Genomic DNA, 72,089 nt, shown 5'->3' with positions numbered 1-72,089 from the left:
CGGCACCGGATTTGGCGATCGAAATTCTTGTGAATCCGATTTCCGGGTTTGGGGCGTGACAGAAGTTGGTATTAGAGCATAACTTGGGAATACCTGAATAAAACATCACATATTTGCTTATAGCTGTCCTACACTATATGATTGTTGAAAACTTAGAATGGTTAGATCCTCAAGTTCGAATAACTTAGAGATTTCTGACAATCTCCTACGAGATTGCGAGACTGCATAGTCCTAGGTTTAGTAGGATCATCATAGTGTTGATGATGCATTTTGGGAGGGCAAGGTTGAGATTAGAGAACGCTATCTCCATTTATTTATAGATTGATTATGCCATGTATATGTTTATGTCAATGCTTCCTCTTCCCACGCTTTGTCCTACGAATAGTAAATTTTGAGGATGGAATTTTTATTTGGTGGGGAGAGCTGTAAGACCCGTATCCTAGTCCGTATCGTTCCGTAGGCTTTCGCAGTCCTCCCGGTCGAATTCCGGCGACCCGCGATCTGTTATCAATATTTGCGAGCGATCATGAGTCGTGTCCCATATATCAGAGTTGGCTCAACTCGAAACTTATACCCTTCCGACCGTGTCATCACTGCGGTTCTAAGCCGCGTCTCGTGCGTCAAAGCGACGCTTAGATCAGAAGTTGTGGTCTGCACATTATAATGGCTGTGGACCTCACATTGTGGGACCTACCTACCCTTACGACATCATTCCCTAGGTGTCATGTCCTTACACAAGTAATAATGGCTCATCCTCTTAAGTTAACACCTCCCCTTACCTAGGCATTTATGATGGCCTTACATCATTATGACAAGCCATAACTTCTCTCTCTCTCTCTTATCTCTCTCTCCCATTTAATGATTGTATGTGGTATCCAAACCGTCCATCAAATGAACCCCATGGCCATGCAAGCCATGTGGGCCCTACCGTATGGTGAGAAGAAAACACAAATATTGGATTGATCCAAATCAAGTGGGCCGTCCATGTGGGACCCATGTTGATGAGATAATTCACGTCGTCCATCCAACGTTTATGGACGCTGGACGTGCTTCAGTGAAGCTTGAACAGACAGGCGTCTGCACGTGAAAAACAAAAAAAAATAATATCAGCTTTATTTGAGATTTTTATGTGGGCCACTCATGCAGGCCCCACCTTGATGTATGGATTTAATCCACACCGTCCATTCCATTCCTCGGATCATTTTAGGCATTGAGTCGAAAGATGAAGGCAATCCCGACTATCTAGAGGGCCATAGTACATAAAATAGTGTTGTTACCATTAGAATCTACCCTGATGTTTCTATACACCGAAATATGCTCAATATTGGGCTTGTTTGATCTTTTATGGGCTGTAAAATCTAATGGGTGGGGTGGATTCTTCTGATGCGGGCCCCACCTAAGAAGAACCTCAGAAAAACTAAAATTTATAAAAATATGTTAGTGTGGGGCTTCCTTCTGCTGACGTCCAGCGTCCACTGCTGGACGTAGGTGGGATGGTGGGCCCCACTACAGACCCCACCGTGATGTGTGTTGAACATCCACACCGTGCACCTGATGGGTCCCCTTTAATTAGTGGGTCACCCCAAAAATCAGCCATGCATGGGACTCAGGTGGTCCACATTTCAAAGAAGCAGGGGTTGAACGCCTACCCTTGAAACCTTTTTTTTGGGTCCCAGAACTTTTGGAAGTTTACGATATTTGTTTTTTCACCTTTATCAAGGTATGTGTGACCCTATCAACGGATGGGATGGAAACTAAATGTTATGGTGGGACCCACACCATAACGTATATGTTATGTCCAGACTGTCCTTCTAATGGACGAACAGCAGCAAGGTGCTGCTGTGCTCGGACGTTAACACGTGGGCCTCACCATGAGGTATTGTTATATCATAACTGTCCATCCACTGGACGTGGCCCGACCTGACGCAGGTGTATTATCCAAACCATCCCTCAGGATGGTGGACCCTGATGAAGCATGTGTTATATCCTTCACCGTCCCGACATATCTGGATGGTGCTGAACTGATTAGGACGGGGCTGTAATGGGCCACCCAATAAATGTATATATTTTATATCTAAATCATCCACCCATTAGACATGGACCCCACCATAGTAGCATCCGTCTGTCCTAGTTTGAATAGCTGAAAACTAATCTTCGTGATCATTTACAATTCTGCCACCTAGGCATGGGTTGCTACTGCCCCATGGGATACCTTGGATGGTCCAGATCATGAAAAGTGATGATGGGTGGAGCCCACTGTCAAAACCCAGTAGTAAGCACGTCCGTCACTGGGCGTTTTACACCAAAAGGGAATTGTTTGGAAGCTTTGTTCAAAAATAAAAATAGGTGGGGCCCACTTCTGATGATATTCTTGGGGATCTACTCCGTTCATCATTTTCTCAGTAACATGTAAGCCCATGGGTCAAAGTATGAAGTAAATCCGAACTCTATGTGGGCCACACTATCCACCTGTGATGAGGCACTACCCACCGTTGAAGCAACCCTCTGCTATCCTTTATGTGCATGCATATGAAATTTTATTTATTTACAAATTTGCCACTCTCCCTTCTAGAATAGTCTGTCATTCGTTCCTCCCTACTGCACCGTCCAAAAGAAGTGAAATTTAGCGAATATCCACCATTTTTCGTGCTCTTTCCATCGGTTCAGTTTGGGTCCCGATCGCCCAAGGACGTCCAAGATACTTTCTTAATGGTTATTATCTGATCTTGCCCATCGGGTCACTTATACACTGATCCAAGGGATGAATTTTGACGTGTATGGCTAATTTGTGGTCATCAGGCCATATATAAAGTTTCAAGCTGAACGGATGTGGAAACCCTGTGATCAAGCATTGTGGCTGACTTTCAGGCCACTTGAGCTTCAATTTCTCGAAATTTTCAGATCATTGACGTGTAAATCCATCGATCTTGGTCCCCTGGGTTCATCCCTTGCCTTAGTGAATTATAAGTGTTAAATCCATGCTTTTAGCACCCTTTTGTAGTCTATGCTCCCAAATACACCTTGCATCACAAACATGTTTAAAGCAGGGCATTAAACAGTATCATGTATGTAAAATCATGTAATAATTGGGATCTAATATGCAATATTCGACCCTCATCAGTAGTGTGTGGGGCCCACCTTGTATTGATGTAGGTGCAAACCCAGCCGTCCATCTGTTGTGCTACTGTGCAAGGACCACCATGATGTATTTGTTCATCCACACCGTCTAGATGATCTAGATGGTGCTGGACGTGTTTGGACGGTGATGAGGACTCCACCATGATGTATGTATTTTATGTCCACGTCGTCCTTCTACTGGTCCCACCTTGATGGATGTGATTCATCTACACCGCCCGACCATGTGATAAGACCCACCTATAATGTATATTTGAGGCCCACTTGTTGTTTTATGAGACCCATTGGTGTGGCCCATTGATGCGGCCCAACTTGATATGATGAGGCCCATGTGCAGAGCCCACCTGTTATGTATATTAGGCTCATGTGCAGGGTCCGTCTATTATGTATTTGTGGCCCTTTTTGGCGTGGCCCATTGAGTTGTATTCTAGGTCCATATGATGCGGCATACTTAATGTATATTGGCCCATATAGTGCGGCCATTTGATGTATATGAGACCCATGTGTTGCGGCCCACTGAGATGTATTTTTAGCCCATATGTCGTGTGTCATTGTGATGTATTCGAGGCCCATGCGATACAACCATCATGATGTGTATTAGGCCCATGAGACGCGGCCCACCATAACATGTATTAGGCCTAGGAGATGCGGCCCACCATGGCATGTAATAGGACCATGTGATGCGGCCCATAGTGATGTGTATGTAGCCCTTATATGAGGCCCAAAGTGATATATGTTGGCCCACATGACGAGGCCGATGTGATGTAAATGAGGCCCATCGTGATTGTATGTGAGGCCATGGGCCCACAATATGCTTGGCCTTATGTAGGTCACTCCTTAGGAGCAATGTTGGTTAGATGTCCACATTGATGGGCAATGAAGGTTAGATGTCCTCATTGTGACCTTCCCTTAGGCCTTCTTAGGCCATTTTCTTCGTGGGTTAACCCAAATAAGTGGGCCCCATTCACCTTAGACGGATGGCTCCATGCTATCAGATTTGATATAACCACGGCCAAGAGCCGATCTTTACATTATGGTTGATTGGTTGTCCATTTATGGACCCCGCCTTACTTATATATGTTGGTTGTCAGTGCCGATTATCGATGCTAATCGTCGGTGTTGATCATCGATGTTGATTATCGGTACCAAGTATCGAGGTCGATTCTGAGTGTTGATTCTGATGGTTGAGGCTGATTTCGATTGCCAAGGCCGATTGTCGAGACTTATATGATGTATATATGACCCATAGTTGAGGCTCATTGTGATATGCATTGGGCTCGTATTTGAGGCTCGTTGTAGTGCGTATTTAGCACTTGAGTGAGGTCATGACATTGTATATTTGGCCCTTGTGTGAGGCCATAAGTCCACTATATGTTAGGCTCTATGTGGGCTATTCCTTTGGGGCAATGTTGGTTAAATGTCCACATTGTCGAGACCGATTGTCGATATCAGTTATTGATACTGATTATGAGTATATGACAGCATAGCATCATGATACATGCCTATACGCATCATCTGCATGTTTGTCATGAGATGTGGTTGACCATCAAATATGTCATTAGGCAGGTTGTTATGAGACTCCTTGGTAGGTGGAGGTTATCTCACATGAGTGCACGACATGCGCAGGATTGATGCAGGACTACATTGTATGACTCATGCATCTTGCATTGTGTTGTGATTACTATACTCCCTAGCGACATCAGGGCCGTAGCCTCCACAGGCATATCATGGATGGCTAGACGGGACACCAGAAATTTGTTCTAGCATCATGCTACCATAGATGGCCCTGAGTGAAAATTCCTAGACCCTCTTGGTATCAGAGGACTCCCCAACGTCGAGACCAAGTGGATGTATATGAGCGCATGAGGGCCGAATACCAGGAGGCCGCGTCTCCCACTGTATCGTGGTCAGTTGGGAGGGGGTGTGACCTTACCCGCCTGAGTGAGGGGGTAATATCTGGGTTGAGTTTGACCAGCTTGAGGAATGGGTCCGCTATTAACGAGCCGGGCCCAATATTGGCAGGCGGAGAGTGAGGTCTCTTCCACTTACTCAGTTGTGTGCTCGGATAGGGGCGACAAGCTGGCGTAGAGTGTAATAGACCCCGGTGATGATCCTAGAGAGGAACTGTATTGATATGTGGACTTATTGAGCAGGAGTTGCATACTCATTTATTCATTCATTCACTATCCACTCAGGCTGGTGGTGAGCAAATATTTGTTACTTATACCTTCGCAATGGGCAGGATTTCGGTTGGGGCCCATGATTAACCTAAGATCAGGAGTTTACCACATTGAGTCTGACTATCCAAATTTAGGTATGGGACTAGTTTGGATAGAAGTCCCTTGTGATGGACCCCATAACCTGCGATACTACGTACTATCATCCCGACTTCACACTTCGGCATGGTCATTCCATTCACACCGCATATGGCATTTTAGGTTACTGCGTTTCTATATTTATATAGTCTAGATACGGCTGACGTTATTTGTGAACTCATCAGGAATTGTATATTGCATCGCATCCTTGGCATCTGATATTTGGCTTTTTATGACTCCTTATTTGCATAGCTGTTCTATATTCCTTACTCTGTTATCTTATGATTTATGATCTTGTCAGTATTTCTGTTTACTCTGATAATTCTTGCTCTTGTCAGTATTTCTGCTTACTCTGATAATTCATGATCTTGTCAGTCTTTCTGCTTATTCCGATAATGTAAGATTTATGGATTACCAGTATTTCGGGTATTGTATGATGATGGCATTGTATTGAATACTTGACACTTACCTTGTGTACACACTTACACCACCCTTTAAGCTTTGTATAAGCTTATGCATGATAGATGCGTGCAGATGATGATAGGTTGCAGTAGTGTTGAGCTTGGAGCGTGCAGCGGTCTTCTGGAGCTTGACTTTCGATTTATGTATTTCCCTTTCAGTATTGTATTCAAATGTTTATATTAGTGGATATGTGATGATGATGTTGTCTTTGTAATTTGGGTATACTTGTGATTTTGCTTATTACGAGTTAAATGTACATTGAAAAAAAATTAAAAAAAATCCTCCTTGTAGGATCTCAGGATCGGAATCTGGCGTATGGACGCTAGGAGCCGAGAATGGGGTACTATGGAGGCTGTCGGCATCGGATTGGGCGATCGGGATTCCTGTGAATCCAATTTTCGAGTTTGGGGTGTGACATAAACTGTTAGGGCCTACTGTGAGGTTTCTGTGCGTCAAAACATGCTGCATATTAGACTTGTTGGATGTGTCACGAGCTAGAGAATGTAACAGACAGACTTGATTATCTTGATGTGCACCCCACCTATGGAAAACCATGGTAAAATAAAAAAATAAACAAAAAATAAAATAAAATTATAGCAAAGGGCATCAACCCCTTGCTGACGTCCAGCATGCAGAGGACGCTGCTACTTGGAACGGGCAGGGAAGTAGGCCTCACCACAGGCCCCACCTTGATGCTTGTTAAGCATCTGCACCGTGCATTTGATGGGCCCCCTTTAAAAATGGGTCACCCCCAAAAATCAGCCGTACATGGAATTCGCGTGGCCCACACCATAAAAAAATAAAAATAAAAATTTTAAAAAAAGGAAGTTGCATCAATCTGATCATGAGTTATGTGTTATATCCAAACCGTCCATCCATTTGGTGAGCTTGCCTTAAGGCTTGAGAAGAAAAATAAGATAGATCTAACTATCAAGTGGGCCACACCACAAAAGTAGCAAGGATCAAACATCTTCCATTGGAACCCTTTTTGGGTTAGAAGTTTTGGACCAATATGAAATTTTGTTTTTCCCTTTAATTCAGGTCTTTGTGACCTTATTAACAGATTGGATGGAAAATAAACGTTATGGTGGGCCCTGTGAATGGTTTAACGGTGAAATCATTATCCTCACTGCTAATTGAGGTGAGGTCCAGATAATCTTTGGTTATGATTCATTTTTGGATAATTTTCTAAAATGATATCTAAAAATAGATGAACGGTGTAGGTATAATAAATACATCACTTTAGGACCCATGTAACTTGATCTCCTTGAACCGTTCGTACAACTCGAAGCTCGAACATGTAAAATCACTTGTTAGGTCCACCTGAAATTTGGATTCATCTGAAAACTTGGACTGACCCCCTTAACCAAGTGGGACACACATAATGGATGGGCTGGATTCATGAACCACATCTCTGTGAGCCCAATAACTAATCATGAATGTTTTAATGGAGGGTAATCCTCTCAATTTTTGTGTGTGGTGTGGCCCACATGTGCCGTAGATTGACTTGATTTTTAGCCCCAGGCCCACCATGGATTGGTGGCCCATTAATTATGCAAATTGGATTGATATGTAAATGGTCTGGATCTTTGTTAAAATTTCTATATATTGATGGTGTACAATCATATGAACATGTAGTGCATGGACTGGACAACCTACAATTGATGTAAGTATGATGAATGCATAACCCCATGAGCTCCACCGCATAAAACCCATTGTAAATTCCGTTAATGTGTGGGCCCAAGAATGTTAAGGCCCATTTTGAGTGAATGCCGTGTGGGCCCATCAGTGGTAGCCTTGTTTAGGCCAACCATTAGCCTCTTCGTCAGGAGTTTGTAATCTCCATGTGTTGAATGTATCGAACTTGTATTGTAATTTTTGAAGTAATGATGATTAATCCCTTAAATGGGCTGATTGTGGACAACCCTTAATCACCTGGCACTTTGGTTAGAGTGCGGCCCCAAGTAATAGAATCATGTGACTTGTGTCTAAACCGTTAAACATGTTTAATTATAATAAATATGTGACTTTAGTAGTGTGAGGATGTGACACACATGTTTGGCCCCTTAATCATGTGGGCATGTGACATATGTATGGCCACCTAATCATATGCAATTGTGGAGTATATGTAGTCGTCTAACAGTATGATTGTGAAATCCACACAAGACCAACCAACTACATGAAATCAGGTGGCATTGGTGACCACCTAATGACATGACCACGTGCTTATGGGCATAGCCATAGTCACCTAAACCATGAACAATCGGGTTGTACGTGCAGATTTTCTTAGTCATGAAAATTATGATATGGGTTGGATTATACAACTTGATAATGGAGTGCCCCTCAATTCGGTATCATGTGACATAAATACAACCCTTACATTATGCTCATAGGTGAGGCAGATGCGGGGACCACTAAACTATATCTGATGTGATGGAAGCTAGTTCCTGGCCTCTTGATCATGTGACACCGAATTTGAGTCATTCTCCGTATGAAGTATAGGGCGATCATAGTTTAAGAGTTAGTGTAACATAGTGTAACCAGGTATGGTGGGTATGCTTGTGATTGTGCCTTAGATGCTTTGAGATGCGGTCACTAGACTATGATGCTAATTATATGTCCACTCAACCAAGTAAAATTATGGCATCGACAACCTGACCATGTGGAATCTTAATAAAGTAGTTGCACATAGATGTATGAGTTATGGTGTAGTAAAAAAATAAGTAACCATGTGACCTTAAGTCCCTTATTATGACTAGTAGAGTGACATTTGTGTGGCCACTCAACCATATAGACTTCTGATAATGGAGTGGCCATAAGACCATGTGGGCACATGAGAATTGTGTGATTGCTCAGACTCATGGACTATACTGGTGGTGTAACCTCTTGGGTATATGAACTTAAGACGTGTATCAGATTTATTATGGACCCTACCTTGATGTAAGTATTGCATATTTCAGCATTTAGGCTAGCTAATTCTAGAACATGATTCCAAAATGATCTAGATCCAATGCCTAAATAAGTTAGACGATATGAAATAGTGTTAATTGAACGTATAACTTTCGAACACTTGTGAACCCACTCAATGTATGCATTTTATCCACACTATTCAATTGTTTTGCCAACTAGATGATTTAATGATTGAGCTCGCTGACGTGTGCCTTGTGCATCTGAACTGTTATTCCTTGTACTACATTAATGTATATGAATTACTTATACTATCTACTTATTGGGACCCACTGTAATGTTTGTGTGTGGATCAATCTCCTTGCAGGACCACTTGGAAGTAGGACCCACTACGCTGTATGAGACAAACCCGCATCATCCCAACCGTGACTAACCCTTATATGTATATTATTTACTAAGTCGTTCAACTTAGGGATCACTGTATCTTATGAGGTTTACCTATTCCTTTCAAACCATTATAGAATTGCTATGATAAATATTTGTAAATCCAACCTACTAACAACCCACCTGAAGGTGAAGCCCACTACATTATATAAGTTTCACCCGCACCATTCATCCTGTGGCTTATTTACTATATGTTATGTCTAAGCCTTTCATCTCATAACCACTTGGTGCATGTACTTTGCATCACCACCACTCATTAACCATAAGGCCCAGTTAGGGTATAACCATGTGGTCCCAATAGAAGAAAATCATATCGAACCAAAGCCACTAATGGAATACCTATTTTGCGAAGGATATGTTGTAACTTTGAATACAATTAATGCTCGTGATTATGATAGCTATGGATGATATCAGTGATGTTAGTTATTATGGTTAATAGAAGTATGTGATTTAATATCTTGATTAATGTTGTTCCAATTCCTAGCATACTAAATTCATTTACTTAACATGTTGTTATTGATAATACTCATGCACCATGGAATGATGGTTTGTGCAAGTGTGCTTCAATACATTTGTTCATGTGTAAGATATGTCATCTTCAGTTTAGTCACATGACTACGGATAGATATAGTTGATAGTGGCACATGATGATTGTATGTCATTTTTGGCTTAAAGGTTAAGCAGACCCTAAACTCATGGCATTATAAGCATACCACATGCACTTGAATGTATGCCTTATCATGATTGCTTGAATTCATGTATAATCATGACATACATGATGATCAAAATACCACAGTTGTGTCGTATAACATGAGTTGGATCTTAACGACAAAATGTATATCTATGATGATGACTTGGGTTATCCCTGAAAATGAACGGGACACCGGAAGTGTGAAAATAATAAGGGATGATGTGCTCCTTAGGTTGAAAGTCCCTAAACCCCAATACTAACTAGGGTTGCCTCACCGTCGGGCCGAGTGGATACATGGGTCATGGATTTGACTGCCACTGATGAGGTTAGGTTGAGAAGAGGTGGGTCTAACCTGCTTAAGGGCTGAGGTGCAAATAAGGACCGGTCTGACTCGCCGGCAAGGAGAAGCGTGAATGAAGTCCGCTACTGGTATGGTGGGTGGAAGTTCACCACAGGGTGGGTATGTGAGGTCGATTACTGGTGTCTGGTGCATGGGTGTCGACCACGGTGTTTCCCATGATATACAGTTGGTGGAAGCCCACCACAGGGCAGGTATGTGAGGTCGATTACTAGTGTCTGGTACATGGTATCAACCACAGTGCTTCCCAAGATATACAGTTATGATATGGTATAACAATATAATGATAATGATGTGATTACGGATGCGTGTAATATGGTTATGGCTGTGGTATAGGAGAAATGAAAATATGACTTGGTGATGCTAGTAGTATTAATTCGAAGTACTACTATGATGCATATGCATTGCATTAGCATTTGCATCATACCTTACGTACTACACGCCTTTCACCATACATGATTTCTTCATGGCATATTTATCTTGCTTGCATGTAGGAGACACTGCACACATGTCTGTACTCATTAGGCTTCTTGCCTAAGCTTCCTATTTCCTTTTTTTTTTCAGGGCTGGAGTAGCTTGGAAGACGTAGCTTTCTCGATACATTGCATCTATTTTTCGATTTAGCAATGTTGACGTTATGTTCCTTCTATAAAGCACTGTCCTTGTAACCATCAGGATTTATAATGGAGAGTGTTGCTTGGTATTTTGATCATAGATCTTCATGCTCAGGTATTATTATATGTATATACAACAAAAAAAATCAATCAAAAATCTTCCTTGTGGTGCGCCGAACTCAGGACTTGGTGTATGGAAGTCGAGTGCCGGATTCGGGGCATCACAGAAGCTGTCCGTCCCCGGATTTGGGGCATGACACGAATCATTAGTAACATCAGGGCATTTTTGTCACCAATAAGCCATATCCGTTTGCCAATACAACATCTATCCAAATCATGACCTTTTGCAGTTCTCATCATGCTTATCCACGTGGACCCATAGTGAAGAACACGATCAGATCAGTCAGATAAAATCTACATGTTGTTCTTGTGTAAGTGACACACTCTCACAATACACCTAAGTTAAGGTAGGCCAAGAGGATCCAATTGGGGTTTACGGTCGTTTCAACCGAAGTGTCTTAAAAGCCCTTCTATTTTGCTTTCTGAGATTTTCAACTAGAGGGACAATGAATTGCCCTACTCTATGCTGGTGTTATAGAAATCCATGATTGAGTTCTCCATATAGAATCATTCTAAAAGTATCTTTCTAAAAATAACATTTCACCATCGAACCTTTCATAAATAGATATTTCTATGCATGAACTTTTCATCATGAAATTTCAAAATTTCTTTCCAAAGTATCCTTCAATAAAAACTTTCCATGATATATGTATTTCTTAAACAAGGTATGTATAAACATCCTTCCACAAGCATATAATTATCAAAACTTTTATAGAAATGCAACAGAAACATGAGAGAGAGAGAGAGAGAGAGAGAGAGAGAGAGTGTTATTAGAATTTATATCCTTATACCAACTTCTATTACACATTTTGGGTTTTAGTCCATTTTTTGTGTGAGACAAAATGTGTTGGTAGAATCTGGTTGTTTGGAGTAGTATTTTTTAACATTTTCATTAGGTGTTGGGCATCTTATATATCCATGATTGGCGTTATGGGTTGACCATGAGAGTTAGTGACATCAGATAACTGATCAATTGGTGTGAGAAATACATAATTCATGGTGAAGGATTCCAAAGTTTCTTGATTACATCGAGAAATTATTGTTATCCATGGGAGATTATTAAGTATTTTGAACCCTGTCTTCTTATAAATGTGAATGTTTAAACATTATGCACCCAAAGAAAGTCAAGATATGTGGCTTTTATTAATATTTCGGGTCATTACATTCCAGGCTGTAGTCTTGCATGGATCCTTAATTACATCATTGATTAAAAGGTAAAAATTAAAGTGTGAGTTCTATTGCGTAGTATAGGACATTTTTTTTCTTAATTCTGTCTTTAGCTTGTCTAGAATGAAAGGGATCATGATGGCCTTGTCGTACACAAGTGGTTATCTCAATAATGCTATGGTGGCTCACATGTTGAAGACAAATATGAGACTGCTCTCTAGCTCTCACCACAAGGTGATGAGGGCCTCTGTGCCTAGCATTGACCATAGGACGAGGGTATGCGCCTAATTTTATACATAGTTATTTAAGAGGTCTATCGTGGGATGTCTGCACCCATAGCCATTTTGTCTACCAAAGGACAACTCTACACGTATGCACAAATGTTATTGATGGGTTTTTCGCAGAGCATAAAACTTGATCCAACAGTGCATGGTGCTTAGTATTAGGGCTTGCATTGTAAGGCTTCAATGTGTGACACAAAGCCTCTCTCTTCATTAGGGTCCCTAGCACATGGCTCAAGGCCATCCTAATGAAGGGGGCAGAAGGTTCAGGCAAGTGAAGCTCACCTTATGAGTATCAGTGCCTAAAGGTTCCAAAGTTTGAGTCCTGCTTACTCATTCTTTTTTGTCCTAGTGTACTATGTATCCTCATGTATTGTTCTCTTGAAAGGAGTTCTCTCATGATGTAATGGCGTCATTGTTCGACTCATAGTTGCTAGAGCTTAGTTGATGTGGCACAAAGGTGTCATCGGATGTATGGGAGCTCATTTTGGCTAGTATTAAAATTTGTGTCAACATCCCATTAAGGTTTCACCAGAGAGAGAGAGAGAGAGAGAGAGAGAGAGAGAGAGAGAGAGAGAGAGAGAGGAAACTATCATATACCTTGAAATATTAGGGTGTGAGGATTTAAGAGGTTTATGAATCTTCCTTATACAAGCATTTCTCATGTTTAAATTCATCCCATGGGGAATTTACTAGGCCACTAATGGGAAACATTGTGAATTTCTTCCTCTCCCTCTCCAATCATTAAAACCAAGCCCCCAAGATCACTTTCTACATCAAGGTTGAGTATTCTATATGTTGTTGCTACTTGCTACATTATTTTATCTTTAAACCCCTCCACCTGATTGCATATTCATTTGCACATTTACTTATTGGTGTATACATTTGCAATTTTCTTTCGTATTATAACTTTTTGCTTAAAAATGCTAACTATAAGAGCTTGAATCTCATAAACTAGAGAACAACACTTTTACAGAGGCTAAAAAGAATATTTAACACCTTCCTTTTTCAGTATTTGAGGCCCTTACTGAATATTCGGAAGACGGTCTTTACTGAGAGTAAAACCATCTATAGTCAATTTGTTAGGCATTAAACCTTGGATAACATGGCTCTACAGACTTTAGTCCTCTATTAGATTTGAGTTTGTAATGTTGTACCTCTCTAATGTGCATCAACGAAAGTCATTTTTGGGACTTACATGATTCGTGCTCAATGTCAGTCATTAATGGCAAAGACATTAGATGTCAGAGAAGACATCGTCAATGCTCGACTCTTCCTCCTCTCTCTCACGTTTCTCAACAATGGGATTTGGAAGCTTCACACAAGGAGAGTTGGGGACTGAGCGGCTTCTCTTATAGTTGTCGAAGTCAATGGTGAGTCCTACTCATCACTGGACTCGTTGTCGTAACCTAACACTCTATGCCTCTCTTCAATAAAGGGAAGAGAAGCACTAACTTAATTAGAAAATCTCTCAAGTATGGTACTTTGATGGAGCAGGGAGAGACAATGTACTCGCCACACTTGTGGGCCCCACCTTCAACTCAATGTAATAATCCAAACTACCCATTTTGTTGCTCTAGCAAGTAATGCCTTAGGTGGGCTACAAATTCTAACATTCTCCCACTTGGTCCACTAATGACATTGGCTTAAATGTGTAACAAATTGGTATATTTAGTATAATTGTATGACCTCAAAACCTTACTAGATATTTATTATGGATTAACAGTAGTAATTCTAAATAATCTATCCACTGAGACTACTGTCATGGAACCATGACTCGTGGTGTGAAAATCTCATATCTAGTGTGGCCTTTTATGTTGATTTTTAAGTGGTCCAACCGCCTCAAAACTTTAAAGCATTATATTCACCTATTTAAATATGCACATAAAAATTTTACTTTAAGGAACAAAAACTATAATGCCATAAAACTGAAGTGTTTACTTTACTGAATAAATAAAAAATAAACCATAACCGGAGTATCTGTATCTCCCATTAATTAAATACATCTTTAACACCAACCAATCCCATATCATTCACTAACCTTTGAATGCATTGGGAGGTAAGCCCTTAGTTAGTGGGTTCGTAATCATCGACTTCATGTTAATGTGTTGTACAAACGTTAGACGATCCTGAATTCTCTCCTTCACAACCATAAACTTTAAGTCTATATACTTCAACTTAGATGAAATTTTGTTGTTGTTGAGGAAAAATACCGCCACTGTGTTATCATAGTAGATTCTCAAAGGTTTTGGAACTGAATTTATAACTTGAAGCCCTGAGATAAAATTCTGTAACCAGATCACTTAACATGTGGCTTCATAACAAACGACAAATTCTGCTTTCATGGTGGATGAAGTCGTGTTTGTTTTGCACTTCTCAATGAAATAGCTCCACGAGCTATCATGAAAACATATCCTGATGTGTGCCTTCTATTGTCAAGGCACCTAACAAAGTTCGAGACTGATACCCAATTATCTCCAACCAATCAGTTCATTTGTATGTGAGCATGAAATTCTTCATCCTTTGTAAGTACTGCATCACTGTCTTCATAGCTCTCCAATGATCCATTCTTAGATTTGGCATGTATCTCCCAAGCATCCCAACTATTAAATCTATATTAGGTTAAGTGAATATATGTGCATATATAATGCTTCCCACTGTAGATGTATATGTGATATCCTATATTCCTTTTTTTTAAAGGATCATTCTTAAGACAATATAAGAGGCTAAGCTTATCGCCCTTGATGACAGGAGCCTCTCTTAGTGTAAACTTTACATGCCATATCTGCTAAGAATCCTTTCAACGTACGTTTTCTAGATAATCCTAAAATACCTCTTTTTTTCGTCACAGTATATTCCTATACCTATGACAAATAATGCAGCACCAAGATTCTTGAATTTAAATTTTTGTGATAGAAATCCCTTGACATCGCGCATCATTCCTTTATCGTTGTATGCTAGCAAAATATCATCGACATATAACATTAGGAATATGAACTTGCTCCCATTGATCTTTATGTATATATACTGATTAACATCATTTTTCTTAAAATGATATAAATATATCACCTTATGAAATTTCAAATACCGCTGATTGATGCTTGCTTTAGACCATAGATGGACTTCTTTAGCTTACATACTAGATGTTCAGATCCCTGGATCTCGAAACCTTTTTTTTATGGTCTATACATGTTCTCCTTTAGTTCCCTATTGAGAAATGCGGTCTTTACATCCATCTTTTGTAGTTCAAGATTATATTAAGCCACCAATGCTATAATAATCTGGAAGGAGTCCTTAGAGACCAATGAAAAAGTATCTTTAAAATTAATGCCTTTCTTTTGAGTGAGCCCCTTATCGATTAACCGGGCTTTATATATTTCAATCTTCCCTTTGGCCTCTCATTTGGTTTTATAAATCCATTTACAACCAATCGGCATTGCCCCTTTGGGTAGATCGACAAAATTCCAAACATCGTTGTCTTTTATAGACTTAAGTTTATCTTCCATGTCATCGATCCATTGAGAGGAATTAATACTTTATTTGACTTGTGTGTAAGATTCGGGGTTATCTTTCACACCTATATCAAACTCATGCTCCTGAAGATACATAAAGTAATCATACGATTGATTTTCTCTCTCTAACAAATTTCCTTAATGATACTTCTTCCTGATTAGGTGATTCTTCTATTGTGGGAGTGTCTTGTGGAGCCTGTGTTAGATCTTTCACTAAATCATCGTATGTGGAATGAGGAATAAGTTAATAATCTCATATAACTGATACGGGATCAGTCACCCTTTGCTCCGCAAAGATAAGGTTCTTAGGTTGTGTACCACTATTGTTATCCTCAAGAAATTTTGTAATTCCTTATTTAACTATCATTGGGGTATGGGAGGGATAAAAAAATTTGAATCCCTTTGACCTTTCAGGATACCCAATAAAGTATCCACTAATTGTCATATGATTTAATTTTCTTTCCTATGGGTTATAGATCCTTACTTTAGTGGTGCAACCCCACATGTGGAGGTGATTAATACTAAGTTTCCTTCCTATTAGCATTTCATATGCAGTTTTATTGACAACCTTAGTTAGAACACGATTAAGGATGTAAATGGTCGTCTTTAAAACATCACCCCATAATGATTCCGAAAGAGTGAAATTACTAATCTTATAACTGACCATGTCATTTAGGGTCCTGTTTCGTCTCTCAACTACACCATTCTATTTTGGTGTACTAGGCATGGTATACTAAGTGTTAATACCATGTTCTTTTAGGAATCTAGTGAATTGCCCTATATTTTGTCCTGACTTATTGTATCTACCATAGTATTTACCACTATGGTCAGATCTGATGACTTTAATCATTTCATCAAATTGATTCTCGACCTTATCCTTAAAGATTTTAAATATATCAAGAGAATCTAATTTATCATGAATCAAGTATAGGTACCCATAATAAGAATAGTCATCTATAAGGTGATGAAACACTTTTGTCCATTCCAAGGAGCTATAGGGAATGGACTACATATATCTGTATGTATCACCGCTAATAGACTAGTACTCTTGGTGGCACCTAACTTTCTTATTCTTGTCTGCTTTCCCTTTATGCAATCTATACAGACTATGAAGTCCCTGAAGTCCAATGCACGTAGAATTTATTCTTGAACAAGCCTCTCAATTATATCGCGAGAAATGTGATCGAGTCGCTTGTGCCACAACATGGAGGAAATCTCCTTAATTAATTTTCTTTTTACACCAACATTCATGTTCTCATTCATATGTACAGATTTTGATTGGAGGTACTAATTGTCAACGTATAACTGATATATGTTATCACTAATGACCTAATGTCAATGATATATAAACCACATGACAAAACAAACTTTCATTCTCAAATAAGAATATATATCTACTAGTGTCGAGACGCGATATGAAAACCAAATTGTGCCGTAGAGACGACACATAAAAAGTGTTGCCCATATCTAAATAATGCCTTGACTTCAACTTTAACCTATAGACCCCAACAACCTTAACCTCCACATGAGTACTATTAGCCATGAGAACAAGGCGTTCTCCGTCTGTTGGCCGACGACTCCTCATGAATCCATGCACGAAATTAGTAACATGATTTTTGACGCTTGAATGAATCCACTATGAATCTTCTGGTGTATTAATCAAATTTGATTTCAAGTAGAGAAGAATTTTCTTAAAATGCGAGCTTAAGAAGTCCTATGGGGGAGGGGGGGTGGTTGAATAGGACCATGCCAAATAATCGAATAAAGTATTGAATAAGTAAACAAATCAGAAATCTCAATTGCATTAGTATTGAAACGTTGATTTAAACTGATTCGTAGGACAACCTTCACCCAATTAAGTTCAGGCAGGATAACCTTATTTCACGAATGTGATAAGAATCAAAATCCCAAACTGATCTAGAGTAAATAAAACTATCCATTACAAACATTCACCACTTTAGCATAAAAGAAATTACAACCATTCACCACAAAAATAATAAAAACATTCACCATAACACCAAAAATTATAGTGGTTCGGTGTGTCAATAATTGTTCTCAAACAGCCACACCTACTCCACTCCCAAGATTATTAACCACGTAATCTTGGCTTTCACTATGAATAAGGTTTTCATAGGGTCACCTTAAAACCTGATACAGTTGTGATTTTATCGGGCTATTACAAATAAAAAAACCCCTTACTGAGATTTTCTAGCGTATCTCAGAAAAACTAACACTGAGATTTTCTAGCTATCTTAGAAAAACCAAATACAAAAATGTAAATGTATACTTATCTTCACTGTAGAAGAAGCTGTAACCGTAGAACCGTTTTTTTAAAAATGACGAATGTTCAATGTTCAGTCCAATAGAAAAGGTCCAGGGTTCTATTGATTTTAATTAGATTTAAAATAATAGCTACTTGTATTAATTCCTTTAAATCTAAAAAAGAAGAGTAATATCTCTTCTTTTGAATCAAAATGATAGAATTAAAGATTAAAGAATTAAACAAAAAAGCTATAAAATGATTTATAAATACCGCTTAATAGCTTGATAATAACTGAGGCTCTTATCTCTCTTGCAAAAAGATTTTAGTAGACTTGAATTGTATTTTCGAATTGAGAAAGAACCTCAATTTATATGCAAAGAAGTTGTTGCTTCGACTCGTCTAAGATAGTCTTCGACTCATCTAAGCACTGGATTCAATTCCAACAAATTTTCAGATTTGAGGGGGATAAGATCTAACGAATCTTCAACTGGTTGAAGGCTCTATTCAACTGGTCGAAGGTGGTCTTCGACTAGTCGAAGGAGCCAAAATTTGAACTGAATTTGTTGTTGGACTTCAAGCCGAGAAACACTCGACTAGTCGAGGAGTCCACTCGACTGGTCGAAGGAGCAATAAAATTTCTCTTAAACTCTGGTTAGAACTAAGACTGGTCAAGAAATTCTTAAATTGGTCATGCCAAAACTTAGGCTGGTCAAACTCAACCAATTACAAGCATAAAAATCCAATTTTAAATATATTTTGAAAGCACCTAATCCTAAGGTCTTTCTAAGGTTTATAATACCTGTATGGACTGAACTTCATAGACTTGAAGTAGGTTAGAGACTTGAACTTTTCTAAGGAGCTTGATCTTCTACTAGAATTTTAGTATATCGAGCTTGATCTTCAACTTGAGCTTGATCTTCAACTTGCGCTTGAGCTTGATCTTCAACTTGAGCTTCGGCTTCAGCTTGATCTTGAACTTGAACCAGAACCAACTTGAAGATCACTTGTTAAGATGTTTTGACAAGATGAAATTTGATAAATAAGGTGTAAAATGTGCTTTAAACATTATAACACTTACATCTTCTATATTGGTTTCGTTATAAGTTCATCTTTCATGTTTGTGAACCTAAAGACTTTTTTAGAATTGGATTGCACTAATATCTCATTGGAGCTAGGATCTAAATAATTATAAGAGATAACATGCACCTCTATATACAAGAAGGATTAAGAAACTCACATAAGAAAACATCCCATGTTAAACTTTATCTAATCAACATGGCGATCAATCATATTAGCCAGGATGACGGGCCTAAACATCATCCATGGCTGTGATACCTGGTGCATCATTGCGGTCCCTCTTTTGAGTTGAGAGCACAACATGTGAGTGGTTCTCACAACACAAGGCTGGGTGAGTACTAATAATGTAGGTCCAAATGGTCCAACACGATGACCAATTTAATCCCACAATATTAGCATCATCCACTCCATCCCTTTAGCTCCCACCGGACTACGAACTCTTTTGGGTTGAAGGAAGTCTGTTCGGAGACAAACGCCATCCAAATAAGATCCTTTAATGCACGACGTATACACTTGTAACGTCTCAGATTTTTACCAACTTGGAGTTAGACGTCCTTGGGCAATGGGTCTATCATAACACCTTATTGACTTAGGAGGGAGCAATCGAACTTAGCGATGTTAAAGGACCTTAGGATCAAGCCATTCGGCTAATCTAAACACTGAAGTCTTAGCCTAGGGTTTAGCTATAGAAGCGACCCCTCTTTGCTCTCATGAATCATATATAAGCCCCAGGGGCTTCACCTAGGGCCATTTCTACTTCACTTATACCCCATTTCTAGTCTGTCATACCCTTTTCACTCTCAAGTCACCACCCCATTCTCTTCTCAAGCTCTTAAAACTCAATCCCAAAGTCTCAAATCCCCCTCTCAACCCATCTCCTTTGAAAATTTCACCTTTCACCACCTTATTCTTCAAATCTTTCTAAGTACTTTCATATCAGACACAAATCCTAAAGCTCAAAGGATGAAGAACTATAATTAAACTAAAATTTACTACAAATAGTAAAAATAAAAATGAAATATACTTTATACCATTAACCTGATGGAATCTTGGGAAATAAACAAGTTATTTAGATAGCTTAGCTTCTCCTACCCCAAAATCATATATTGCATGTCGAATAAATCTTTTCAGTTTGTAAGATACACTCATTTTAAGAATTGAGTGGCAGAATCACCAACAGGACCAGCAGAGGGGCGTGGTGCCACCACCCGGTCGGCGGCACGCTGCTGGTGCACCAAATTTCGGTGGACCCTTGCTGAATTTTTTTGCATTTTCAAGTCAACTTCAAAAAGTCATATCTCTCTCAATATAACTCTGATTTAGGTGATTCAAAAACCAGATTAAAGATTGCTAAGTTTAGTTTCATATAAAAATAAAAGAAAAATAAAATAAAAATTTTAATATAGTTAAATATAGGTTGCTGTGACAACTGTCCAAAAATCAGTAGTTTGGACAGCTGCTACTTCTAGAATTTTTAGAATTTTTCTAGAAAACTAAATCTAATGAAATTTGGTGGAGATAAAGTAGACTTGATGATGAACTACTAAAAAAATAATTAAAATAATATACTAACTAAAAGTACCAAAAAAATATAAAACTACCTGAGGATCACATCCTGTAGTATAGTTTAGGTGAAATTTAGTTAAGTACTAAACTAAATAATCAGTGGATTTAGCTTGGACCACCATCTTCACAAATGGCAAGACCTAAAACCATTAATACTACTGACGCAACGTCCCTTAAAGACCTAGGAGAAATTCCAAGAGCCTGTCACTCTTGGGAGTACACATTGAAACTCCATATCAGACCTAGACCACACGTCAAAAGTCTGATGACCGTGAAACTATAAGGTTATATCCGTCCTACTGGGCTTGACGACCATCGCGGGAATCGAGCCCAGATAGTGTCCCAAAGCGCACAACTTGAGCACTGAGCAAAGTGTGTGAGAAATGCGAATATCTTTAGAAAATGTAATGAAACTTAAGTGAATTGGGCCATTCGTTCATGCGAGAAATTGGGGATTTCGGACCGTCAGTTTCTGACCTAACTTCACCCATGGGAAAAGAAAATTTCCTTACACATATCCGTATACTTATGGCCCCGATCGAGTAAGCGTGATTGTTGATCTGACACGGGTCTCCCATGGTCAATCTGTGTCACGCCCCAAACTTGGAAAACGGGCTCACAAATTTTCGATCGCCGAATCCGGCACCAAAAGCCTCCGCAGTGGCCCATTCTCGGCTCTTGGCATTTATATGCCAGATTCTGATCCTGGGATCCTACAAGGAGGATTTTTAGTATGATTTTTTTTTTGTAATAGAGCATAACCACAAGCATAACCAAGTCACAAAACAACATCACCACATATCTACTATATCAAAAACTTTAAGTACAATGCGGGAAGGGAAATACAAGATGATCAAAAAGCTTCAAAATAATTCGATACACACTCCTGCCTCAGTGCTGCTGCTATCCAATGACACCTGCACGCAACGGTCGTGCATAAGCTTACAAAAGTTTAGAGGGTGGTGTATGTGTGTGCGCAAGGTAAGTGCCAAGTATACAATATCAGAGTAATGCGGAAATATGCGGGTAAGTCCATGAATACAATCAGCCGTACCAAGGCTGTGTGATGCAAGGCATGAATGCTATTGACCATACCATGACCATGCAATGCCAGGCTTATGTAGCCAAATGTCATATGCGAGATGCAAAACAAGCATGCCAGTCCTCATTAAGTATGCATATTAGTACAGTTTCTCTCTGGGATATCACTGGGGTCTAATACACTTCACACTAACTGCCGCCTCTCTAGCCACACAGCCCAGTAAGTGGAATAGACCACACCATCTACCTAACCAGTAGTCTGCCAATACCTACCCAACTCGTCGATAACGGACTCATTTGCGAGCTGCTCAAACTCAGCCTAGCTTACAACCCCCTCACTCGGGCGGATAAGGCCACACCCCCTTCCAATCGACCACGACACAGTGGGAGATGCGGCCTACTGGTATTTAGTACTCTTACGCTCGTGTATCCACTTGGTCTAGACGTTGGAGCATCTCTTAGTACCAAAAAGGTTTTGAAACTTTCACCCAAGGATATCCTAAGTTCCCACAGTGCTAGAGGCAATATTTCCGGTATCTAATCCGGCCATCCACGATGTGCCTGTGAAGGCTGCGACCCTGATGTCGCTAGGGCATACAATGATCATGTCACACATATGCGAGATGCATGAATCACACTATCCAGTCATGCAATAATCCCACGCATACCACGCGCTCATGTGGGTAACTCATATCAATGAGTCCCATAAATAATCTGCCCAATGGCATATGCTATGATCAGTCACTGCTCATATCAAGCATACATATGATGCGTATGGCATGAGTCATAGAATTATACTAAGCATGTTATAAAGTAATGAACTATCCTTACAACGCAGATAGGCCTAGATGGCCTACACACAACAAGTATAGGCCTATCAATGGGCCACAATGCAGACATTTAACCAACATTGTACTTACAATGTGGGCATCAAACCATGATTGCTCCCAAGGCATAGCCTGCCATAACCATCATTACATAGACCGTGGTAGAATCACACATTGTAATGGACTTGAGTACATCCCATTGGGCCTCGACCCTTGGGCCTCTAATAAACAAATGGGCCTCATAACTTGGGCCTCATATATATCAAGGTGGGCCTCAACGGACGGCCACAAATACATCAAGATGGGCCTAATCATATGGGCCTTATACATATACCAAGGTGGTTCTCAACGGACAGCCACAAGTACATTCAATATGTATATATAATATATAATGTATATGTATAAATGAATCATATCAAAAGATCAACTAGACCACACTCCAATAACAGTGGTGATAATGATTTCCACCATTAAATTCTCAAGGCCCACCATAACATTTATTTTCTATCCAATCTGATCATAAGGTCACACAGCCCTGAATTAAGAGGAAAACAAATTTCCTAATGATTTAAAACTTTTGTGACAACAAAAGGTTTCAATGGCAGACACTCAATCTCCACTCCTTTTTGCTATGTGGTCCACTTGGTAGGCAGATCTGCCTCTTTTGGGCCTCAAGCCATACGATGGGCTTTCAAAATGGTTGGACGTATGGATACAACACATGCATCATGGTGGGTCCCACCGTCCAAACAGTGGACGGTGTAGATACATACATCATTGAGTGGGTCCCACCGTCCAGCGATGTGGACGGTGTGGATAAAATACATAAACCATGGGGGGTTCCACTGTCCAATACCATGGATGGTGTGAATAACACACATACATCATTGTGGGTCCCATGTGGGGCCCACCATAACATTTATCTACCATCCGATTTGTTAATAAGGTCACACAGACTTGGATGCAGAGGAAAAACAAATTTTATATCGATTCAAAACTTCTGTGAACCCAAACCGGGTTTCAATGGCAGCCGTTCAATCCCATAGTTTCCTGCCGTGTGGGCCACTTGAGTCCCACATACCACTGATTTTTGGGGTGGCCCACTGGTCAGAGGGGACCCAACAAATGCATGGTGTTGATGATCAACACACATCATGGTGGGGCCCATGGCTGGGACCCATGGTCCCTGCCCGTCCGTCCACAGCACAGCACAGGATGCTATTGCACGTCCCTGACATTAGCAGTAGCACCTGCTGCTTAATATGTTATTTTTTTGAAAAAAATAGTATTTTTGTGGTTTTTCGCAAGTGAGGCCTGCATCAGGAGAATCCACCCCGTCCACTGGCTTCTACAACTCATAACAGATCCAACAAACCCAATATTGAGCATGCTTCGATGTATAAAAATATCAGAGTGTATTTCAACGGTAAGGCCATTGTTTTCTATGCAATGGCCCGCCAGATAATCGGATCAACCTCATTTTTTGGCTCAACGCCTAAAATGAAGTGGGGAATGGATGGACGACGTGGATTGGAATCATCCATCAAGGTGGGGCCTGCATGAGCGGCCCATCTAAAGAGCTTATTGAATTAAGCTAATATTTCTGTTTTTATTTCACGTCCAGCAGCGTCCCTAAACGCTGGATGGTTTGGGCGTACACATGATTTAAGGTGGCCCTGCTCAGGTGGGCCACCAAATGGCTCGGTGGTGTGGATAAGACATATATAAAGTGGGCCCCACCTACGGATGGCTTGGATAAAATACATGCTTCATGGTGGGTTCCATCCGGGTGGGCCACACGGCCACATCATCACACACAATAATAAAAAAAGAAAAGAGAGATAGAGAGATAGACACACACATGTGATGGAGGGAACCCGACACTATGGGCCCTCCCTTTCAAGCATTTAATCATACATCAAGTGGGTCCCAATAGATGTGGGCCCACCAAATCAAAATCAATGGTGGAGATTACTTCTCCACCAAAAGGGAAGGTCTAAATGACCTCTTTAAATCTTAGAAAAGTAAACATCATGATGGGGTCCATGGAGAATGGCCCCATCATGGAACGATCATGTGAATCAAGGTGGGCCATCGGCCACATCTAGGGTCCAAAGTGAAATCCATACCATCAATCAGTAGTCCTCATTTGGCTCATCATCAAAACATGAAAATCTAGCCTATAAAGCACCCAGCGTTCGATCTTCTTGGTCCGATGGAACACCAATCTCCTTATGTCTCACTTTGATGGAAGGTGATGAGAGATGAATAGCTAGGATGAAGAATTTTAGGGTGGGAAGTGGACCACACAACTCACTCTTTTCTCATGGAAAAGCTTGGACGTCCACCACTCTTTCTTTGCTTGGTTGCTTGGAAAATGTGAAGAGAAAGAGAGAGAGAATGGGTGGTTGTAAGAGAGAGGTGATGGATGTGAATGATGGACGTGAGGTGATAGTGTACTTGACTTGAGAGTTGACTTGGTGGTTGCTTGACTTGGGGAGAAAGAAAGCATGGGTTGTGTACTTTGATTGATTGATGTGACATGTTGTAGAGGTTCTCTTAGGATTTACAATGCGCGGTGTTTTCCTCGAACTGAACACGAGCCCACATCTCTTGGCTTTGGTATCGCATCAATGTGCAAGATGAGGCATCGGAACCGCGGCGATGGTGCGGTCGCAATAGTACAGGTCTCGGATTAAGTCGACTCAAATCTACGGGATTCGACTTATGGTCATGCGTAAATGTCGATTATAGGTCGTGGGTTGCCGACATTCGACAGGAAGGATCGCAGGAGTTGATAGAATAGTACGGACTAGGATACGGGCCTTACAATCTGCTTATCAGATCGCACTGAAATCACATCCTGGCATAGATCCATTATTAGGAAACTTACCCTATGACGTAGGTGAGTAATGGACCTCTTGATGAGCCCCATTCATCAGAAACAGTCACCCTTTGGATAGAAACTAAGTATACCAGGGCCTTGGGACCATTTGTATCAATTCTGGGCCTATATAAAGCCCTTAAACCATCCCATCTCCGAATTTTCTCCAAACCCTAGGAGAGAGAAGAGAGAAAAGAAGAGAAAAGAGTGAGGAGGGAAGAGAAAGTTTAGGAGATTGTTGCTGTGATTCTTTCCCATGACTCTATACACTGAATCACTTTCCTGTTATGTCACATGATCCATCTCAGCTATAATTTGGGTAAGAATTCCAAATCCTAATGCCGTAGTTAAGATCTAGAATAGTCGTTTGTCAACCTAGCTAATAGATTTCACCATTTTGGTACTCGACGTTCTGTTTTCAGGAACCTAGAATTTGAACTAAGTCCGAATCGAGAATTCCGATGAAAGGTGCGGATTATAAATGTTTAGGTTATGGTTTTCAATGCTTTCAATGTCAGTAATGATTTATGTCTGACTTGATTGCTACCATATTGTCTTAGATACGCCGTTGTCAATATAATATACATGTGTAAACTATGTAGTATAAAATACGTATCTCATGTGTTTATTGAAATGTTTGTATAAACATGTAGATATGATTTGTGTTTGCTAGGACTACTAAACTAGGATTCATCGTTGTCATATGCATGCTGACCTCTCTGTGTAAGGATTTGCTAAAATATACGTTGTAACTAACCTAGTCTATGTATTTGGTGAAGTGTAGTCTAAGTGTTTGATGAATTGTCTGAATGAGAAATTTTTGATGATTTGTATGTATTATGAGTGTTAAGATAGGATTCTTTCTTGTCTTGTACATATGTATAGTTTCTTTCATGAAATTATATTCGCCTTTTTGCAAATGATTGATAAAATGCTAGTATGTGGTAACATGATCAAGGTGTTTGATGAAATGCTCAAATGAGGATTTCACTTGGATTGTTTGTTGAATGCTGAATTGATTATCACATGTATTTAATTGCTACATCTGAGTAAGACTAGGGCTACAACCTAGCCCAGCCAATTGGTAATAGTTCCCGTTCGGGTGGTCGAATTAGTCTTGCCACATTGGGTAATTCGATGAATCCGGGTTACACGACCACTGTCGACAGTGGTTAGGCCTCGAGGAGTGCTTATGCACTCCATATCGATTAAGTCAGTGTGTGCTTGTACTAATCGAACCTGCCTAATAAACCGATTGGCCTATTATGTGTTTACCATGTATGAGTACTACTGCTTGAATCTAAGGTACCCCTTCCAATGTGAAAACCCACTTTAACCATGGTACCACGATCCGCTAAGACTCATGAGCTGGGCATGGTGGTATGAGACACCGTGTTCGAGCTGTCGGCCTACACCGAGGTGATAAGCTACCCCGTAGGGACCAGTGAGCTAACTCAGACTCGTGAGCTGGGCATAGTGGTATGAGACACCGTGTTCGAGCTGTTGGCCTATGCCAAGGTGATTAGCCACCCCATAGTAACCATGAGAGTATAAACTTTTGAATTTGCCTATCAAATGCTTTTCATTAGGAGTGATGACCCTATCATATGTGCTTGACTAGGAGTGACAAACCTAGATGGATCCTTCGGTTCAATTCAGTGATATAAAAGGGTGGTACCCTAGCTTCCCAAATCTGCTGTATGAATAAGCTTAATTAACTACTGGGCTAACATGACCATGCATTGCACTGCATTAGTTAGGACGTGCTTTAAAGGTGTGGAAGTCGCACAGGAGGCAGTGTTGTCATATGCGAAATTCGGTGTAGTGTCGCTTATTGAGGGAGGTTTTGATGTGAGGGCATGCATCATTACTTGCATTCCATTCCTGCATTAACAAGAGTAGTTAGGAAGTGATTGTTATGTTGCTTGATCATTACTACTTTATTGACTTGATAACATGTTAACCTTTGCCTTATAGTACCACTGAGTTGGCCACTCATTCCCACCCTGGGGCGGTATTTTAAAATACCAACCAGACTCTGGTTTAGATGCAGGTGACGATGAATTCTATGCAACGGAGCAGAACTTTATGGATGAGGAGGAGGAGTTCTCCTACTTTCAACTCTCGGTCGGGTCTATGTAGACCTCGTACCGATACGTAGGAACTGCAAGGATATTTGGCTTAGTTGGACACATCTACTTTTCCGCATTTTGTTTATTTTTGAAACAGTACATGCATATATATATATATATATATATATATATATATATATATATATATATATATATATATATATATTCATCCAGGTTTGTATAACCGAAAGAACAGTATGGATGTCAAATATATATGTTTCAGACTTCCGCTTGCTTAGTTTAATTATATTTGGAGTATGATATGCTATTTTAGTATAATCCCACTCATGTTTAACTCATTAATATGGGCAAAATCTGAACATCATTATTCATATTGTATAAGTGATGTGCTGGATCTCGAGAGTAGAGCTTTGCTCGACCCTCAAAATTCAGGGCATTACAACACTATACCCTGGATTCTAAGAACCGTTTCATGTCTCTAGTTGCCGCCACTTTAGTGAATACACAACTAGAAACACTTGCTAATCCCTCAAAACTAGGATCCCACCTGCTCCATTGCTCAAATAAATATCCTCAAGGCCCACAAGCCAAGAGGTGAGTAATCGGTCATGATGGTCACAATCTCAAATCTAAACTAGTCCTTTAATTGGTTTTAGACCTTTTAGAATCTAGATGGGTGTAAACCTATTTTTGAAAGTCTAAAACCACATACTAGGATTGGAAATTAGGCCCTAGTGATTAGTATGACAAACTAATTTATTTAAAAACATTCATTCATTTAACTAATCACAATATGGTTAGAATCGAACTAATACATTATATCACATACAAGGTAAATGTGCAGACCATCGGTTATGTCGAAATAATCATTCAATAAGGGCGTTTCATCTTTCTTTTTCTCATATTGGGCTGACTTGAGTTTTTTATGGATTTGCCTTATTTTTAGTAAACATACCCAACCATGAGAAAAAAAATGATATAAAATGTCACAAACCAATAAGTGGTTAGACAAACTCCATCACCATGTCCTTGGACATGCAGGGCTCAGGTGTATGAACTAAAGTTTAGGATGGTACACCCATTGATAGTTATATAATGGGTCATAGGGATTCCTATTTGCCATACAATTCATTCATATCACCTCTTTCACTGGAATAAAAAATGATCTCTAGTAAGGCTCACCTGAATTGAGGATCAATGAGATTTATGAGATAAAAAAAAACATAAAATGGGATGGCTCCTTCTATGGATGAAGTGAATTTCATTTATATGATGTCGTCCATCCACACCAACAAATTAAGATGCCCCACTTGTGCCTGTAGCATCATGCACAACACCCACTGAAACCTTTTTTTATTATTAATGCTACCTTATAAATTAATATGATCAATACACCACTGCCTTCGTTTACATACGAGTGGATAGATGTAACTTGGATAAAAGGGCCCATTAAGATGAATGTGATGAATATCACCCCAGCCATAGAAGAATGGGACCCACAGATTTCAAGGATACTATTGCCCTTGAGCCACGACAATACAAGGTCCACTGAACCGAAGTGAACTGAAACGGTGGTTGAAAACCCACCGCTACAGTAAAGCTCTCGTCGGAATCAATGGAGGAATGGGCATTGATGAAAAAAACTTATATATATGAGATGCACAAATAGATGAATCCAACTGCTTTGATACCAAATGTCGTACTTCTCTAATGTGCATCAATAGAAGTCATTTTCGAGACTTATCTGATTTGTGATCGATGTCCGCCTTTAATGGTAAAGATGTCAAACATTGTAAAAGATGGTGTCGGTGCTCGACTCTTCCTCCTTTCTCTCACGTTTCTCAAGAATGGGATTCAAAGACTTCACGTAAGGAGAGTTGGGGACCGAGCAGCTCCTCTTATAGCATTTGAAGTTAGTGGTGAGTCCTACCCATCATTGGACTTGCCGCCATAGCCTAACACTCCATGCCTCTCTTCCCTAAAGGGAAGAGAAGACCTAGCTTAATTAGAAAATCTCTCAAGTGTGGTACTTTGATGTAGCAGGGAAAGACAGTGTACTCACCACACTTGTGAGCCCCACCTTCAAGTCAACATAGTGATCCAAACTTCTAATTTGGTTACTTCGGCAATCAATGCCTTAGGTGGGCCACAAATTTCAACATGTAAGCCAGGGGAACACCTTATTCTTTAAAAAAATTAGTAAAAAGTCTACTGGTGTGTAACGACCCATCACTTTGATGCCCTTGCGAGCACATGTATGCAACTTCCCATGTAAAACCCATAATCCGATGCAACCTGAATCATACACCTTGTAAGTGCTTATATTTAAAGCACACTCAGTGTTGTCAAATTTTATAGTCCCGGTTGGATCACAAAGCACTCTTGAAGATGTTCTTCGACAACTCACGAAGATCATATAAAGACTGGATCAACATCTCAAGGGAGACTCAACATCTCAAGTTTTAAAGGTTATGCATGGTTCAAAGACTGAAACACTCTGTATTATCAACCACCAGGTAGTATAACCTTAGAATGACCCTAGGTTAGGTGTATTTCATGTGGTGACATAATAATATACAATACTAAGTAAAATACACTGAAGTTAGGCCAGCCCGACTTTAAGTTTGGCTAGCCTAACTACATTCAGCCAACCTAACATAATTCAGGCAAGGGCAAGTATACAACAAGTATGGTGTTTTTCGTAGCAAGTTCAGCCAACCCAACTTTGGGTTCGGCCAGCTTGAGTTTGTTCTATCAAGTTTCCAACAATGTAAATCTTTGGATCTCAAGGAGATTTGGCCAGTCGAATTTTAGCTCGAGCCAGCCGAATTTTTGAAAGATCTTATCTAATTCTGAAACTAATGAATCAGACCAAGAAACTGTGAAAGATCTAAAGGCTTTTATGACTATAGCCAGAATCACTTTGTTAGATGAATGTGAAACTTCTGATTATGAAACTCTTGAAAGTGATTCTGAAGATGAAGATGATCTCCAAGTAACATATGATGCCCTATGTAAAGAAAGTTGTAAGATCGTGGCTAAATTGAAAATTCAAAATGAAAAATGTGCCAAACTTCAATTAGAACTTGAAAAAGCCGTTTTAGAAAAATCTCAATTTTCTGATTACTTTGAGAAAACTAAATTAGATTTGAACTTAAAATTTTTTAAAATACAAAATCTCAAATCTGAAAATGAGAATCTAAAAATAGAAGTTTCTTCCTTTAAGACTTTAAAAGATACTTGGATATATACCAGAGGAAACCAGAAACTTAAAAAATTATTAACTGTATCTCGCCGAAGTGGTGACAAATCTGGCTCGGGTTATATCAAAAGTCGCATAGAAAAATCTAAAAAATTGCTCCTATATATGTAAAAGGATAATCTTCAAAGTCTAAAGGAGAAACTCTAAAGGAAGTAAACAAAAATGTAAAATCCCTTTAAAAAAACTTATAATATAAAAACTAATGCCAATTACCACAAATATCAAAGGAGAAATAATAATCATCCTCTGGCCGATAAGATAGTGGATTTGCTTATAGAGCTATTGAAATCCAACATTGGGCATAACGAAGTAAGTAGAAACATAAGAAATTATTACTCCTAAACACAACAAAAGATAAGAGATCCTCCTAAACCTAGAACCATAATAAAATGGGTTTCAAAGGTTAAGTGTCTTGTCATCCACACGGCTTTCAAAGCAAGTAGCCATTCAAGATGGTACTTGGATAGTGGATGTTCTAGACATATGACAGGTGATAAGGGGATTCTATCAGCCATCAATCAAATCGATGGCGGCTCAGTTACTTATAGAGATGGTAGCAACCAGAAAATCATCGGAAAAGGTAGTGTAAAACTTCCCAATCTACCTATCTTTGAAAATGTACTATATGTTAGAGGCTTAAAACATATACTAAGCATATCTCAAATATGTAATAATAATCATTGTTTAAAATTTTCAGATCACGAATGTGAAATAATTAACAATCAAGGTCATGTAATTTTAAATGGTCGCAGGTCCTCTGAAAATTATTATTTCATTGATGATTCTTGGTCAACAAATCATTCATGTTACATGGTCCAAATTGACGAAACCAAACTTTGGCATCAACGTCTTGGACATATAAACTATAGAGACCTATATAAATTAAGCAAAAGAGATCATTTACATGGTCTACCCAAATTGAAAAAGGTAGAATATAATGTATGTGGTGCCTATCAAATAGGTAAACAAATTAGGAGTAGTCATAAAAGATGAACTCCTTAGCCACTACAAGACCTCTTGAATTACTCCATATAGACTTAGTTGGACAAACTCGAACGGAGAGTAGAGGTGGAAAGAAATACTTTCTAGTTGTAGTAGATGACTACACTAGATATTCATGGGTAGCCTTTTTAAGAGAAAAGCAAATGCTTTTGACAAAGTCAAAAAGTTAATTAAATGCATTCAGACTAAAAAAGAACTATCTGTGATCAAAATAAGAAGTAACAATGGTACTGAATTTGAAAATAATAACTTTGAGAAGTACTGTAATGACCATGGGATATTACATGAATTTTCTGGTCCTAAAACTCCTTAGCAAAATGGAGTTGCTGAGAGAAAAAATAGAGTTTTACGAGAAATGGCTAGTGTTATGCTAAATAGCTTAAAATTATCAAAACATTTATGGACAAAATCTATTAATACCGCTTGCTATATAATTAACCGTGTTTAAGAGCAGGTAAAAATAAAACATCTTATGAACTATGGTTTGGAAAAAAAAAAAAAAACTTCTATAAAACATTTTTGTACTTTCGGAAGAAAGTGCTTCATTTTACGAGACTGGAAAATTTTGGAAAAGTTTGAATCTAAAAGTGATGAGGGAATATTTTTGAGATATGCTCTAAACAGTCAAGCATAAAATTTTCTAAATGAAAGAACTAGGGTGATACAAGGATTCATAAATTTTGTTATTGATGATCAAACTACCACACTCAAACTTGATCAAGATGATGACATTATCACAGTTAATTAAGCTGAACTATCATCGAAATCAGATTCAACTGAGATAAGACTAGTCAAGGATCATCCGACTAATCAAATACTTGGTAACCCTCACACTAGTGTTTAAACTAGTAGACAATTAGAAAACTTATGTAATCATGCTTACTTTACTTCCCAGATAGAACTGACTAATGTAAATGAAGACCTAGAAGATAAAAGTTAGATCTTAGCCATGTAAGATGAATTAAATCAGTTTGTTAGAAATAATGTTTGGTATCTGGTTCCCAGACCTTCTGACAAACATGTGACTGGAACCAAATGGATTTTCAAAAATAAATCTGATGAACTGAGTAATATTATAAGAAACAAGGCATGATTGGTTGTGCAAGGTTACACTCAAATTAAAGGGATTGACTATGATGAAACCTTTGCACCAGTTGCTTGACTTGAATGTATCAGATTATTTATTTCCATTGCATGCTATAAAAATTTCAAAATATACCAAATGGATGTCAAAAGTGCATTCTTAAACGATGATTTAAACAAGGAAGTTTATGTTAAATAACCTAAGAACTTTGAAGATCCCAAACTTCCTGATAATGTATACCGTTTAAAAAAAAAACTCTATATGGTTTAAAACAAGCACCAAGAGCATGATATGAAAACTGACTAAATTTCTACTTAGTCAAAATTTTAAAATGGAGTGTGTTGATAAAACTTTATTTATCAAAAAATATAATGAAGATATTTTAATTGTTCAAATATATGTAGATGATATTATCTATGGATCAACTTGTACTGATCTCCCCTTTAAGTTTGTAGATTTAATGAAATTAGAGTTCGAAATGAGTATGGTTGGTGAGCTAAATTATTTCCTTGGTCTTCAAGTTAAACAACTCAAAGATGGGATATTTATCTCCTAGACCAAATATGCTATGAACTTAGTAAAAAGATTTGGTTTTGAGAATAGCATGAATTTTAATACTCCTATGAGTACAACACTTAAATTATCTAAAGATGAATAAGGTAAAAGTGTTAACTCTTGACTTTATAGCAGCATGATTGGTAGTCTACTATACTTAATTGTAAGCAGACATGCTATTTCTTTCACTATAGGCATCTGTGCTAGATATCAATATGATCCTAAGGAATCTCGTTTATCTATTATTAAACAAATTATTAGATATGTTGCTAGTACATCTATACAAATAGTTGAATACACTGATGCAGACTTGGCAGGTAATTTTGATGATAGAAAATCCATAAGTGGTGGATGTTTCTATATTAGAAACTGCCTTGTATCTTAGGTGAGTAAGAAGAAAAATTCAGTATCATTATCTACTACATAAGCTGAATATATTGCTACAGAGAATGCTTGCATTCAACTTATGTGGATGAAATGCATGTTAGTTGATTATGGTATTGATCAAGATATGATGAATTTATATTGTGATAATACCAGTGCTATAAATATATCTAAAAAATCCTATTCAACACCCTCGCACTAAACACATCGACATACGATATCATTATATACGAGAATTAGTTGAAGATAAGACCATCATGCTAAAGCAACTTGCAAATATTCTGACTAAACCTCTCGACAATGTCAGATTCTCTAATCTAAAGCATGAAATTGGATTATGCACTGCTAAATAATTATTATGTCTTTATTCTTTTCATGTATACAATATATATATATATATATATATATATATTGTATACATGAAAAGAAAATAGAAAACTAAATTAAAAACATTTAAGAATAATTGGATTTTGGGTTTTTCGGCCAGCTACAGCTGACCGAGAAATTCGGCCAGCCTAGCACATACTTGGGCTAGCCGAATCGTGCATGGATTAAACAAAAAGAGGGAAAACCCCAAATGACTCATTTCCACTTCTTCTTCGGCTAGCCGGTGCTTCCTTCGGCCAACCCTCTTCTCAAACTCCATTGTAAGTTGGTTTTTAGCAATTTACTTCTAGATTTAAGTTCCTAGATTTTGGTTATTTCTTTGTCTTTCATTTTTCTTGAATCTAGATCCTCTTTTTTGGTGGGTTTGCTAAAAAATCTGATCTACATTAACCCATTTTCTATATTGCTATCTCTTGCTCATTTTCTTCCATGGAATCAAGAGTTAGGCGTGTTGTATGTAAAGTACAAGCTGGATCTTCATCTCGTTTTGTTCCCTAGGTCGTGCGGACCATATGCGCATTTGGGGAAGATCCAGAAAATGTTCAGAATTTTTGATCTTGGAGCATTATTATTGAGCGATTAGTTAACCTTGATCATATCACTCAATATGGTCTTCATGAGCTCCTCTATGAGGTTGGATGGGAGATATTTTTGTAATGGGGCGGGTTGACTTACTGGTCCATCACTCAAGGGATGTATGCATTAATCAATGAGGTTTTCATTGATAATTTAACTTGTAATATTCAATTTTTAGAGGAAACCTTCACAATTACACCTTCCACCATCTCAACCTTAATGGGCATTAAAATGACGAATGATGGGATACCAATCTCTACACTTTTTGATAAAATGTCCAATTCAGAAAGAAATTCGATTACCCGTGTGTTATGTGGATTTAACGTTAAATGGTGTTCTGGTAATGCTCTCTCCACTGGAAAATTATTTTCCAAATACCACATTCTTCACTGCATTTTCACCTCTAATGTCTATCCCAGGGCATGGAATAAGACTGATCATACTCCGTTCATGATGAGAGTCGTTCAGGGTGTTGCCACTAGTGTTCGTATATGCCTTCCTTCCTTGATCTGTTTTATGATTATTCAATATCACCTGCATCATCGTCATAGTTATATTCCATTTGCATCTCTTATGACTTCCCTTGCTTTAAATTACAATGTTTAAATTCATTGATTGAAGCATTGAAATCTGAACTTCCATTCAATAATGCAAATCTGAACATGATGCATTTGGCTCCACTTCCTGAGCAACAAGGTGATTATGAGGAAGCTCACGAAGGCTATCTCAATATGGATGATATTTTTGCAGACTGAGAGGAGTCTGGTAATACTAATGATTCTGATTTCCAACTTTCTCACTTTTTTGATAAATTGACTGCTCTTGAGAAGAAGGTGGATGCATTGCAAGTATCCCATGATTCATTAGCTTAAACTTAAAAACAAAATATGAAGTACATTAAAAAAAATACTTTCATCGATTTAATAGGAGTTTGAAAATTAATGATCCTGAGATGCCTGCTCCGTCCTCTTTTGAATCTGAATGATATTTATTTTATGTTATGTAATAACTTTAAATCTCTCTTTGGATTACCTGCACACTTATTTGGTTTCTTCTAGAACATTTGGATATTAGTCTTTATGAACTTGGATGACTTTATATCATTAATTTATATTTCCTTATCCTTGATATTCATTTTTTATTTATGAATTTCTATTGCGTATATTTTTTATCTATCAGTCCTTGATATGATTCTTCCTTTATCAATTTCTGATAACAAGGAGGAGAAAATGGATATCTAAGTACACACACTTGCACATATGATATGGATGATTATATTTTTCTTTTTGCATGTGAAAAGAATTGGATTGGATGGATATTTTTTTTATTGATTAAGTGCATAGGGGGAGCTACTGATGATTATTTTAAGGGGGAGCCTCAAGTAAGAACTTCAATTTATGGTACAACAGGTGGTGTAGTGTACAGATGTACAGGTGGTGTACAGATGATGAGTCTGTGAGATGTTGTAAAATTGTATGATGAGTTGTGTATGATTATGTTTTGTTATGAAATTAACAAAGGGGGAGATTGTAAGTGCTTATATTTAAAGCACACTCGGTATTGTCAAATTTTGTAGTCCCGATTAGATCACAAAGCACTCTTGAAGATGTTCTTCGGCAACTCATGAAGATCACGTAAAGACTGGATCAATATCTCAAGGGAGACTCAACAACTCAAGTTTTTAAGGTTATGCATGGTTCAAAGACTGAAGCACTCTGTTTGTGTCAACCAACAAGTGGTATAACCTTAAAATGACCATAGGTTAGGTGTATCTTACATGGTGACATAATAATATACAATACTACGTAAAATACACTAAAGTTAGGCCAGCTCGACTTCAAGTTCAGCTAGCCTAACTATTTTCGGCCAACCCAACATAATTCGGGCAAGTATACAACAACTATGATATTTCTGTAGTAAGTTCGGCCAGCTGAACTTAACTATTCGGCCAACCCAAGTTTGTTCGATTAAGTTTCCAGCAATGTAAATTTTCGGATCTTAGGGAGATTCGGCTAGCCGAACCCTGTATTCGGCCAGCCAAATTTTGGCTTGAGCCAACCGAATTTTTGAAAGATCTTATCCCGCAAAATCTGAGTGCCATTGGAACGCTGTCGTTGGAATCCGACCAGTCGTATAAAAAATCAGGCCAGCTGAATTTCCAAATCCTTTGGCTATAAATAGAGACCTTCTCTCATTCATTTAGAACACGAAAATCAGTGATTAGTTCACGCAAGCGAAGAGAGAAAGTCAGGCCTTCTTTAAGCTATTTGTGTGGTAATTCTAATTCTTATTTAACTTATTTTATTCTCTTTCTCAAGATAGTTTTAAATTATTTTTAATAGAGTAATTTATACTCTACTTGAGATTCAGAGAATAGAATTTACAGAAATTATGGTTTTGTTTATAATATTGAAAATACATTAGATCCCTATATTCTTTTTTGGGTTGAACACATATACGGCTTCATCAATTTCTCAAGAAAGAAGATCGCTGCAATCAAGCTATAGTTACGTCTTCGACTTGGCATTTGAAGATAAGTACTGTATAGTTCTTTATTTCATTTGGGTTTTCTGAGATTTCTTGGAAATCTTAGCAGGTTGTTTTGAGGTGAGCCTGTGAAAATCATAAATTTGGTTTTGTTGTGATAGCTTGTGAAAATCACAAGAACTATATCAGGTCGTTAAGGTGACCCTGTGAAAACCTTGAAATAGTGGAAGCCAAAATTACGAGGGTAGTAATTTTTAGAGTGGAGGAAGTGTGGGCTTAAGCACGGACCACTCTAACTCCTTGTATATTGGTGGTGATTGATTATCTCTTTATTACTTTCTTCGTGTTGATTATCTCTTGCTAAGTTTGATGTTTTGATTTCAAAGACATCATGAAATAAAGTTGTCCTACCTAAATCTTTTAGGTGAAGGTTGTCTATGAACTATTTGGAATCAAAATTTCAATACTCTAAGCAATTGAGAGTAATCATTTAATTATTTTGCATTATATCAAAATATTTTGTATTGTCCTATTCACCCCCCTCTCTTTAGGACATCTATAGCTCGTCCTTTCACACCTTTCAGTACTATTTGCGAGATGCCCAACGTTTTCGGCAAAACTTAAACCGAGTAAGTAAGTATGCACCCGAATAAACAAAAATCTAAGAGTCCGAAATCTATGTGAGTGCGAACGCACCGTTGCTATGAATCCAATGGTAATCCTCACACATCGAGGCATACACTCGAACCTGAGTTATTGCATGAAGAATAATAATGTTCATGTGCGCAAGGAGCCTTAAAAATAAATTAAATAGTGTCATGAATTACTCTTGAAGAAAATTCATGAGCTCATTAAGCCCCTTAATCAAGCTTTAATGTTTTATAATATAATCATAAACTAGATTAACCCAACATTATTAGATTTTTATAAAGTTTTGGGATACTTTTTCATAAAGTCAAAGAATCTCCTTGATTTAAAGAGAGAAAGCCACCTCATATGTTCTAGAGAATGATTAAGTTTTAATTAATTAGCTTAAGGACCATAATCAATAATTTGATGTAGTAAGTATTACTTATTTAACCTCAATAAAGTGACATTAACTAAAAGTGAAGAAAATCCCTTATTTTTATGGGATGTTTGCCAACACATCATTTTCTAAAAACAATTTATACCAATTTAAGAATAATTAAGGCCATATAAGTATATTTAATAAAGCTAAAACAATTATTATATTAAAGTTGATAAAGTGCATGAATCAAAAGTCAAGATTCTTCCATTAAATCAAGGGGAACCAAGTATTTTGTCCCCCACTTTTCTAGAAAAGGAATCTTTGCTCGATTAGGAAGTGATTAAGTCCCTTGATTCATGATTAGTTGGGACAACTGGCTCTTGAAATAAGGATGAACTTTCACATGCACCATAACCTAGAAAACTCATATTAATTACCTTCTTGTGTATAAATAGACATTCCCTAAAAAAAAATTAGGGACCTTAGTGCCTAAATTTTATCTGCTCCTTATTGATGGAGAGAGAGAGAGAGAGAGAGAGAGAAAGAGAGAGAGAGAGAGAGAGAGAGAGAGTTGTGGGTCACACATCGAGGTCATCCATTGTCACACCCCAAACCCGGAGATCGGACTCACAGGAATCCTGACCGCCGAATCCGGTCCGACAGCCTCTGTAGTACCCCATTTTGGGCTCCCAGCGCTCATACACTATATTCCAATCATGGGATCCTACAAGGAGGATTTTCAACATGAATTTGTTTCATAAGAAGCATAACCACATGTATACCCAAATCATAAGAACAATATCAATACCACATATCCACTAATATAATCATTTGAGTACAATACTAAAAAGGGAATACATCCATATAATAAAATCTCTAGAAGCTTTGCCACACACTCCTGCCTCAGCTCGACTGCGTCCTATCATCACCTGCACGCATCTATCGTGCATAACCCTATAAAAAGCTTAGAAGGTGGTGTAATGTGTGAACAAGATAAGTGCTAAATATTTAATATAATGCCTTAATCATATAATATCGAAATTACTAGCATGAATCATATGATATCAGAGTAAGCAGAAGTACTGCAAGTCCATAAAAATATCATCAACCTTATCCAAGATATGCGATGAAAAAAAAAACATAGCAAGTCAATGTCATGTAAATCGGCGATGAAATGCGAAAACATAATGAACCAGATATTAGATATCGAGGATGCAATACAATATGTAATTCGGAAGAGCTACGAATACCATCAGCCTTATTTAGGTCATATAAATGTAGCAACCCAAAATGCCATATGTCATGGATGTAATGCGATATTCGGTGTGAATAGAATGACATGCTGGAGTACGTAGTATCGCAGGCTATGGGGGTCCATCACAAGGGACTTCTATCCAAACTAGTCCCATACCTAATTTGGATAGTTAGACTCAATATGGTAAACTCCTGATCTCAGGTTAGTCGTGTGCCCTAGCCGAAATCCTAGTCATTGCGAATGTAGACGTAACAAATAGTTGCACACCACCAGCCTGAGTGGATAGTGAATGAATGAATGAATGAGTATGTAACTCCTGCTCAATAAGTCACATGTCAGTACTATACATCTTTGGGATCATCACCGGGGTCTAGTGCACTCCAAGCTGGCTACCGACCTAGCCGACCGTGTAGCCCAGCGAGTGGAAAAGACCCCACTACCCGCCTGCCAGTAGTATACCAATGCCTACCCGGCTCATCGATAGTGGATTCATATGGGAGCTGGTCAAACTCAGCCTAACTTATAGCCAACTCACTCGGGCTGATAAGGCTACACTCCCTCCCAATCGACTACGACACAGTGGGAGACGCGGCCTACTGGTATTCGGCACTTGGGCGCTCATGTATTCACTCGATCTAAATGTTGGGGTGTCTCCTGGCCTCGGAGGTTTAGGGACTTTCACCTACGGACATCCAAAGTGCTCAGATGCTCGAACCAAATATATTTTGGTGTCCCATCTAGCTATCCACGACATGCCTGTGGAGGTCACAGCCCTAATGTCGCTAGGGCGTACAGTAATCACAATCACACAATGCAAGATGTATGAGTCATGTAGTCCAATCATGCATCAATCTTGCGCATACCGTGTGTTCGTGTGGGATAACTCCACCTATCAGGGAGTCTCATAAACCATCTGTACTATGACATATGCAATTGTCAATCACATCTCACAATAAACATGTAAATGACGCGTATGGGCATGTATCATGATGCTATGCTGTCTCATACTCATAATCGGTATCAATAATTGGCACCGACAACCGGCATCGATAATCGGCCTCGACAATGTGGACATTTAACCAACATTGCCCCCAAGGAGTGGCCCACATAGAGCCAAACATATAGTTGACCCATGACCTCACACAAGGGCCTAATATATAGCACCATGAGCCTTACTCAAGAGCTTAATGCATATCGCGATGGGCCTTTCACATGGGCCTAATATACAACATCATGGGCTCCATCGCCTGGCACTCAAATGCACCATAATGGGCCTCATCACATAGGCCTCATATACATCAAGTGGGCCGTATCACATGGGCCTCAACAATGGGCCTCGACAGTCGGCCTCTATAATCGGAATCGGCCTCGACCTCAACAATCGGAATCGGCAATCGTAATTAGAATCGGCAATCGTAATCGGCCTCGAAAAAGGGCTTAAGGGAAGGTGACAATGTGGACATCTAACCATCATCGCCCATCAACGTGGACATTAAACCATCATTGCTCCTAAGGCATGGCCCACCATAATCATCATTACATATATTATGGAGTAATCACACATCGCAATGGACCTCATATACATCACATTTGGCCCCATACAAAGGCCCTATATACGTCTCATTGGGCCTCACTCGTGGCCCTTATATACATCACATTGGGCTTCTACCCATGGGCCATTAAATATATCAAGTGGATCGCATCCACGAGCTATACCAATGGGCCTCATATATATCAAGTCGGCCATATCACATGGGCTGCACTAGTGGGCCTCATATACATCAAGTGGACCGCATCAATGAGCCATAAATAAGCAACAGGTAGGCCCTGCATATGGGCCTCAAATACATCACGATGGGCCTCATCACATGGTCTTCATATAATCAAGTGGGCCGTATCACATAGGCCTCATCAATGTGCCTCATAAACATCAAGTGGGCCGCATCAACGAGCCACAAATACATTACAATGGGCCACATCTATAGGCCATAAATACATCATGGTGGGCCTCATGGATGGGCCATAAATACATTAAGGTGGCCTTACACATATAACAAGTGGGCCTACACCTCCAAATGGGCCCTCCAGATAAACAGCATGGATATACAACACATATATTAAGGTGGGCCTGCACGAGTCAGATGGACCCCACCAGATGGACAACATGGATATACAACACCTACATCACAATGGGCTGCCTACCCTAGACGACATAGATAAAATACATCATGGTGGACCGCAGCCCATGAACGGTGTACATACAAAACATACCTCAGATGGGTCTCGTCCCGGCTAGACAGTGCCTATAAAATACATAAACCATGGTGGGGTTCACATAGCTAGATGGTCCAAATGAAAAAATGGGTGGATGGTGTGGGTATAAAACAGATGCATAACATGGATTGTAAAACAAATGGAAAACGCTGATATAAATGGCAGCGTTCATATAAAATAGATGGATGGCGTGGAGTACGCAATACATGGAGGTGGGTTCCTCCGTCCAATGGACTGCTTGGGTCAACAGATACATCACGGTGTGTCCCACAGTAGGGACGGATCACATATATTCAAGGTGGGTCCCACAGTCCAAAGCACTGGACGGTGTGGATAGGACCCATACATCACGGCATGGCCCACACATCACAGTGGCTTCCACCGTCCGGATAACTGGACAGTGTGGATATTACACGTACCTCGTGATTAAACCCACTGGACTTAGGACGTCAACACAGTAGCTATACTAGCTAGTGTAGACGTACACCAAACAATCCTCTTCACAGGTGGGTCCCACGTGGGGCCTACCATAACGTTTATTCTCCATCCAATCTACTCATAAGGCCACAAAGAACTAAATAAAGAGGAAAAACAAATTTCAAATAGATCTAAAACTTCTGTGACCCAACAAGGGTTTCAATGGCAGACGATCAATCCTCACTGTTTCCTGCCGTGTGGGCCACCTGAGCATTTCGTATACGGCTAATTTTTAGGGGGACCCACTGCCTAAATGGGGCCCACCAAATACACGGTGTTGATGTCAACACACATCACGTTGGGGCCCACGACCCCTACCTTTGCACCCACACATCAGCGTAGGACGTTGCTGCAGCGTCCTCTAGACGAGCAGCAACGCCTGCTACATGTTTCATATATATATATATATATATATATATGAAAATTTGATTTTTTTCATGGTTTTTCCTAGGTGGGGCCCGCATTAGGTGGATCCACTCCACCCATTGGATTCTACAGCTTAATAAAGTCTAAATGAGCCCAATATTCGATGTGTTTTGGTGCATAGAAACATCAAAGTGGGTCCTAACAGATGTAAACGGTAGAGATCACAGTTTTCTATGGTATAGCCCGTTTGATTATTGGATTGGCTTCGTTTTTCGGCTCAACGCCTAAAATGGGTTGGGAAATAGAATAGACGGTGTGGATTAAATTTACACATTAAGGTGGGGCCTACATGAGTGGCCCACCCAAACACTTTGAATCAAGCTGATTTTTGGTTTTTCCCAACCAGCGTCCAGACGCTGCTGGACAGTCGTTCAGCAGGTTCTGGCCCTGATCATCTAGCCATGCTTGGCCCACCTAATACTTGTGTCTTTCCATCATCCAGACCCTCCAAGAGGGGTTGCAAAGTGGTTGTAATGTGGGCCCCGGTTGGGTCCACTTGGTGCCCAATAATGATGAAATACAGACATCACAAGCGGACCATAAAATCAGGGAAAGAGAGAGAGAGAGAGATCGATTGACGGAGGGACCCCGACACTATGGGTCCTCCCTTCCATACATTAAGTGGGTCCCATTACATGTGGGCCCACCGATCAAAATCAACGATGAAGATCCTTTCTCCACCAAAATGCAAGGTTTAGATGATCCTATTCATGTAAGGAAAGTAAACATCATGATGGGGTTCATGGAGAATGGCCCATCATAGAATGATCATGAGAATCAAGGTGGGCCATCGACCACATCTAAGGTCCAAAGTGAGATTCATACCATCAATCTATAGTCCTTACTTGGCCCATCATCAAAGCATTAAATTTACGCCTATAAAGCACCCACCTATTGGCCTCCTCTTTAGCTCCTTGAACTCTTAGGCTCCTTGGCTTTGATCTTGATGGAGAGTGATGAAGATTACACGGCTAAGATGGGACATTGAGGTAGGGAAGTGGGCCACACTTAGGTTAGGCTTGGGAAGCTTGGACGTTGGATGCTCTCTTGGTGCTTGGGATGGAGTGAGAAAATGAGGGAGAGGATGGGTTGTTGTATGGGAGATGGGATGGAGGGTATGGTTTCTTTTGACTTTTGGTAAGAAGGGAATGGTTAGGTATGGGTGTTGTTGACTTGGTGAAGAGAGAGGTATGGGTGAGTGATGGGTTGTACTTGACTTATGATTGATGTGATTGATTGTAGAGATTCCCTCGGTATTCGCAACGCGCGGTGTTTTTCTCGAACTAAACACAGGCCCACATCTCCTAGCCTGAGTATCGCCTCGGCGCATAATATGCAGCGTTGGAACCGTGGTGACGGCGCGGTCACGAGGATATAAGTTTCGAGTCGAGCCGACTTTGATATATAGGACACAACTTAGGATCACACGCAAACACTGATAACAAATTGCGGGTCACCGGAATTCGACCGGGAGGACCGCGGAGGTCTACGGAATGATACGGGCTAAGATACAGGTCTTACATCCATCATGTCCATCCAACTCATTCAAGGCGATCAACACCCTTAATCTAGGTGAGTATACCCCCTTCCACTTAATCTTTTAATTTTTTTAAAATAATATGAATGATGATAATAATGTTGGTGATGATGATGATGATATGTGACCCTACTAATGATGGGCCCTATCATTGAGCTTGAAAGCAAATCCAACCCTTCATAGGAACATACATGCATGAATGAAGGAAATGCACAAAGGTCAGCCTGTACCAAAGTTGCAAGTGGGACCCGGTGATAGTGGGCCCACTATGATGTTTATTACCCATATAACTAGTTCCTAAGGTCACATAAACCTGTATGTAGGGACCACACAAAATTCAACTAGGTCAAATTCACAAACCCACTGTGATGTTTATTTTTTAAATAACATTTTGTTTATATCACATGGATCTAATAAAGGAAAAACACCAAGAATCGTATTCATCCAAAGCTCCTTGAGCCCATCTCGAGCTAACCCACTTGATGGATGATTAAGATTCCCCATGTGGACCCCACAACAGGGGGAATAAATAAATAAATAAATGAAAATAGATTCCAGACGCTGGACGTTCTCAGCGTCACAGATGTTGGAACTGTCAAGCGTCCACACTACGCCAAAACTGCGAAAAAAGGACAGTCCAAAACCGTCTCAAACGACCAAAAAGGACGGTCATGGACCGTCGCAAGGGCCGTCAAATTTTGACGTGTCGTATTACTTAAAGGACGGTCGAAAACCGTCATTTTTATTGACGAAAAAAAGGACGGTCTCGGACAGTCTCTTATGAGCCTTTAAAGGACGGACATCGACCGTCCTTTAAAAGGACGGTCATGGACCATCCTTAAAAAAGACTGTCGTAAACCGTCTCTGATGAGCCTTTAAAGGACGGCCATAGACCGTCCTTTTTAAGGACGGTCCATGACCATCCTTAAAAAGGACTGTCATGGTCCGTCTCTTATGGGCCTTCAAAGGACGGCCACAGACCGTCCTTTAAAAGGACGGTCATGAACCGTCCTTAAAAAGGACTGTCATGAGCCGTCCCTTATAAGAGGGTCATTATACACCTGTTACATCATCATATTCTTCCTGATATACACCTATTATATAATATATTTCATCAAATTCACATTCACATCCATCTAAACCTGAACTACGTAAATCCAACATAAACTACATTCATCCAAACATAAACTACATCCATCTAAACCCAAACTACGTATTCATCCAAACATAAACTACATCCATCTAAACCCAAACTACGTAAATCCAACATAAACTACATTCATCCAAACATAAACTACATCCATCCAAACACAAGCAATCTTATCCACATTACATTCATCCGCACATAAATACATATAAGTTTAACATCATAAATAAAAAAAAGAAAAAAAATCAGCAACAATTTTCTTTTTGTCTTTCACCTGAAAAAAAAAATGAAACCAACAAAACATTATAATTCAGAATCATGAAGAATTGCATAAACTTCTTCCAAAAAAGTGAGCACTTTTTAAAAATAAAATCGATCATTAAAATAGGTTTAGGTTTAGGTTTTAGGTTTTAGGTGTTAGGTTTTAGGTTTAGGTTTAGGATTAGGTTTTAGGTTATAGGTTATAAGTTTAGGTTATAGGTATAGGTTATAGGTTAAGGTTTAGGTTATAGGTTTTGGTTTTGGTTTAAGTTAAGGTTTAGGCTTAGGTTATAGGTTTAGGTTAGGTTTAGGTTAAGGTTTAGGTTTTAGTTATAGGTTATAGTATATAGGTTATAGCTTTAGGGAATTGAGAATAGGTTAAGGTTAAGGTTTAGGTTTAGGAAATCGGGTCCGAGTTCAGGATCGGGTTTAGGTTTGGGTTATCAAGTTTAGGTTAGGGAGTTGAGATTAGGATTAGGTGTAGGTTTAGGTTCAAGGATTTGAAAATACATTTCGATTTTAGGTTTAGGTTTAGGTTATAAGTGCAGGTAATAGGTTTAGGTTTATGTTAGGTTATAGGTTAACGTTTAGGTTTAGGAAATAGGGTTCGGGTTCGGGATCGGGTTTAGGTTTGGAATGGGGAGTTGAGATTAGGATTAAGTGTAGGTTTAGGTTTAGGGATTTGAGAATACATTTAGGTTTAGGTTAAGGTCTAGGTCTAGGTTTAGGTTTAGGTTTAGCTTATAAGCAATAGGTTTTAGGTTTAGGTTTAAGTTATAGGTTACAAGTTTAGCTATAGCTTTAGGCTTAGGTTTAGGTTACAAGATAAAGGTTTAGGGAATTGAGAATAGGTTAAGGTTTAGGCTTAGAAAATCGGGTTCGGGTTCGAGATCGGGTTTAGGTTTGAGTTTTCAAGTTTAGGTTTAGGTTTAGGTTAGGGAGTTGAGATTAGGATTAGGTGTAGGTTTAGGTTTAGGGATTCGAGAATACATTTAGGTTTTAGGTTTAGGTTAAGGTTTAGGTTTAGGTTTAGGTTTAGGTTTAGGTTTAGGTTATAAGCTATAGGTTTAGGAAATTGAGAATAGGTTAAGGTTTAGGTTTAAGAAATCGGGTTCGGGTTCAGGATCGGGTTTAGGTTTTGGTTTTCAAGTTTAGGTTTAGGTTTAGGTAAGGGAGTTGAGATTAGGATTAGGAGTAGGTTTAGGTTTAGGGATTTGAGAATAGGGTAAGGTTTAGGTTTAGGAAATCGGGTTCGGGTTCGGGATCGGGATCGGGTTTAGGTTTGAGTTTTCAAGTTTAGGTTTAGGTTTAGGTTAGGGAGTTGAGATTAGGATTAGGCGGAGGTTTAGGTTTAGGGATTTGAGAATACATTTAGGTTTTAGGTTTATGTTTAGGTTATAGGTTATAGGTTTAGGTTAAGGTATAGGTTTAGGTTATAAGCAATAGGTTTAAGGAATTGAGAATAGGTTAAGGTTTAGGTTTAGGAAATCGGGTTCGGGTTCGGGATCGGGTTTAGGTTTTGGTTTTCAAGTTTAGGTTTAGATTTAGGTTAGCGAGTTGAGATTAGGATTAAGTGTAGGTTTAGGTTTAGGTTTAGGGATTTGAGAATACATTTAGGTTTTAGGTTTAGGTTTAGGTTAAGGTTATAGGTTATAGGTTATAGGTTTAAGTTTAAGTTAAGGTATAGGTTTAGGTTTTGGTTTAGGTTATAAGCTACAAGTTTAGGGAATTGAGAATAGGTTAAGGTTTAGGTTTAGGAAATTGGGTTCGGGTTCGGGATCGGGTTTAGGTTTAAGTTTTTAAGTTTAGGGTTAGATTTAGGCTAGGGAGTTGAGATTAGGATTAGGTGTAGGTTTAGGTTTAGGTTTAGGGATTTGAGAATACATTTAGGTTTTAGGTTGAGGTTAAGGTTATAGGTTATAGGTTATAAGTTTAGGTTTAGGTTAAGGTATAGGTTTAGGTTTCGGTTTAGGTTATAAGCAATAAGTTTAAGGAATTGAGAATAGGTTAAGGTTTAGGTTTAGGAAATCGGGTTCGGGTTTGGGATCGGGTTTAGGTTTGAATTTTGAAGTTCAAGTTTAGGTTTAGGTTAGGGAGTTGAGATTAGGATTAGGTGTAGGTTTAGGTTTAGGGATTTGAGAATACATTAATGTTTAGGTTTAGGAAATCGGGTTTGGGTTCGGGATCGGGTTTAGGTTTGAGTTTTCAAGTTTAGGTTTAGGTTTAGGTTAGGGAGTTGAGATTAGGATTAGGTGTAGGTTTGGGTTTAAGGATTTGAGAATACATTTAGGTTTTAGGTTTATGTTTAGGTTATAGGTTATAGGTTTAGGTTTAGGTATAGGTATAGGTTTAGGTTTCGGTTTAGGTTATAAGCAATAGGTTTAGGGAATTGAGAATAGGTTACGGTTTAGGTTTAGGAAATCGGGTTTGGGTTCGGGATCGGGTTTAGGTTTGGGTTATCAAGTTTAGGTTTAGGTTTAGGTTAGAAAGTTTAGATTAGGATTAGGTGTAGGTTTAGGTTTAGGGATTTGAGAATACATTTAAGTTTTAGGTTTATGTTTAGGTTATAGGTTATAGGTTTAGGTTTAGGTTTAGGTATAGGTATAGGTTTAGGGAATTGAGAATAGGTTAAGGTTTAGGTTTAAGAAAGCGGGTTCGGGTTCGGGATCGGATTTAGGTTTGGATTTTCAAGTTTAGGTTTAAGTTTAGGTTAGGGAGTTGATATTAGGATTAGGTATAGGTTTATGTTTAGGAATTTGAGAATACATTTAGGTTTTAGGCTTAGGTTTAGGTTATAGGTTACATGTTTAAGTTAAGGCTATAGGTTATAGGTTTAGGTTAAGGTTTAGGTTTAGGTTTAAGGATTTGAGAATACATTTAGGTTTTAGGTTTAGGTTTAGGTTTAGGTTTAGGTTTAGATTTAGGTTTATACTATAGGCTATAGGTTTAGGTTAAGGTTTAGGTTAAGGTTTAGGTTTAGGTTTAAGTTTAGGTTATAAGCTATAGGTTTAGGGAATTGAGAATAGGTTAAGGCTTAGGTTTAAGAAATCGGGTTCGGATTCGGGATCGGGTTTAGGTTTTGGTTTTCAAGTTTAGGTTTAGGTTTAGGTTAAGGAGTTGAGATTAGGATTAGGTGTAAGTTTAGGTTTAGGGATTTGAGAATACATTTAGGTTTTAGGTTTATATTTAAGTTATAGGTTACAGGTTTAGGTTAAGGCTATAGGTTATAGGTTTAGGTTAAGGTTTAGGTTAAGGTTTAGATTTAGGTTTAAGGATTTGAGAATATATTTAGGTTTTGGGTTTAGGTTTAGGTTATAGGTTACGGGTTTAGGTTTAGGTTTAGGTTTATGTTATAGGTTATATGTTTAGGTTAAGGTTTAGGTTAAGGTTAAGGTTAAGGTTAAGGTTTAGGTTATAAGCTATAGGTTTAGGGAATTGAGAATAGGTTACGGTTTAGGTTTAGGAAATCGGGTTCGGGTTCGGGATCGGGTTTAGGTTTGGGTTATCAAGTTTAGGTTTAGGTTTAGGTTAGAAAGTTTAGATTAGGATTAGGTGTAGGTTTAGGTTTAGGGATTTGAGAATACATTTAGGTTTTAGGTTTATGTTTAGGTTATAGGTTATAGGTTTAGGTTTAGGTTTAGGTATAGGTATAGGTTTAGGGAATTGAGAATAGGTTAAGGTTTAGGTTTAAGAAAGCGGGTTCGGGTTCGGGATCGGATTTAGGTTTGGATTTTCAAGTTTAGGTTTAAGTTTAGGTTAGGAAGTTGATATTAGGATTAGGTATAGGTTTATGTTTAGGAATTTGAGAATACATTTAGGTTTTAGGCTTAGGTTTAGGTTATAGGTTACATGTTTAAGTTAAGGCTATAGGTTATAGGTTTAGGTTAAGGTTTAGGTTTAGGTTTAAGGATTTGAGAATACATTTAGGTTTTAGGTTTAGGTTTAGGTTTAGGTTTAGGTTTAGATTTAGGTTTATACTATAGGCTATAGGTTTAGGTTAAGGTTTAGGTTAAGGTTTAGGTTTAGGTTTAAGTTTAGGTTATAAGCTATAGGTTTAGGGAATTGAGAATAGGTTAAGGTTTAGGTTTAAGAAATCGGGTTCGGATTCGGGATCGGGTTTAGGTTTTGGTTTTCAAGTTTAGGTTTAGGTTTAGGTTAAGGAGTTGAGATTAGGATTAGGTGTAAGTTTAGGTTTAGGGATTTGAGAATACATTTAGGTTTTAGGTTTATATTTAAGTTATACGTTACAGGTTTAGGTTAAGGTTTATGTTTAGGTTATAGGTTATAGGTTTAGGTTAAGGTTTAGGTTAAGGTTTAGATTTAGGTTTAAGGATTTGAGAATATATTTAGTTTTTGTGTTTATGTTTTGGTTATAGGTTAAGGGTTTTGGTTTTGGTTTAGGTTTATGTTATAGGTTATTGGTTTTGTTTAAGGTTTGGGTTTTCAAGGTTAAGGTTTAGGTTATAAGCTATAGGTTTGGGGAATTGAGAATAGGTTAAGGTTTAGGTTTAGGAAATGAAGTTCGGCTTGGAGTTTGGGTTTAGGTTTGGGTTTTCAAGTTTATGTTTAGGTTTAGCTTAGGGAATTGAGAATAGGTTAAGGTTTAGGTTTAGGGATTTGAGAATACATTTAGGTTTTAGGTTTATGTTTAGGTTATAGGTTATAGGTTTAGGTTTAGGTTTAGGTATAGGTATAGGTTTAGGGAATTGAGAATAGGTTAAGGTTTAGGTTTAAGAAAGCGGGTTCGGGTTCGGGATCGGATTTAGGTTTGGATTTTCAAGTTTAGGTTTAAGTTTAGGTTAGGGAGTTGATATTAGGATTAGGTATAGGTTTATGTTTAGGAATTTGAGAATACATTTAGGTTTTAGGTTTAGGTTATAGGTTACATGTTTAAGTTAAGGCTATAGGTTATAGGTTTAGGTTAAGGTTTAGGTTTAGGTTTAAGGATTTGAGAATACATTTAGGTTTTAGGTTTAGGTTTAGGTTTAGGTTTAGGTTTAGATTTAGGTTTATACTATAGGCTATAGGTTTAGGTTAAGGTTTAGGTTAAGGTTTAGGTTTAGGTTTAAGTTTAGGTTATAAGCTATAGGTTTAGGGAATTGAGAATAGGTTAAGGTTTAGGTTTAAGAAATCGGGTTCGGATTCGGGATCGGGTTTAGGTTTTGGTTTTCAAGTTTAGGTTTAGGTTTAGGTTAAGGAGTTGAGATTAGGATTAGGTGTAAGTTTAGGTTTAGGGATTTGAGAATACATTTAGGTTTTAGGTTTATATTTAAGTTATAGGTTACAGGTTTAGGTTAAGGCTATAGGTTATAGGTTTAGGTTAAGGTTTAGGTTAAGGTTTAGGTTAAGGTTTAGATTTAGGTTTAAGGATTTGAGAATATATTTAGGTTTTGGGTTTAGGTTTAGGTTATAGGTTACGGGTTTAGGTTTAGGTTTAGGTTTATGTTATAGGTTATAGGTTTAGGTTAAGGTTTAGGTTAAGGTTAAGGTTAAGGTTTAGGTTATAAGCTATATGTTTAGGGAATTGAGAATAGGTTAAGGTTTAGGTTTAGGAAATCGGGTTCGGGTTTGGGTTTGGGTTTAGGTTTGAGTTTTCAAGTTTAGGTTTAGGTTTATGTTAGAGAGTTGAGATTAGGATTAGGTGTAGGTTTAGGTTTCGGGATTTGAAAAAACATTTAAGTTATAGGTTTATGTTTAGGTTATAGGTTATAGGTTTAGGTTAAGGTATATGTTTAGGTTTTGGTTTAGGTTATAAGCAATAGGTTTAGGGAATTGAGAATAGGTTAAGGTTTAGGTTGAGGAAATCGGGTTCGAGTTCGGGATCGAGTTTAGGTTCGAGTTTTCAAGTTTAGGTTTAGGTTTAGGTTAGGGAGTTGAGATTAGGATTAGGTGTAGGTTTAGGTTTAGGGATTTGAGAATACATTTAGGTTTTAGGTTTATGTTTAGGTTATAGTTTATAGGTTTAGGTTAAGGTATAGGTTTAGGTTATAAGCAATAGGTTTAAGGAATTGAGAATAGGTTAAGGTTTATGTTTAGGAAATCGGGTTCGGGTTCGGGTTCGGGATCGGGTTTAGGTTTTGGTTTTCAAGTTTAGGTTAGGGAGTTGAGATTAGGATTAGGTGTAGGTTTAGGTTTAGGTTTAGGGATTTGAGAATACATTTAGGTTTTAGGTTTATGTTTAAGTTATAGGTTATAGGTTTAGGTTTAGGTTAAGGTATAGGTTTAGGTTTCGGTTTAGGTTATAAGCAATAGGTTTAGGGAATTGATAATAGGTTAAGGTTTAGGTTTAGAAAATCGGGTTCGGGTTCGGGATCGGGTTTAGGTTTGGGTTATCAAGTTTAGGTTTAGGTTTAGGTTAGAAAGTTTAGATTAGGATTAGGTGTAGGTTTAGGTTTAGGGATTTGAGAATACATTTAGGTTGTAGGTTTATGTTTAGGTTATAGGTTATAGGTGTAGGTTTAGGTATAGGTTTAGGTTTCGGTTTAGGTTATAAGCAATAGGTTTAGGGAATTGAGAATAAGTTAAGGTTTAGGTTTAGGAAATCGGGTTCGGGTTCGGGATCGGGTTTAGGTTTGGATTTTCAAGTTTAGGTTTAGGTTTAGGTTAGGGAGTTGATATTAGGATTAGGTATAGGTTTAGGTTTAGGGATTTGAGAATACATTTAGGTTTTAGGCTTAGGTTTAGGTTATAGGTTACATGTTTAGGTTAAGGCTATAGGTTATAGGTTTAGGTTAAGGTTTAGGTTTAGGTTTAAGGATTTGAGAATACATTTAGGTTTTAGGTTTAGGTTTAGGTTTAGGTTTATGCTATAGGCTATAGGTTTAGGTTAAGGTTTAGGTTAAGGTTTAAGTTTAGGTTATAAGCTATAGGTTTAGGGAATTGAGAATAGGTTAAGGTTTAGGTTTAGGAAATCGGGTTCGGGTTCGGGATCGGGTTTAGGTTTTGGTTTTCAAGTTTAGGTTTAGGTTTAGGTTAGGGAGTTGAGATTAGGATTAGGTGTAGGTTTAGGTTTAGGGATTTGAGAATACATTTAGGTTTTAGGTTTAGGTTAAGGCTATAGGTTATAGGTTCAGGTTCAGAATCGGGTTTAGGTTTGGGTTATCAAGTTTAGGTTTAGGTTTAGGTTAGGGAGTTTAGATTAGGATTAGGTGTAAGTTTAGGTTTAGGGATTTGAGAATACATTAGGTTTTAGGTTTAGGTTATAGGTTATAGGTTTAGGTTAAGGTTTAGGGAAAGGTAATAGGTTTTGATTTAGGTTATAGGTTATAGGTTTAAGTTTTAGGTTTAGGTTTAGGTTTTGATTTATGTTATAGGTTATAGGTTTAGGTTAAGGTTTATGTTTAGTTTATAGGTTTTGGGATTTGAGAATGAGTTCGGGTTTAGGTTATAGGTTTTGGGATTTGAGAATGGGTTCGGGTTTAGGTTATAAGTTCAGGTTTTGGTTTAGGTTTAGGTTTTAGGTTTTTGGATTTGAGAATGGGTTATGGTTTAGGTTTAGGAAATCGGGTTCAGGTTCAGGATTGGGTTTAAGTTTGAGTTTTCAAGTTTATATTTAGGTTTAGGTTAGGGAGTTGAGATTAGGATTAGGTGTAGGTTTAGCTTTAGGGAATTGAGTTTAGCTTATAGGTTTAGGGAAAGCTTAGGTTTAGGTTATAGGTGTTGGGATTTGGGAATAGTTTTAGGTTATAAGTATAGGTTTAGGTTAGGTTATAGGTTAAGGTTTAAGGATATGAGTTTAGGCTATAGGTATAGGTTTAGGTCTAGGTTTAGGTTTAGGGAATTGAGTTTAGGTTATAGGTTTAGGGAAAGGTTAGGTTTAGGTTATAGCTTTTGATTTAGGTTATAAGTTAACGGTTTAGGTTATAGGTTTTTGGATTTGAGAATGGGTTCGGGTTTAGGCTATAGGTTTTGGCTTTAGTTTAGGTTATAGGTTTTGGTTTAGGTTATAGGTTATAGGTTTAGGTTTAGGTTTAGGTTTAAATTATGGGTTATAGGATTTGAGAATGCGTTCGGGTTTAAGATATAGGTTTTGGTTTTAGTTATATGTTTTGATTTAGGTTTTAGGTTAAGGTTATAGGTTTAGGTTAAGGTTTAGGTTTAGGTTAAGGTTATAGGTATAGGTTAAGGTTTAGGTTTAGGTTTAGGTTTAGGTTATAAGATATAGGTTTAGGGAATTGAGAATAAGTTAAGGTTAAGGTTTAGGTTCGGGTTCGGGATTGGGTTTATGTTTGGGTTTTCAAGTTTAGGTATAGGTTTAGGTTAGGGAATTAAGATTAGGATTAAGTGTAGGTTTAGGTTTAAGGATTTGAGAATACATTTAGGTTTTAGGTTTAGGTTTAGGTTTTAGGTTTTAGGTTTAGGTTTAGGTTAAGGTTGAAGTTTAGGTTATAGGTTAAGGTTTTAGGTCATAGGTTTTGGTTTAGGTTAAGGGTATGGTCCTGCAAAGCAAATATAGATATAAACACGGTCATCCGACACAAATGCCAAGCCCTTCCAATGCTGTCCATAAAAAATGGACAGCTTCCCTCTTTCTAGGGAACCCTGCTCTTCCGAATAGCTCCGACGCACATCCGGGTCTGCTCCATTAATTTCGATCAAATACATAAACACGGCATGTATTTGATCGAAAAGCCCCTCCAATGCTGTCCATAGGAAATGGAAAGCTTCATCATGGTCATAACAGCGGTTCCCACCTTCCAGGGACCCCCGCTCAACATCCGGATAGCTCCGACGCACATCCGGGTCATGATTGAATGGAATTAGTAAAGAAACTGAAAATATAAAATAAATTACACCATTTATCTTCATTAGCCATAAAAGCAAGCGTCTAGCCATACCATAGCTTTTGTCAATTCGAGCACATTCTTTTCAGCTTCTTGGAGCACATCAGTCCATACACTTGGCTCCTTGAGAAGATATTGCAGGTTCGAATAAAATAAGTCAGCTACTTGGCTAGAAAAACTTTACACAAATCTTTCAGTCTATACTACAGAAAATAAGATGAAGATGTAATGTGATGCACTTGTTTATGATACAAAATGTATAACTGGTAACTTTGATGAGTAATGACAAGTAATAAAGTACTGACTTATTTCTATTTGAAATGTCGAGTTCTACAATGTGAGCTATTGCAATGGTAGTAAAATGCTCAAATATGCATGGTTAGAAGCATTCATCTGATGTCCAATCGGGTGCAATGGAAGAAGAAATTAACAATGTCTATAACAAGTTGAGTACTAAAATGATATAAAAAATATAAAGAGGATGCCAACATACATAGGTGTTCCACGGTGTTTGCTAAAAGCGATTTGGTTATGGTGGACTTGCGTGAAAAATGATTTTCAACCGGCACTTGTAATAAGTTGAACCCAAAGAAAGTTGGCCTTTGTTGGGTGTTGAAAAAAGTCGATGATAATGTGTATCGTATTGAGTTATAGAAAGGCTTTGATATCTCACATACTTTTAGTGTTCAAGAGAAACTGATCAGCCATCCAACAGCTGATATGGGATGGTAAAGATTATCCAATTAAGAAATAGAAAAAACAGTTCAAGAGAAACTAATCAACCATCCAAAATGGCAGAATTTGGAAAACATACCCAAATTGCGGAATTTGGAAAACAGCAAAGGAGATGATGATTAAAGCTTAAAAGAACCCTCACCTTTGCCAACTTTTTCTGTGTCTCGACCGACTCGAATGGAAGCACCACGGTTAGCAACTCCCTGCACAAATCACAATAAGAAAAATGAAAAATGAATATGCGTTTTCCAGACATTGGTATTTAGAACATGTCTTGGATTGAATGAAGTAGAAGGAATACCCATAAGAAAGTATTGGAATCAAAATACAAAGAGAACCACAAGATGTTGTAAAACAATGAAAAAAAAAGAAGGAAGAAGATAGGTGGCATCCAAAAATAAATTTACCTGGATAGGCTTCGGGTCAAATGAAAGAACAATGCCAACAATCTCTATAATCCTCTGTTTACATAGCAAAGAGAACGATCTTACGACTAGTTTTACGAAATGTAGAATCATACATATAATTAAATTCTTTTAAAATAAGCAAGACATTCCATGTAATTCCCCTTTTCAGACCTATATATATATATATATATATATATATATATATATATATATATATATATATATATATATATATATATATATATATATCAAAATTAAGGTCTCCACAAGAGCCATGGACTGTAATTCTCTGTTTACATTAGCAAAGAGAACATATGAATCATACATATACTATGATTCTTTTAAAAATTTCACACAAGCAACATTCCATCTTATAGGAATCATACATATAGTAGGAATCCCATAACAGGTTGTAGGAATCATGTCTGGTACGATTCCTTTTGAGACTAATTGTAGAAAATGGAGACAGGAAACATACATATAGTAGGAATGCCTGTCTGTTTTTTTAGAATGACACCATATCTACATTCAAATGAATAATAAAGACAAGCAAACCAGAGGGTCACACCATGATCGTTAAAAAGAAAAGCTTAAGACAGTAGATCTGCTTATTTCAACTTAATGGAACGTCTGCAGCCAAGAGAATCCTTAGAAATAAATTCAAGTTACGTAACTCGAATCCTTTTAATGAATGCAAATCTGTCAAGATCAAGCTCAAGGGACAAGAACATTTTCAGCCATCCATCAACAAAGGCTGTCACCAAGTACCATTTGTCAAGAACTTCAAACACAAACGATCAATTTATATCTACATAAATGATCATATATCTAGACAAATGATTATCATGAAAACGACAGAATCAGACAATAAAAGGAACCATTTTCAACTCTATCAATAACAAGCACAATTATAAAAACACTCCACCAACAAGATGTCCTACTATACAATCAAAGATTATTAAGTTATAGATATTAGAAATATGACAAAAGACAACAACAACCAAAACAGCAAGAATTCTTCAGGATAAGGACGCTTCCATCCTTTCCACAAAGAAATATACATGTAAACTGGAGAGCAACACCAGAAACAGAACGTCCTCCCAAATTGGAGGAGATGAGTTAAAATGTTGAGAAAGAAACCTACTCCAGAAACAGAACTTTTTCAAGACTGCAAATAAAACAATTTCGAAGTCAATGGTCAACACCTAAGACCATAACTACAATCATGCACATGAATTTGAACCTAAGGGGAAGTTGGTCAAATATAAAGCATAAGATACATCTCTACTGATTTTGAAATCATCAGCAATCAAGCTGCATAGCATTGACAACTAGACAAAAAGAAAAGGACATGTAAATCATCGTCTTAGCTCAATAATAAAGATAGCAGGAGTTGCAATATCTATATTAATAATAAATGACAATAATAGTATTGTCAATTTGTTGTCCATAATAACCAGTAATGGTAACAAAATGAGTTTAGTAGACAATCATGTCAATAGTATGTGCTAGAAAAAAAGAAGTAAACAAACTGAATCTTTAACTCATTACCTCATACAAGAGCTCCAAAGCACTCAAAGTCATAAGCATATCATTGTGTCGTTAAATTCTGCTTCCAACAACCCAAGGAGATTAGAGTGATAAATTGCTGATGCCACAGAGCTAGAAATTGAGAAGAGCTTTGCAATAAGGGCCAAAACCCGAATCTGTGCCTAGAATATCCATATGCAGTAAGCAAAAGATTGAAGCATGGCATCGAGTAGGTAACAGATAATTTATAGTTTGAATGATGCTTGGTAAAGCCAACCAAAATAGCTTCTTCTTTTTTTTTCCTTTTTTTTACACATGCACACACCCCACACACACGCACGTGCTTACACCACAGTGGGATTTCACCACAGTGGGTACTCGAACCCACGACCTCATGTTGAGACTCTTGTGAGTCTACCACTGAGGCATGAGTAAGGACCCAGCCAACCAAGATAGCTGAAAGCATAATTTGGTACAAGAAAGTTCATTTGCATTTATAGAAAAAAAAAATCAGATGTTTTGATCTATTGAGAACTTGTTGCGAACTTGGAATCTTGTGCTTTTCAAGGAAGACATCTTCAAGCAGAGTAATGTGGTGGAGAAGGGATTTGGAAAATCTTGAGAAAATAGTAACGTGATATATAGATCATGGTTAAAATATAAAGTATATAACATGGCATGCAAAAACAAGGCAATAGCCTAACTTTACAAGAGCCTGGGAAAGGGAAAATTGAACAATTAATCAAACATAACTGCTTCCTCTCTCCATGTTATGCACTGATCAAATATTCCAGCAAAGCAAAATCAAATATATGCCTGTAAAGGTGCGTTTAGGCAAGGAATCTCTGTGTATGCTACTTTGGAGATGTTGGTAAGACTAATTGATAATTGTCAAAAGAGCATTAATCACACCTTTTCAGCTCACCTAAAGATTGGACCATCTTGATTTTCAGGCCATGAAACACGATCGGAGGGGATATCCCCACAAATGGTCAAGATCTTGCACACGTGTACTAAACTGGACCTCAACATGAATGAGCAGCACAATGCAAACATAAAACCAATCTGACACATGGCAAGTTTGGTCAAGTCACACCTTATCCCAAGAGAAATACAATTTTCTTAGTTTTTTGGGTTGTTGAGTTGGGCCCTTGGTTCAATGATACAAACGACAACACTATATGGATGGTGGCCCATGAACCAAAAATCCTCCACATAAGGATAACTTGAGCCTTCAACTAGTGGCCAGCAGATAGATGATTGAGGATGAGAATACAACTATCAGCAAGATAAGAGGCAAATACCCGCATACATATACCTGCATACATCTAACCTTGGTGGCTTGCATTACCCATTTCCATTAAAAACAACAAATTAACACAACTTCGCTCTAAACGAAGATGGAAGCTCAGACAGTAGTTCTAAATCATCAATGTTCAAACAGTAGTTCTAAATCATCATCAGAAAATTAAAAAATAAAAAGAAATTAACGAATAACAGGAAAAATTAATAAAGATAATTAGAGTAAAGACCACTTCTTTGTGTAGGAAGAGTAAAGCCAGACCATTCATCAGGTGCGCCCGACCATTCGTGTGCTAGAGCCCGAAGATCAGGCCCTCCTTCACGTTGCTCTGATTGGTGGAAGGATTGGAAGGACTGAGGGCAGCCAGGGATGATTGACCCAGTGATGTCGGAGAGAGAGAGAGAGAGAGAGAGAGAGAGAGAGGAAATCTAAGCGGCCATTTGAATGACGCTCGATGGAGGATTTGTTGATGGAAGATGAAGTAGGGAAAAGAGAAATAGAGGGAAAAGAGGCGCCCGATTGATTTCGAGAGAGGAAATCTAAGGGGCCGTTTGAATGACGCTCAATGGAGGATTTGCCGATGGAAGATGAACCAGGGAAAAGAGGAATAGAGGGAAAAGAGGCGCCCGATGGATTTGGGAATCCTCTTTCAAATAAGATAATATTTTCAAATCCGTATGGTGTGAGTTTTCCACTAAATAATATCACAAAATCTATTAACAGTCGTACATGCATGGGACCAGTTTCTAGATGGTTAAATTGTATTATATAATAAAATGTATAAATATTTACCATTTACAACTAGGCTGATTATTTAGATGGTCTGGATAATTCTATATCTTAGCCAATATTATTTTAAACAAGTCACCACTATTTTACATTAAATACAAAACTCATAGTGAAAACCAGAAACTAAAAATGTTAAATACAGCTTTGGACTTTGTATAGCTCTATGGGCCCCACCATGATCGATTTGATACATCCACATCGTCCATCCATTTCTATACATCATTTTGTCATCAATCCCAAAAAACAATCCTGAAATAAATCTTGGATGGATCACATGATGAGAAAACACTAGTGCTTGGAGCATTTCAAAAATTAAAGGGATATAAATCTCAGGTGGTCCACACTGCATGAGAACAATAGTGATTGAATATCCAACATTAAAAACTTCTTGTGATTGAGCCAAAGTATAAGGTAGATTCAAAGTTCGAGTGGACCCCATCATCCGTAAACGAAAATCATGTGGGCCATACCATCTAAAACTATGTGAAGATATTCTAAAAAATATAAAAACACTTGGTGGGGCCCAGATGAGTTTTGGATGCGGCTGAAACTTAGTCTAACCCCTCATACAAGTGGGACACACATAATGAATGGATTGGATCTAAAGTTATTTACTCTTCAATCTGAACTAATTAAATTGTCCAAAAAGAGTTGATTAAAAGTTCAATTAGTAGATGTCCCTAATAATTTAGTAATTTTATTTTTCACGGATAAATTTTAATTTCCATTTAAAAATAAAAAAAAGTTCAAAATGTATATTTTTTTACTCTTTTAACAAAATATCATTTTTATTATAAAATATTTCAAAAAAAAATTAAAATACAAATTTTGAATTTTTATTTTCAAAATCTCAAAAAAATTCTCATATTTTAATTTTTTCTCAAAATTTTCAAAATTTTGATTTTTTTCTTCAAAAGCATCATTTTGTTCTCAAAATTTTTCTCAAACAAAAATTTCTAAACTTTTCAATATTCTTTTTCATATAATATTTTAAATCATTTAAATATTTCCTTTTAATTATATATAAAATATTACCTTTTTAATGCTTATTTTAGGGTTGATCCCAAAATTGAAGTAGATCCAAAGCTCAATTGGACCATTACATAGGAAACAATATGGAATAGTGATTTCCATTGTTGAAACCTTCCTAGGGTCTAAAGTAATTTTTATTTGTCATCCAACCTGTTAATATGATCACAAAGACATGGATGAAGAGAAAGCACAAACATCAGCTTGATCCAAAACTTCTTTGGCCTCCAAAAAATTTTCAATGGTAGATGTTCAATCAAACTGTTTCCTGTGTTGTGGTCCACTTGAGATTTTAATTTTCTTCATTTTTCGGATCACGCCCTAAAATTATCCGTTAACATAGATTAACAGAGTGGATAAAATAAATAAATAACAGGTTCTCACAAGGTCAATAAGTTGGGTCACAATTTTGACCAGAATATTTGACCCATTTTACGTGTCTGGTCCATTCACTCTATTTTACTGATAACCATCAAATTGAATAGTTACTTGCCCCGATCATGCTACATATGAGAGAGATATTGGGCAAATAAGATTGATCAACAATTTGAGTGAATTTTGATTTAAACATCTGAAGTTATTTACTTTTCAATCTGGACTGATCAGATTGTCCAAAAATGGTTAAAGTTTGTTCATAATATCATAAATATATGAATGAATAGAAAACACAAACATCAGCTTGATCCAAAACTTCTATGGCCTCCAAGAAATTTTAAATGGTAGAGGTTCAATCACTATTTCCTGTGGTGTGGTCCACTTGAGTTTTGGATATGCTTCCTTTTTGTTCTTTAGACCTCAAATTATCTGTTAACATGGATGAATGGAGTGGATAAAATAAATAAATAACAGTGGACCCCACAAAGTTTACTCTAGTAAAAGTAATAAGTAACTCACCTAAATGTAGTAGAGAAGGGTTTCCTTAAAACATTTATAATCATATATTGGGCCTGCTTGAATGTGATTCACATATCCAACCCACTCATTATGTGTGTCCCACTTGGATGAGGAATATCAGACCAAGTTTCAACCACGTCTATGTTTGTATTAACTTATAAACAGATTGGATCTCAAATAAACATCGCGGCGTGCCCTAAGAAGGTTTCAATAGTGGGTGTCACTATCCCACTCTTTTCTATGGTGAGTCCACTTGAACTTTGGATCTATCCCGTCAATTAGATGCACCATTCCATGGTGGGCCACGAGCTTAAAAATAAAGTCAATCCATGACTTGGGTGGGCCACACCACATACTATAGTTGAGAGGGTTACCCTCCCTTTAAAACATTCATAATCATTTATTGGGCCCACCTAGATGTGGTTCACAGATCCAACCCATTCATTATGTGCGTCCCACTTGATGAGGAGTCAGACCAAGTTTCATACACATCCAAAACTCATGTGGGCCCCACCAAATGCTTTATATATATTTTAGGGATGTCTTCACATAGTTTTAGATGCTATGGCCCACCTGAGTTTCGTATATGACTGATTTTTGGACTTAAAGGGGACATATCAAATGCATGGTGTTGATGTTCTACACACATCATGGTGGGGCGCACACAGATTAACCTCATGGGAAGTCCCCATGAGGTGACCTTATAGTACCAATTCACTATTTTAGGTAACCCCTTCATGGGTGTTACTCTAACTGTGTAGGGCCCACCTTGATATATTTTCTGTATATCGACACCGTCCATATATTTTTCCATCATATTTTAGGATGTGAGTTTAAATCATAAGAACTAAATAATCTTAGGTGGACCATACTACTCAAAATAATATGATGAATAACCATTAAAAACCTTTTAAAGGCCACAAAAATTTTGGATCAATTTAATCTTTGTGGTTTACCTTCATTTTGATCTTCTTTACATTATTAATAAGTTGGATTGCAAATAAACATTACTAAAACCTAACAATGGTCTCTTTATAATTTTTAATGGCGAGGTATTATATTATCATTCTTTCCAGTGGTGTGGTCCACTTAAGATTTAAATCTACACAATTTTTTATACCCGGCCAAAAAATGGGTTGGAGAAACGTATGGGCGGCAAGGATATACAACACATCATCAAAATCTCACTTTTGTTTTATAACTTTTCAATTTTTCTTGTCAAAATACAAAATCTAGTTTTCTTTTTTTAAAAATATATTTTTTTATAATTTGACAATTTTTTCACAATTTTGTTTATTTTTTTAAATTTTCTTTTTCAAAATATCATTTTTTTATCGAAATCTCACTTTTGTTATCTAACTTTTCAATTTTTCTTGTCAAAATACAAAATCTAGTTTTCTTTTTTTAAAAAAATATATTTTTTTTTACAATTTGTCAATTTTTTCACAATTTTGTTTAATTTCTTAAATTTTCTTTTTTAAAATATCATTTTTTTAATCTCACTTTTATTATATAACTTTTCAATTTTTCTTGTCAAAATACAAAATTTATTTTTCTTTTTTAAAAAATATATTTTTTTATCAATTTGTTAAAATTTTCACAATTTTGTTTAATTTTTAAAATTTTCTTTTTTAAAATATCATTTTTTTATCGAAATCTTTTTTTTTTTCAAAATTATCAACAGGTTTTTTTTTTTTTCAAAATTTAAAATTTTCTTAAACATTGTTAATTATTTTTCTAAGCTTCTTAACTATTTTTTTTTTCGAAATTCATGGTTATATTGAGTAGCATAATTGAGTATTAGAGACGGTCCTTGACAGTCTCTAATAGAGATGGTCTATGGCCGTCTCTAATAGAGACGGTCCTTGACCATCTCTAATAGAGATGGCCTTTGCCAGGGCTATAAGACGGCTAAGGACCGTCTCTAATAGAGACGGTCTTTGACAGTCCCAGATTGCAAGTAAAAGACGGCTAATGACCATCTCTAATGGAGACGGCTAATGACCGTCTCGTATGACTGCATATAAGACGGTCAAGGACCGTCTCTAATGCGGACGGCCAATGACCGTCTCAGATGACCCATATAAGACGGTCAACGACCGTCTCAAATGATTTGTGGACGTTCAAATTTTTAGGACAAAATTAAGGACGATCAGGGGCCGTCTAAAATTTTAGAGACGGTTTACAGCCATCTCTAAAGCATCTTTAAACCAAGCAATTTTAGAGACGGTCCAGAACCGTCTCTAAATCCGTCCTTTTTTTTCATTTTTCACGTAGTGCCAGATGCCACCAATGCAAGAGGGAGATTGGGCCTCCACTCATGGGCCCCACTATGATGCATAAGTTTGATCCATAGCATCCATCCATTTTGAATTCTCATTTTTACCGTTGGTGGGCCACACCAAAAGCATCCAAGGGCTGTGAGCACCCCTGCGTCACTGACGCATGTTGCATGGGGCCATGGAGTGGGTTTTCACTTGTGGGACCCACATTGATGTATTTCTTAGATCCACACCACCCATCTATGTCCAGGCTCATGTTATCCGAACAGACTAAAAAATTAGGATGATCCAACCATCAGTTGGACCACACCAGAGGCGACGGTGGGGCTGGGAGCACCCCTTCATGTCTTCCATGTGGATGTGGGTTGGGGGTGTCCCAGCCGAGAACCCGACATGATGTACATATCTAATCCACACTATCCATCCGATTTTTCAGATCATTTTAGGCCTTGAGCCAAAAATTGAAGTCGATCCATTTCTCTGGTGGACCATAACAGAGGAGGAAGCAATGGGACCAAGGAGCCCGTTGGCTCAAGCATCTTTTGACGCTGCCCTCCTGGCAGCGTGTGTAGGTGGCCCACCATGATGCATATGTTTTATCCACTCCATCCATCCTAATCATTAGCTCATTTTAGCCATTAGGCCCAAAAATGAGACAGATCCAGATCTCGAGTGGACTACCCCACAGAAAATAGTGAAAATAGTGACGTCCATCATTGGACATGCTCAGGGCCCCCCACCAATGTTTATTTTCCATCTAACTTGTCCATGAGGTCACATAGACTGAGGTGAAGAGAAAACATGGATATTAGTTGGATTCAGAACATCTAGGGGGCACGCTGTAACGCAGCGTGTACTTACACGTTGTCCCAGTTGTGGCCCAATTTGTGGGACCCACCATGTGTACCACCCTAATGTACATGTAAGATCCACCCTAATGTACATGTAAGATCCAGACCATCTATCTAATTTCCCGATTAATTTAAGGTATAAGCCCAAGACTGAGGTAGATCCAGATATTGGGTGGACCGCACAACATAAAACAATGTTGATTTATTAACACCATCAAAACTCTCGTGTGGACTCGCCATGATACACATAGTATGCGACCACATTGTCCGTCCAACCCGAACACCCATTATGGTCCATACCTTAATATTCATGTTGTATATCTACACCGTTCAACCCTTTGGTCAACCAAGCGGTCCGATTGTGGGATCCACCGTGGACATCAATTTGACATATAACTTATACAGTTATACTATTCATCCTTGAACCACCCTGATGCATGTGAGTTACCTAAATCGTTTACTTGCGGTGGACCCACCGCAATGTTTATATGTGGACCCATTTGATGGTGGGACAACTTGAAAGTGGGATCCACCACATTATACGAGTTATACCCATGTTGCCTTATGGTGGCCTACTTTAGTGTACCGATGTAAATCCATGTTGTTCATCTTAGGGCCCGTTGTAATGAATGAGTATTACCCGTGTCATCCAAACTTTTGGAGAATCCTTGTAATGATTGTTTGCAATGTAGCCAACTGACGGCCCAGTTAGAAGTGGTGCCTAATGTATTGTATAAGTTTTATTGATGTCGTCCATCCTGCTACTCAATTTCTATATGGTATATATGTGGCTTCCATCTCATGACCACTTGAAGCATGTATTGTATATCACCGCTGTTCATTAAACATAAGGCCCAATTAGGATACAACCATGTGGTCCCCATAGTTTTTTTTTCATCATGTTGAGCTAAAGCCACTAATGGAATATCTATCTTGCAAAGAATGTGGTGTAATTGTGAATGCAAACAATGCTTGTGATTACGATGCTATGGATGATATTAATGATGTTCATGATTATAGTTAATAGAAGTATGTGATTTGATATCTTGATTAGTGTTGTTCTAGTTTCTAGCATGCTAAATTCATTTACTTAACCATGTTGATATTGATCATACTCATGCACAATGGAATGATGGTACGTACAAGTGTACCTTAATATATTTGTTCATACGTAAGATATGTCCTTTACAGTTTAGTCAGATGATCGTGGATTGTTATAGTTGATAGTGGTACATGATGATTATATGTGAATTTTCTGGCCTAAGGGTTAAGCGGACCCTAAATTCATGGCATTACATGCATATTACATGTACTTGAATGTATGCCTTAGCATAATTGCTTGAATTCATGCATAATCGTGACGTACATGATGATGGAAATACTACAGTCATGCCGTATAACATGAGTTAGATCTTGATAGCCAAATGTACATATATGATGATGACTTTGGTTATCCCTAAAAGGGACGGGACACCGGAAGTGTGAAATAGTAGGGGTAGATAGAAATCCCTTGGGTTGAAAGTCCCTAAACTTCGATGCTAGCTAGGGATGCCTCATCGTCGGGCCGAGTGGATACATGGGTCATGGATTTGACTCCCACCGGTAGGTCAAGTTGAGAAGAGGTGGGTCCAACCTGCTTAAGGGCTGAGGTGCGAACATGGACTGGTCTTACCTGCCGGCGAGAAGCAGGAATGAGGTCAGCTACTGGCATGCTGGGTGGAAGTCTACTATAGGGTGGGAATGCGAGGTCGATTAATGATGCCCTGTGTGCATGGGTCTTGACTACGGTGTTTCCTGAGATATGCAATTACCATGATATGACATGATATCATGATGATGATAATGTGGTTACAAATACGTGTAATATGGTTATGACCGTGGTAATAGAGATATGAAAATATGACTTGGCAGTGCTGGTATCATTAACTTAGAGTATTATCATAATGCGTATGCATTGAATTGGTATTGACATCATACCTTACGTGCTATATGCCTTTCAGCATATGTGATTTCTTCGTGGCATATTTATTTTGTTTGCATGTATGACTCATTGTACACACATGCATAGTCACTGGGCATTAAAAGCTCAAGATTTCCTTTATAATTTTTTTCAGGACAATACCAAGAGCAGGAGTAGCAGATGATGCCTATCACGTTATTTTTAGACACTATGCTTCTGATTCATTTTGATGGATATGTACCATTGTAAAACAGTTGTATTGGATGTGTGTGTGTGTGTGTGTGTGTGTGTGTGTGTGTGTATATTAGTGAAAGCTGGTTATTTTGCTTATGTTGAAAATGTGAACCTGTATGCCTTATATCTATTAGCAAAAAAAATTCTTAAAATTTATAGTCGGGCGCTTAGCTCAGGACTTGGTGTGTAGGAGTCGGGTATCGAACTTGGAGTTTGACATGTCACGAGCTAAATTTGGCCATCGTAAATTGAATGTATGGGTGGCTGGGTTTGAGGCGCGACAAAGGTTGTATCAGATCATGAGCTTGGGATTACATGCAGGCAGTAATAAGTTGAAAAAGAACTTAGAAAATTTTGAAACTACTATCCCTGGTGTGAGAACTTAGTTCTAGTTAGGATCCCTGATTGAAAGAACTTAGAGACATGAATCCAAGATTCCCTGCTTGAAAACTTAGCTAAAAATATGTATCTCAACTAGAGAACTTAGAGACTCTATACTTAACACTCGAATGGGCATGCTTAATGACATTGGTGATTGGTTACAAGTTATATGAGTTTGTTTTTGGAAATTTTGAGGATGCAAATTTTATTAGGGGGTAGATTGTAAGGGCCCATCATTCCGATGCCCTTGTGAGCACATGTACGCGACTTCCTACTTATAATCCGTAATCTGATAGAACATATATTGTACACCTTTCAATACTTTACATGGGATGCGCAACGTTTTCAGAAAAACTTGAATCGAGCAAGTAAGTATGCACCTGAATAAACAAAACTTTGAGAGCCCAAAATCTATGCCAGTGCGACCGCACCGTCGCTACAAATCTAATGGTACCCCTCACGTGTTGAGGCATATATTCGAACCCGAGTTACCGTGTGAAGAACAATAACGTTCATGTGCACAAGGAGCCTTGGAAATGACTTAAATAATGTTAAAATTTTCTCATTTTTTAAGAAAATCCATGATTTTATTAAGCCCCTTAATCAAGCTTCAATGGTGTTATAATATAGTCATAAACGATATTAACCCGTCATTATTAGATTTTAATAAAGGTATGAGATACTTTTCCACAAAGTCAAAGAATCTCATTGATTTAAGGAGAGAGAGACACCTCATATTTCTAGAAAATGATTAAGTTTTAATTAATTAGGCTTAAGGACCATAATCAATAGGTTAGATGTAGTAAATATTACTTATTTAACCTTAATAAAGTGGCATTAACTAAAAGTCAACAAAACCCTTATTTTAAAGGATGTTTGCCAACACATCAGTTTTTAGAAATAATTTATACTAATTTAAGAATAATTAAGGCCATATAAGTATATTTAGTAAAGCTAAAACAATGATTATATTAAAGTTGATAAAGTGCATGAATCAAAAGTCAGGATTCTCCCCTTAAATCAAGGAGAACTAAGTATTTTTTCCCCCACTTTTCTAGAAAAAGAATCTTGTGCTTGATTAGGAAGTGATTAAGTCCCTTGATTCATGATTAGTTGGGACAAATGACTCTTGAAATAAGGATGAACTTTCACATGCACCAAAACCTAGAAAACTCATATTAATTACCCTCTTGTGTATAAATAGACATTCCCTAAAAAAAATTGGAGACCTTCGTGCCTAAATTTTATCCCCTCCTTGTTGAGAGAGAGAGAGAGAGAGAGAGTTGTGGGCCACACATCGAGGTCATCCATCATGTCCATCCAACTCATCTAAGGTGATCAACACCCTTAATCTAGGCGAGTACACCCCCTTCCACTTTATATATATATATATATATATATATATATATATATATATATATATATATATATATATATATATTAATGATAATCATGATCTTGATATGATGATGGTGATGATGATGATGATATGTGACCCTACTAATGATGGGCCCTACCATTGAGCTTGAAAGCAAATCCAACCCTTCATAGGAACATACATGCATGAATGAAGGAAATGCACGAAGATCAGCCTGTACCAAAATTACAAGTGGGACCCACTGATAGTGGGCCTAAAATGATGTTTATTACCCATCTAACCAGTTCCTAAGCTCACATAAACCTGTATATAGGGGCCACACAAAATTCAACTAGGTCAAATTCACAGACCCACTATGATGTTTATTTTTCAACTAACATATTGTTTAGATCACGTGTATCTAGATGAAGGAAAAACACCAAGAATCAGATTGATCCAAAGCTCCTTGGGCCCACCTCGAGCTGACCCACTTAATGGACGGTTAAGATTCCCCATCTGGACCCCATAAGAGGGGATATAAAAAAAATGAAAACAGAGTCCAGACGCTCGACGTTCTCAGCGTTATAAACACTGGAACTATACAGTGTTTAGATGCCACCAATGTAAGAGGGAGAGTGGGGCCTCCACTCATGGGCCCCAGCATGATGCATAAATTTTATCCATACCGCCCATCCATTTTGACATCTCATTTTTTACCATTGGGCTCAAAAATGAAGCCAATCTATATCTCTGGTGGGCCACAACAAAAGCATCTAAGGGTTGTGAGCACCCTATGTCACTGACACATGTTGCATGGGGCTGTGGAGTGGGTTTTCACACCACCCATCTATCTCCAGGCTCATGTTAGCCGTATAGACCAAAAAATCAGGATGATCTAACCATCGGCTGGACCACACCAGAGGCAACGGTGGGGCTAGGAGTACCCCCTCACGTCATCCATGTGGATGTGGGTTTTGGACGTCCCAGCCGTGGACCCCAAAATGATGTATCTCTAATTCACATTGTCCATCCGATTTTCTAGATCATTTTAGGCCTTGGGCCGAAAAATGAAGTCGATCCATGTCTCTAGCGGACCACACCAGAGGAAGTAATGCGGACCAAGTAGCTCATTGGCTCCAGTGTCTTTTGACGCTGCCCTCTTGGTAGCGTGTGGAGGTGGCCCATTCGTGGGACCCACCATGATGCGCATGTTTTATCCACTCCATCCATCCTAATCATCAGCTCATTTCAGCCATTTGGCCCAAAAATGAGACAGATGGAGATCTCAAGTCGAGTACCCAAAAGAAAACAATGAAAATAGTGACGTCCCTCATTGAGACATGCTCAGGGCCCACCACAATGTTTATTTTCCATCTAACATGTCCATAAGGTCACACAAACCGAGGTGAAGAGAAAACACGGATATCAGTTGGATTCAGAACATCTGGGGGCACACTATAAGGCAGCATGTACTCGCACGTTGTCCTAGCTGTGGCCCAATTTGTGGGACCCACCATGTGTAACACCATAATAGAGATGTAAGATCTAGACTATCTATCTAATTTCCTGATTAATTTAAGGTATAAACCCAAGATTGAGGTAGATCCAGATATTTGGTGGACCACACGACATCAAACAAGGTTGATTTATTAACACCATCAAAAATCCCCTGGACTCGCCATGATACACATAGTATGTGACCACACAGTCCGTCCACCCTGAACACCCACTATGGTCCGTATCTTAATATAAATGTTGTATATCTGCACCGTTCAACCCTTTGGTCAATCAAGCGGTCTCGATTGTGGGATCCATGTTGAGACTTAAATATTACATATTTAAACCTTCAATTAAATTATTTTTATTAGCATTTAATTGATAATTTAATTTAATTATATACATTTTTGTCATGCGAGGTGGCTCGAAAGCATATGATGAATATATGCTAAAAAGGATGGATTTAGAGCTTAAAAGAAGAAAATGAAGAATTGGAGATTTGAAAGTCATTAATGAAGAATTCACATGACAAAATATAAGAAAACCAAGTGAGGAATGAAGAGAATCGAAGATTTGAAGTGAATAAAAGGAATTCTAAAAATTGGCCAGAAAAATTATATTCTTGAATTTCGAGTTTAAAAAAGAAAGTACTGAAACAGACTTCGGTCTGACCGAAATCACACAAAACAGTTTAGCGAGAAAGTGAGATTTTCAACCTTAATTCGGTCCCACCTAAATTTGACAAATTCTGCACATTTTTTTCATACGCGACTTTAGTCCGACCGAAGCCAACTTCGGTTCGACCGAAGTGTAACAGAAGTCCATAAATGCAAGGTCAGTTTGCGAAATCTCCAAGTTGGTGTGAAAGTTTGAGTTCTAAAACTATAAATAGGAGTCCTGAGGACGTTCCAAAGCATGTTCTCAGGCTTGGAAAGGGAGAAAAGGCCAAGGTGAAGCGCCGACAATGTTCTTCTACTTCAATTTCTTCACAGGTTCTAGTTGATCTTTTGTTTTTCTTTTAGGATGTTAGTTTTCTCAGGCCAATCTCTTAGCTAAGGCTAAGGGATGAGACCTGTAGTTTATTTTGACGTTTAGCTTGCTTTAATTCAAGTATATGTTAAACTTCTATTAAGTTTTAGTTTAAATAAAGATATATTTTTAGTTTTCTATGATTTATTGTGACTGAAATTACAGTAGATGCTGTGAAAGCTTTTGATATGATCTTATTAGCTTTGGAATCGTACATGTGATCTGTAAAAATTGTTATTCACCACCGTCTATGGGCATGATGGATGATTGAATTCCCTACGATCATTGTAATTAGACGGATGCTTGGAAACTAAATTAATGAAAAGTTCATACTTTGTTTTAACTACTCCATCATCCGATTGGATAAGATAGGACTTTGATTCCAATCGAGTTATTGTTGAATCAACTAGATTGAATATTGAGATTACTATAGGTGGATTCTTAGATCCTTAGTCTTTTATCTTTATTAATTATAACTTTTTTCTTCATCGCTAGATTATAAACCCAGACAACAAAATTAAATTTAGATTAGTTCTAAACTGTGTTCCTCATTCCCTGTGGATTCGACCTCGTTCTCACAGAGTTATTACTACATTGCGACCCTGCACTTGGGGTTGTGAACAATCTACCATGGACATCAATTTTACATATACCTTATACACTTATACCATTCATCCTTGAACCACCCTAACGCATGTGAGTTACTTACATCGTTTACTTGCAGTGGACCCATTGAATGTTTATATGTGGACCCATCTGATGATGAGACAACTTAAAAGTGGGACCCACCGCATTATACGAGTTATACCCATGCTGCCTTATTGTGGCCTACTTTGATGTACCCATTGTAAATCCAAGTTGTTCGTCTTAAGGCCCATTGTAATGAATGAGTATTACTTGTGTCATCTAAACCATTGCAGAATCACCGCAATGATTGTTTACAATCTAACCAAATGGTGGCCCACTTAGAAGTGGAGCCTACTATATTGTATACGTTTTATTGATGACGTCCATCCCGTGACTCATTTGCTATTTGGTATATATGTGCCTTCCATCTCATGACCACTAGAAGCATGTATTGTATATCACCGCCGCTCATTAACCATAAAGCCCAATTAGGGTACAACCATGTGGTCCAAATAGTTAAA

Source organism: Magnolia sinica, chromosome 9, assembly GCF_029962835.1.
Source record: "Magnolia sinica isolate HGM2019 chromosome 9, MsV1, whole genome shotgun sequence".
NCBI lineage: Eukaryota > Viridiplantae > Streptophyta > Magnoliopsida > Magnoliales > Magnoliaceae > Magnolia > Magnolia sinica.
The sequence above is the reverse complement of the archived record's forward strand: the minus strand, read 5'-3'. Positions refer to the sequence as shown.